Source organism: Lactuca virosa, chromosome 6 (genome assembly GCF_052849685.1).
Source record: "Lactuca virosa cultivar CGN04683 chromosome 6, Lactuca_virosa_CGN04683_v6, whole genome shotgun sequence".
Classification (NCBI taxonomy): Eukaryota; Viridiplantae; Streptophyta; class Magnoliopsida; order Asterales; family Asteraceae; genus Lactuca; species Lactuca virosa.
The window spans coordinates 42,310,459-42,382,547 of NC_136431.1; the positions used below are offsets into that span (position 1 = coordinate 42,310,459).

A 72,089-nucleotide genomic window follows, 5' to 3' on the forward strand; every position below is an offset into this window, starting at 1 on the left:
CCAAGTATGTGAAATCTCTCTCAAATCTCTCTCTGTATGAGAAATCTCTCCAAGAATGTGAAATCTCTCTCAAATCTCTCCAAGTATGTGAAATCTCTCCCAAATCTCTCCAAGTATGAGAAATCTCTCCAAGTATGTGAAATCTCTCCCAAATCTCTCTCTGAATGAGAAATCTCTCCAAGTGTGTGAAATCTCTCCCAAATCTCTCCAAGTATGTCAAATCTCTCCAAGTATGTCAAATCTCTCCCAAATCTCTCTCGAAATCTCTCTCAACTTTTTATAATCACCCGGGGCATCCCGACCCTTAATTTAGTCGAAAGCCGCTCGAAAACGGAAGTCTACGCGAAAAACAGTCTTAAGGAACCGAAACCTCTTAAGGAATCGAACCCTCTTAAGGAACCGAAACCTCTTAAGGAATCGAACCCTCTTAAGGAGCCGAACCCTCTTAAGGAGCCGAACCCTTCTTAGGAACCGAACCTCCTGAGAACCGAACCTCCTGAGAACTGAAACCACCAGGGAACCGAAAGTAACCTTCGGTCCGAGAGGCCACCTTCGGTCCGAGAGGACTACCTTCGGTCCGAGATCATGACCTTCGGTCCCTTCTGACGAGCAGCCTGCGAGACCTCTCGGTTCCCATGCACAACCGATTCTTACCTTCGGTTCTATGCTCCTAAGGAGTCGAACCTTCGCACCTTCGGCCTGAATTTCGGATTTCAGCAAATTCTACCCGGTTTTCAATATTTTTAGCATTTTAAGCCCGTTTTTAATTATTTTAATGTGGGATTTTCACCCAAACTCGTATTTTGACATATAAAACCCTAAATATTCATATTTTATCTATATTTTGGGGAAAATCCTTGCCTAAGAATAATATTTATTTGGTGAGATATTTAGGTGGAGTATTGACTTATCCTTTGGACAAGGACACAAGCAACCTCCCCATACCTTCATAGTACAACCCCTAGTCACTATTCACCCATACCTAGTCATTCCATAGTACTTTTCCCACCATTTTTCAGCCACACACTTGGTCAAGAGCTGGAAAGCCCTCCTATCTCCTCACATTTCTCTCATTTTCCACCAAAGAACAAACTTCATTCTCTCTCACTTTCTCTCTCTAAAAATTCAAGATTCAAAGGCTGGTCTTGGGTTTTTCCTCCACATTTGGTAAGTATCTTCCTCCTACACTTAGATATTCTACTATCCTTCATCCAAATCATAGATTTCTTACACAAATATCGTCATATTTGTTGTTAGATCTTCAAATCTTCAAGCATCTCCCAAGTGTTCTTGAGTTGAACACTTCTTTTCTCCATCATCCATCTACTGAAATCACTCAAGGTGAGTTCATACCCTTACATTTTCATGTTTTCTTCAAGTTTTAGGGGGGAATACAAGTTAACACACCAAAAACTTAACTAAACTCAAACAACAGCTTTCATCAGAAAAGTTGAGTCTTATTCACGGACTTTTTTGACTATCTTAAACTTAATATATTTCAAAACTGTTTAATATGAAAATATTTCAGGTTCATACCTTTAAAATTACTACTTGCACATCTCCATACGGTTTTTCTACGATTTATGGTGATTTTTACAAACTGCCTATCATTTCAGAAACGAATTCGGACCAGTCTGTGAATATGAACATTTTAACACAAGTTAAAGACTTCTAAAAATCATAATAAAAATTATGATTAAACTAGACACATTTTGTGAACTCTCAGAATTTACGGATTCAGTTTTCGACTTCGTATGATTTTTCTATGAATGTTCTAAAACAGTGTTGAAAGGCTAAAAACTAGTTAACAGCTTACAACTTTCATAACACTTTGTAGTATGTTGAGCAAAGTGTATAACAATAAGTTCTAAATATTGAATGTATTTTCTTGTTAGTTTATCATCATAAACTGAAATTTAGTCATTCAGATTAAGGATTCTTCATTCATTTCGAACACATGTAATAAACTACATTAAACATAGTTTATGGATTTTACTACATGAAAAAGGTTTTACTCTCAAAACAAATGGGTTTTTCATATACTAAATGATAAACTATAATAGTAATAGTTTAAGGATTTCATATCACTAATTTATCCAGAAAAGGTGATTTTACTTCCTCCACGGAAGAGGTTTTAATATCAAACTATGTGTAAACTAGTTAACTTAGGTTGTGAGACGATTCTCTCCCCGTACGTTCGAGTACGGGATCCCAATTCCTGTAAGTTATAACCAGAGTCTCTTGTAGGGAGAGCGTGACAATTGTGTATAGATCTATATTGGGATTGACACCCCACACCTCGCTGCTAGCTACAGCCGGACCGGCAGGTCTGCGGGTGACAAGAGTCATAGTATCTTAACGTCTGAAAAACGTTGTGCAGGTTATTTTTCGTCATAGTATGGTTATAGCGACTCACATAGGTAGTTAACAATCTTTTAATTTTACATGGAAAATTCTACTTTAAAAAGGGGTTTTACTTCTAAACTAAACGAGTTTATGTCGATTTAAACTTGCATGAATTACTTTAAGTATGGTAAAAAACTTGTTTATTCTCGGTGCTGGGATTTAGGACTACATAACTTTTATAAGGAAAATATTGGATTTTCTTTGGAAACACATTACTAGTATGAACATTATAAGTACAAATCACACACACACATTTTCGGTCCTGGTATTTAGGACTACATGACTTTAATAAAGAAAATATTGGATTTTCTGGAAACATACTCTGTCGCTTTTACAAGGAAAACGGTTTCTTTCTCAAACAAAACTCTTATGAACTCGCCAACTTAATTGTTGACACTTTTTCAAAACTACTTGTATCCTCAGGAAATCAGTGAAACAGGAAAACCAACAGCATTTTGCGGATGGGACGATAAATCGTCAAACAGTTCATTTTGTCATCATAATGTAATTGATTTTGAAACATGTAAACTTATTCTATGGTGTAACATTTTCAATTATATTTATGATGGTTGTATTTACTTTGAGCACTATTATACTCGTTGTTGTGATACTTTACATGAAGTCCTCCACCCCGAACGTTTCCGCCATCCTAGGTTTGGGGGTGTGACAGATTGGTATCAGAGCATTGTTTATAGTGAACTAAGTATATCGAACCACATAAGATATACAAACTATAAATGCATTGGGACTAAGGTCTCTGATTTAACATTTTCAAATAACTATACTTTTAGAAATAATTAGTTTCTTGTTAAAAGTATACATGCACGCATACATACTAAGGTCAGCATCATACTAGAACAAAACAAAAGTGGTGATTGTTGAATGGCACAAGTAGGCTTGGGGATGTATGGTCAGGTCTGGGAATGACATAGCCTGATCAACTATGTCTAACCCAGAAGTGATTAGCATATGCCCGGGAATGGTTGTGGCGTTGCAACAAGTCTAAAAACTTACCAATTCTATCTACAAACAAACATTGAAAAACATAAGTCAAACATTAAAATACTATAGGAGTATTTGGTGATACTATAACTAACTTATGTGCAAGGTTGTAAAAAACGCTCGGCGTTAGCTAATCGGTGGACTGGGGTTAAGGGATTAATCGGTTAGGCGGAGATTAATCGGGGGATTAATCGGGGACCATTAATTGCTAACTCGTTAAATTTTCCAAAATTAAATATGACTAATATCATAACAAAGTTCGTAAATACCACTAATATCTTAATAAAATAGGTTAATATGATTAATAAAATATTAATCATTCCTCAAATGGTTTCTATTGAGATAGAACTTCTTCAAATTGTTAAATTTTCATCGTTTTCTACTATTTCAGTCACTTTGTAGGCAGGGATTAATCGCTAGGCGCCCTCTAATCGGTCGGGTAGCACCTAGGGATTAATCAGAGATTAATCGGGACCTAATCGGGATTTTTACAACACTGCTTACGTGAAAACTAAAGATCCCTATTAGTTGGTCTATAATTACTGAGTGCATACGCTAAGGTTATACATAATTAAAGATATTATAGACTTAGAATCTATGACTATTGCTTTATTTCCTGTTCCTTGTTTGTTTGTGGACTTAGAGTAGAGTCATTTATTCGAAGGTCTATTCTATCTCAGATTATGTATAACTGGTATGCACTATGTGATTATAGACGTGACCAATAAGGATCACCCTATAAGTAATTATAGGATTAGACGTCTATTAATTATCTCTTCTACCCCTTCTATTCTCGCACGTATAACATAGCAAGATCCTAATTACCAGGCGACCCCTACTTTCCCAACCAGGGAAATAATGGATGGTTATGAGAAGAATCAGAAGCGGAACCGGAGGTAATCAACCCTCCATGCATAGCCAGGGTTCCCGCGAACCGTTTCGACTACATCGGACCTATGCCCCGTTGGGCAACCGTGATCGAGGGTTGGAGTCGACAACAATGACAGCAATCACCATGTGGAGACCAACGAGGTTGCTATGACCTCAACCACGGGGGACCGACTGACAGAGCCCTCCCGGCGAAGACCCGACAGATCGCGAACATCGGGGATTAAAACAGGGAGACTGCAAACCGAGTTCGGAAAACTGGGCGCTATTACAGACCCTACCATCTCACGTACCCGAGACTTGGAAAAAGACTGCTATTTCAGAGACAAACTTTCTTTTTAGGACCTTATCGCCGCTCGGGCAGAGGCAAAAGAGTAACAGGATAGACACACGACATTCAAAGAGAGAATGGTTGCAGCCAAGCGTTGATTGGCAGAGCTGCAAGGTGCATCGACTTTGCCTCAGGCATCACAAGGGACGGATCGTCGCGAGTAGAGTTCATACTGCTCACAAGACCTTGTAGATTAGGTTCATGAACATGCGTTGGTGCTACTCTATTCTATGTGTAAGCTCAACACTACGACTTTAGTGGTTATACTAATCGGGGGATCTATTTGCTGTCAAAACTTTTCCTTGCATGGATGTGAGGTGGACTTGCATCGAAGTCAAAATTTTCTCTGAAACCATAATTACTAGAATCATATTAACAAGATGGGCTTAGGACATACCTAATGGACTCGAAGGTCTATTTAGTCTAAATTATATAACTAAGCATACATCAATTGGTCGTAAGAAGGACCTAGCTTGGATCAAATTACAAGGTTTCACTTGGATACAGAACTACTAAAATACATGAGTTTATCATATATAGACTCTCGTTATGAACTATTTTCAGAACACCATAAACAACCGAAATACGTTACAAATTGAACTAAGATAAACTTAGTTAGAAAACTCGCGACGTATAGCCATTCTAAAAACTCATTATCGTCTCACCTTTAAACATTTTGGTTGAAAGGTGCTTTCTTCGTAGACCCATAGGGTGCGATCATACCAGCACTAATGCACCGGATTCCATCAGAACTCCTCAGCTAAGTGTGTTGGGCAAGGTCAGTAACTAGGATGAGTAAATTTAACATTCGTACAAAGCCTACTTCTACCCATTTCCGTAACTCCATCTCAGGAGTGTTTAGCAGAAACACTAAGAATAGTACAGCAATGTGCAAAATTTATATATATGAATATAAATCGTAAGAATGCACTTGAGATAATCACCCCCACTCACGAAGTCGTTTTTCATCATGAAACAAAACTATGTCTTCACCAAGAGGCAACCAACCAACTAGCAAGGCGCTAACCCTGCAGATAGACTTTGCTACTTTTCAAGCTGCAGTCACGGCAGCCGTGACAGCCGTCATGGCGCAACTCAATGCTAACAACGCCAACAGGGGTGAAGGTGGTGTTGGCAATTCTAACCGCCGTAACAATCAAGAACGCCAACGGGTGTCTGCCAACGAAGACGCCTCAGACCACAAACCCAAGAGCAAGAAACGAAAGTTTTGGGACAAAAAGAAGCGCAACCTATCTCAAAGATTCGTTAAAAGACGACAACCCATGGCCATCCCTGCCATTACAACAGCAGTCACGACACATGCCTCGGCACTAGCCACAAGGTCTGTCACCCAAGCACCGGCCAAACCATATAAGGGATCACTCCCAAAGTGTAACAAGTATGGCTTCCATCACTATGGGGTTTGCCGGGTGATGCACTGTAAAAACTGCAACAAGAACGGACATACTTCCCGCTTCTGCAGGACCCAGACCCAACGCATCGCTTCAATCCCCAATGCTAGTGTAAGTACAGTATCCCACCTATGCGGTGGAATGGGACACTTCAAGAGAGACTGTCCAACTGAGAAGAATGACGAGGGAGCAGGAGGAGTGTGATGAACAAAACAGCAGGAGAAACAAGGAAACCTTATTAGGACTTTTGTAATGTTTCCAACAAACAAAAACGTTTAAGTACCATATGTTTGTAATGAATTTGGTATGCTTACTAAAATTTCCGTCTTTCAAAAAGTAGTTAAAATACTCTCTCGTTCAAATCAAATCAAAACACTCATATATGACCTTAGGATCATTACCCGTGAGTCGTGACGACTTTGTGCCTACATCAGGGTTAATTATAATCAAGTACTAAAGACTTAAAGCAAATAATTCCATCATGACTCCTGTTCCATGTCTAGTAGTGGGATTAGGGTGGAGCCACCCACTCGACGATTTCACAAATATCAAATTACATGCGACTTACATATACCGCTCGATCATAGAATGACGTGTCAGGGATCATGATATCAAGTATCATTACTAGCTATCAGAACCCACTCATTACCAGTGCTAGCTGCTGTAGTATGAATCATCTGCGGTAATAATAACATCGAACAAAACGGAACACACTGAAAAGAAACACAAGATACTCTATCACTCTAATGAGCATTTCTTGCGAATACAGCTTAACACATGTTTTACCTAAAAAGATACTGTTGTCGTCATTCGATTTCGATTGATATAGTCCTCACTTTCCCGACTAAACAGCTACGAAAAGACCTTTCACCTAATCTCGAAAGCCTTCGTCTCTCATAAACACAAATCCGACACGAACATCCGGGCCATCTCTCGCTGCGAAACCCCAAAACACTCACCAGAGGAGTATTATACCTTCTGAAACCTTACCACAAGTATTTCCAGAAGACCCTTCGGGAATGTCACGCATGCAACAGATAAGGTTCAAGCACAGAAGCTTGGGACGGATACAGTTAGTCTACCACTACTACGTGTATACGCGAGGATAATGTATAATTAAGATTCTACAGACATTGGATGTGTGCTTCCGCCCTATTTCCTGTTCCTTGTCTGGTTGTGGACTTGGGGCAGAGTCACCCATCCAACTGTCTTACCAACCTTAAGTAAATACGACCTATATGCGCAAGTTAATGATAGATGGACCAGGTACGAGTCCTACCATGAACTTCGGGACCAGGTCATCTAGGAGTGCGAGTGAACGCCCTATCATCCGAATAAGACTAGTCGTGTAAACCGAACCCATATGTTCCCTACCGATCTAATCAAACGAGAAACACTAAAGCAGGCCCTATGCAGCACTCCGAGGAGAAGTTACCACTTCTGACTTAGTACAAATTCGAGAAAGGTTGAAAGCATCTCGGGAACACGGCGAAACCCGAATAAGTCTTATCATCTATATAAAAATGCAGGGTTTTTACTAGTTAATCTATGATGGCTGGTGTAAACATTATGGCCATATATCATTAAGATTCTATGGACTTAGAATGTGTAATTCCGCCTTATTTCCTGTTCCTTGTTTGGTTGTGGGCTTAAGGCGGAGTCACTCATTCGAATGCCGTTGCAATCTTAATGATATACGACTAGTTTACACCAAGCGATTATAAAAGATCTGGTAGGACTTATATTGCAAATTTCATCACAAATTGTTGAAACACTTGTAATGCTAGTGCTCGCTAATTACATTATAAAAATATTCGGAGTAGTAACAACTAGGATAAAACGGGGAGCATAAAGGCACACATTGAATACACTATCATTCCAAAACAATAACTCCTTTTAAATCGACTCGGCTCAAGTTACAATAAGAAATTCCAAGGTCGTCATTTAACATCAGGCGGGTTGTTCCCCACCATAATAAATTTCTTGTACCAGGAAAAGTTCCCCCATCTTTCCTCCAGATTCTTGAAGTCCCAGTCGAAACACTAATTTCGGGACGAAATTCTTTCTAACGGGGGGATGATGTGACAACCGTCAATTTTTGGCCAAGTCAAAGTCAACTAAAGTCAACAAGTGAAACCGGTCAACTCATCTAACCCTTGTATATTAGGGTTTCCCTTATGATTCTTATTGTACTACTCGCAATCTTAATATAAAGTATCACTTAGAGTTTTCACGTGTTCGGAAATTCTAAACCCTAATCAGGATAAGTGATGAATCTACTCGATAAAACATTATTCCATACCCCTCGAGAGCGTATAACATTCATAACCAGGCTTAACAGAGTGTAAGAACCTTGCGTTACGAAGCCAAACACTTAAAAAGGTCGCAAACGAAGTCTCTCTCAACCTCTTTCACTCCATCTCTCCCAAATCTCTCTCTGTATGAGAAATCTCTCCAAGAATGTGAAATCTCTCCCAAATCTCTCTCTGTATGATAAATCTTTCCAAGTATGTGAAATCTCTCTCAAATCTCTCTCTGTATGAGAAATCTCTCCAAGAATGTGAAATCTCTCTCAAATCTCTCCAAGTATGTGAAATCTCTCCCAAATCTCTCCAAGTATGAGAAATCTCTCCAAGTATGTGAAATCTCTCCCAAATCTCTCTCTGAATGAGAAATCTCTCCAAGTGTGTGAAATCTCTCCCAAATCTCTCCAAGTATGTCAAATCTCTCCAAGTATGTCAAATCTCTCTCGAAATCTCTCTCAACTTTTTATAATCACCCGGGGCATCCCGACCCTTAATTTAGTCGAAAACCGCTCGAAAACGGAAGTCTACGCGAAAAACAGTCTTAAGGAACCGAAACCTCTTAAGGAATCGAACCCTCTTAAGGAACCGAAACCTCTTAAGGAATCGAACCCTCTTAAGGAGCCGAACCCTCTTAAGGAGCCGAACCCTTCTTAGGAACCGAACCTCCTGAGAACCGAACCTCCTGAGAACCGAAACCACCAGGGAACCGAAAGTAACCTTCGGTCCGAGAGGCCACCTTCGGTCCGAGAGGACTACCTTCGGTTCGAGATCATGACCTTCGGTCCCTTCTGACGAGCAGCCTGCGAGACCTCTCGGTTCCCATGCACAACCGAACCTTACCTTCGGTTCTATGCTCCTAAGGAGCCGAACCTTCGCACCTTCGGCCTGAATTTCGGATTTCAGCAAATTCTACCCGGTTTTCAATATTTTTAGCATTTTAAGCCCGTTTTTAATTATTTTAATGTGGGATTTTCACCCAAACTCGTATTTTGACATATAAAACCCTAAATATTCATATTTTATCTATATTTTGGGGAAAATCCTTGCCTAAGAATAATATTTATTTGGTGAGATATTTAGGTGGAGTATTGACTTATCCTTTGGACAAGGACACAAGCAACCTCCCCATACCTTCATAGTACAACCCCTAGTCACTATTCACCCATACCTAGTCATTCCATAGTACTTTTCCCACCATTTTTCAGCCACACACTTGGTCAAGAGCTGGAAAGCCCTCCTATCTCCTCACATTTCTCTCATTTTCCACCAAAGAACAAACTTCATTCTCTCTCACTTTCTCTCTCTAAAAATTCAAGATTCAAAGGCTGGTCTTGGGTTTTTCCTCCACATTTGGTAAGTATCTTCCTCCTACACTTAGATATTCTACTATCCTTCATCCAAATCATAGATTTCTTACACAAATATCGTCATATTTGTTGTTAGATCTTCAAATCTTCAAGCATCTCCCAAGTGTTCTTGAGTTGAACACTTCTTTTCTCCATCATCCATCTACTGAAATCACTCAAGGTGAGTTCATACCCTTACATTTTCATGTTTTCTTCAAGTTTTAGGGGGGAATACAAGTTAACACACCAAAAACTTAACTAAACTCAAACAACAGCTTTCATCAGAAAAGTTGAGTCTTATTCACGGACTGTTTTGACTATCTTAAACTTAATATATTTCAAAACTGTTTAATATGAAAATAGTTCAGGTTCATACCTTTAAAATTACTACTTGCACATCTCCATACGGTTTTTCTACGATTTATGGTGATTTTTACAAACTGCCTATCATTTCAGAAACGAATTCGGACCAGTCTGTGAATATGAACATTTTAACACAAGTTAAAGACTTCTAAAAATCATAATAAAAATTATGATTAAACTAGACACATTTTGTGAACTCTCAGAATTTACGGATTCAGTTTTCGACTTCGTATGATTTTTCTATGAATGTTCTAAAACAGTGCTGAAAGGCTAAAAACTAGTTAACAGCTTACAACTTTCATAACACTTTGTAGTATGTTGAGCAAAGTGTATAACAATAAGTTCTAAATATTGAATGTATTTTCTTGTTAGTTTATCATCATAAACTGAAATTTAGTCATTCAGATTAAGGATTCTTCATTCATTTCGAACACATGTAATAAACTACATTAAACATAGTTTATGGATTTTACTACATGAAAAAGGTTTTACTCTAAAAACAAATGGGTTTTTCATATACTAAATGATAAACTATAATAGTAATAGTTTAAGGATTTCATATCACTAATTTATCCAGAAAAGGTGATTTTACTTCCTCCACGGAAGAGGTTTTAATATCAAACTATGTGTAAACTAGTTAACTTAGGTTGTGAGGCGATTCTCTCCCCGTACGTTCGAGTACGGGATCCCAATTCCTGTAAGTTATAACCAGAGTCTCTTATAGGGAGAGCGTGATAATTGTGTATAGATCTATATTGGGATTGACACCCCACACCTCGCTGCTAGCTACAGCCGGACCGGCAGGTCTGCGGGTGACAAGAGTCATAGTATCTTAACGTCTGAAAAACGTTGTGCAGGTTATTTCTCGTCATAGTATGGTTATAGCGACTCACATAGGTAGTTAACAATCTTTTAATTTTACATGGAAAATTCTACTTTAAAAAGGGGTTTTACTTCTAAACTAAACGAGTTTATGTCGATTTAAACTTGCATGAATTACTTTAAGTATGGTAAAAAACTTGTTTATTCTCGGTGCTGGGATTTAGGACTACATAACTTTTATAAGGAAAATATTGGATTTTCTTTGGAAACACATTACTAGTATGAACATTATAAGTACAAATCACACACACACATTCTCGGTCCTGGGATTTAGGACTACATGACTTTAATAAAGAAAATATTGGATTTTCTGGAAACATACTCTGTCGCTTTTACAAGGAAAACGGTTTCTTTCTCAAACAAAACTCTTATGAACTCGCCAACTTAATTGTTGACACTTTTTCAAAACTACTTGTATCCTCAGGAAATCAGTGAAACAGGAAAACCAACAGCATTTTGCGGATGGGACGATAAATCGTCAAACAGTTCATTTTGTCATCATAATGTAATTGATTTTGAAACATGTAAACTTATTCTATGGTGTAACATTTTCAATTATATTTATGATGGTTGTATTTACTTTGAGCACTATTATACTCGTTGTTGTGATACTTTACATGAAGTCCTCCACCCCGAACGTTTCCGCCATCCTAGGTTTGGGGGTGTGACAGATTGGTATCAGAGCATTGTTTATAGTGAACTAAGTATATCGAACCACATAAGATATACAAACTATAAATGCATTGGGACTAAGGTCTCTGATTTAACATTTTCAAATAACTATACTTTTAGAAATAATTAGTTTCTTGTTAAAAGTATACATGCACGCATACATACTAAGGTCAGCATCATACTAGAACAAAACAAAAGTGGTGATTGTTGAATGGCACAAGTAGGCTTGGGGATGTATGGTCAGGTCTGGGAATGACATAGCCTGATCAACTATGTCTAACCCAGAAGTGATTAGCATATGCCCGGGAATGGTTGTGGCGTTGCAACAAGTCTAAAAACTTACCAATTCTATCTACAAACAAACATTGAAAAACATAAGTCAAACATTAAAATACTATAGGAGTATTTGGTGATACTATAACTAACTTATGTGCAAGGTTGTAAAAAACGCTCGGCGTTAGCTAATCGGTGGACTGGGGTTAAGGGATTAATCGGTTAGGCGGAGATTAATCGGGGGATTAATCGGGGACCATTAATTGCTAACTCGTTAAATTTTCCAAAATTAAATATGACTAATATCATAACAAAGTTCGTAAATACCACTAATATCTTAATAAAATAGGTTAATATGATTAATAAAATATTAATCATTCCTCAAATGGTTTCTATTGAGATAGAACTTCTTCAAATTGTTAAATTTTCATCGTTTTCTACTATTTCAGTCACTTTGTAGGCAGGGATTAATCGCTAGGCGCCCTCTAATCGGTCGGGTAGCACCTAGGGATTAATCAGAGATTAATCGGGACCTAATCGGGATTTTTACAACACTGCTTACGTGAAAACTAAAGATCCCTATTAGTTGGTCTATAATTACTGAGTGCATACGCTAAGGTTATACATAATTAAAGATATTATAGACTCAGAATCTATGACTATTGCTTTATTTCCTGTTCCTTGTTTGTTTGTGGACTTAGAGTAGAGTCATTTATTCGAAGGTCTATTCTATCTCAGATTATGTATAACTGGTATGCACTATGTGATTATAGACGTGACCAATAAGGATCACCCTATAAGTAATTATAGGATTAGACGTCTATTAATTATCTCTTCTACCCCTTCTATTCTCGCACGTATAACATAGCAAGATCCTAATTACCAGGCGACCCCTACTTTCCCAACCAGGGAAATAATGGATGGTTATGAGAAGAATCAGAAGCGGAACCGGAGGTAATCAACCCTCCATGCATAGCCAGGGTTCCCGCGAACCGTTTCGACTACATCGGACCTATGCCCCGTTGGGCAACCGTGATCGAGGGTTGGAGTCGACAACAATGACAGCAATCACCATGTGGAGACCAACGAGGTTGCTATGACCTCAACCACGGGGGACCGACTGACAGAGCCCTCCCGGCGAAGACCCGACAGATTGCGAACATCGGGGATTAAAACAGGGAGACTGCAAACCGAGTTCGGAAAACTAGGCGCTATTACAGACCCTACCATCTCACGTACCCGAGACTTGGAAAAAGACTGCTATTTCAGAGACAAACTTTCTTTTTAGGACCTTATCGCCGCTCGGGCAGAGGCAAAAGAGTAACAGGATAGACACACGACATTCAAAGAGAGAATGGTTGCAGCCAAGCGTTGATTGGCAGAGCTGCAAGGTGCATCGACTTTGCCTCAGGCATCACAAGGGACGGATCGTCGCGAGTAGAGTTCATACTGCTCACAAGACCTTGTAGATTAGGTTCATGAACATGCGTTGGTGTTACTCTATTCTATGTGTAAGCTCAACACTACGACTTTAGCGGTTATACTAATCGGGGGATCTATTTGCTGTCAAAACTTTTCCTTGCATGGATGTGAGGTGGACTTGCATCGAAGTCAAAATTTTCTCTGAAACCATAATTACTAGAATCATATTAACAAGATGGGCTTAGGACATACCTAATGGACTCGAAGGTCTATTTAGTCTAAATTATATAACTAAGCATACATCAATTGGTCGTAAGAAGGACCTAGCTTGGATCAAATTACAAGGTTTCACTTGGATACAGAACTACTAAAATACATGAGTTTATCATATATAGACTCTCGTTATGAACTATTTTCAGAACACCATAAACAACCGAAATACGTTACAAATTGAACTAAGATAAACTTAGTTAGAAAACTCGCGATGTATAGCCATTCTAAAAACTCATTATCGTCTCACCTTTAAACATTTTGGTTGAAAGGTGCTTTCTTCGTAGACCCATAGGGTGCGATCATACCAGCACTAATGCACCAGATTCCATCAGAACTCCTCAGCTAAGTGTGTTGGGCAAGGTCAGTAACTAGGATGAGTAAATTTAACATTCGTACAAAGCCTACTTCTACCCATTTCCGTAACTCCATCTCAGGAGTGTTTAGCAGAAACACTAAGAATAGTACAGCAATGTGCAAAATTTATATATATGAATATAAATCGTAAGAATGCACTTGAGATAATCACCCCCACTCACGAAGTCGTTTTTCATCATGAAACAAAACTATGTCTTCACCAAGAGGCAACCAACCAACTAGCAAGGCGCTAACCCTGCAGATAGACTTTGCTACTTTTCAAGCTGCAGTCACGGCAGCCGTGACAGCCGTCATGGCGCAACTCAATGCTAACAACGCCAACAGGGGTGAAGGTGGTGTTGGCAATTCTAACCGCCGTAACAATCAAGAACGCCAACGGGTGTCTGCCAACGAAGACGCCTCAGACCACAAACCCAAGAGCAAGAAACGAAAGTTTTGGGACAAAAAGAAGCGCAACCTATCTCAAAGATTCGTTAAAAGACGACAACCCATGACCATCCCTGCCATTACAACAGCAGTCACGACACATGCCTCGGCACTAGCCACAAGGTCTGTCACCCAAGCACCGGCCAAACCATATAAGGGATCACTCCCAAAGTGTAACAAGTGTGGCTTCCATCACTATGGGGTTTGCCGGGTGATGCACTGTAAAAACTGCAACAAGAACGGACATACTTCCCGCTTCTGCAGGACCCAGACCCAACGCATCGCTTCAATCCCCAATGCTAGTGTAAGTACAGTATGCCACCTATACGGTGGAATGGGACACTTTAAGAGAGACTGTCCAACTGAGAAGAATGACGAGGGAGCAGGAGGAGTGTGATGAACAAAACAGCAGGAGAAACAAGGAAACCTTATTAGGACTTTTGTAATGTTTCCAACAAACAAAAACGTTTAAGTACCATATGTTTGTAATGAATTTGGTATGCTTACTAAAATTTCCGTCTTTCAAAAAGTAGTTAAAATACTCTCTCGTTCAAATCAAATCAAAACACTCATATATGACCTTATGATCATTACCCGTGAGTCGTGACGACTTTGTGCCTACATCAGGGTTAATTATAATCAAGTACTAAAGACTTAAAGCAAATAATTCCATCATGACTCCTGTTCCATGTCTAGTAGTGGGATTAGGGTGGAGCCACCCACTCGACGATTTCACAAATATCAAATTACATGCGACTTACATATACCGCTCGATCATAGAATGACGTGTCAGGGATCATGATATCAAGTATCATTACTAGCTATCAGAACCCACTCATTACCAGTGCTAGCTGCTGTAGTATGAATCATCTGCGGTAATAATAACATCGAACAAAACGGAACACACTGAAAAGAAACACAGGATACTCTATCACTCTAATGAGCATTTCTTGCGAATACAGCTTAACACATGTTTTACCTAAAAAGATATTGTTGTCGTCATTCGATTTCGATTGATATAGTCCTCACTTTCCCGACTAAACAGCTACGAAAAGACCTTTCACCTAATCTCGAAAACCTTCGTCTCTCATAAACACAAATCCGACACGGACCTCCGGGCCATCTCTCGCTGCGAAACCCCAAAACACTCACCAGAGGAGTATTATACCTTCTAAAACCTTACCACAAGTATTTCCAGAAGACTCTTCGGGAATGTCACGCATGCAACAGATAAGGTTCAAGCACAGAAGCTTGGGACAGATACAGTTAGTCTACCACTACTACGTGTATACGCGAGGATAATGTATAATTAAGATTCTACAGACATTGGATGTGTGCTTCCGCCCTATTTCCTGTTCCTTGTCTGGTTGTGGACTTGGGGCAGAGTCACCCATCCAACTGTCTTACCAACCTTAAGTAAATACGACCTATATGCGCAAGTTAATGATAGATGGACCAGGTACGAGTCCTACCATGAACTTCGGGACCAGGTCATCTAGGAGTGCGAGTGAACGCCCTATCATCCGAATAAGACTAGTCGTGTAAACCGAACCCATATGTTCCCTACCGATCTAATCAAACGAGAAACACTAAAGCAGGCCCTATGCAGCACTCCGAGGAGAAGTTACCACTTCTGACTTAGTACAAATTCGAGAAAGGTTGAAAGCATCTCGGGAACACGGCGAAACCCGAATAAGTCTTATCATCTATATAAAAATGCAGGGTTTTTACTAGTTAATCTATGATGGCTGGTGTAAACATTATGGCCATATATCATTAAGATTCTATGGACTTAGAATGTGTAATTCCGCCTTATTTCCTGTTCCTTGTTTGGTTGTGGGCTTAAGGCGGAGTCACTCATTCGAATGCCGTTGCAATCTTAATGATATACGACTAGTTTACACCAAGCGATTATAAAAGATCTGGTAGGACTTATATTGCAAATTTCATCACAAATTGTTGAAACACTTGTAATGCTAGTGCTCGCTAATTACATTATAAAAATATTCGGAGTAGTAACAACTAGGATAAAACGGGGAGCATAAAGGCACACATTGAATACACTATCATTCCAAAACAATAACTCCTTTTAAATCGACTCGGCTCAAGTTACAATAAGAAATTCCAAGGTCGTCATTTAACATCAGGCGGGTTGTTCCCCACCATAATAAATTTCTTGTACCAGGAAAAGTTCCCCCATCTTTCCTCCAGATTCTTGAAGTCCCAGTCGAAACACTAATTTCGGGACGAAATTCTTTCTAACGGGGGGATGATGTGACAACCGTCAATTTTTGGCCAAGTCAAAGTCAACTAAAGTCAACAAGTGAAACCGGTCAACTCATCTAACCCTTGTATATTAGGGTTTCCCTTATGATTCTTATTGTACTACTCGCAATCTTAATATAAAGTATCACTTAGAGTTTTCACGTGTTCGGAAATTCTAAACCCTAATCAGGATAAGTGATGAATCTACTCGATAAAACATTATTCCATACCCCTCGAGAGCGTATAACATTCATAACCAGGCTTAACAGAGTGTAAGAACCTTGCGTTACGAAGCCAAACACTTAAAAAGGTCGCAAACGAAGTCTCTCTCAACCTCTTTCACTCCATCTCTCCCAAATCTCTCTCTGTATGAGAAATCTCTCCAAGAATGTGAAATCTCTCCCAAATCTCTCTCTGTATGATAAATCTTTCCAAGTATGTGAAATCTCTCTCAAATCTCTCTCTGTATGAGAAATCTCTCCAAGAATGTGAAATCTCTCTCAAATCTCTCCAAGTATGTGAAATCTTTCCCAAATCTCTCCAAGTATGAGAAATCTCTCCAAGTATGTGAAATCTCTCCCAAATCTCTCTCTGAATGAGAAATCTCTCCAAGTGAGTGAAATCTCTCCCAAATCTCTCCAAGTATGTCAAATCTCTCCCAAATCTCTCTCGAAATCTCTCTCAACTTTTTATAATCACCCGGGGCATCCCGACCCTTAATTTAGTCGAAAACCGCTCGAAAACGGAAGTCTACGCGAAAAACAGTCTTAAGGAACCGAAACCTCTTAAGGAACCGAACCCTCTTAAGGAACCGAAACCTCTTAAGGAATCGAACCCTCTTAAGGAGCCGAACCCTCTTAAGGAGCCGAACCCTTCTTAGGAACCGAACCTCCTGAGAACCGAACCTCCTGAGAACCGAAACCACCAGGGAACCGAAAGTAACCTTCGGTCCGAGAGGCCACCTTCGGTCCGAGAGGACTACCTTCGGTCCGAGATCATGACCTTCGGTCCCTTCTGACGAGCAGCCTGCGAGACCTCTCGGTTCCCATGCACAACCGAACCTTACCTTCGGTTCTATGCTCCTAAGGAACCGAACCTTCGCACCTTCGGCCTGAATTTCGGATTTCAGCAAATTCTACCCGGTTTTCAATATTTTTAGCATTTTAAGCCCGTTTTTAATTATTTTAATGTGGGATTTTCACCCAAACTCGTATTTTGACATATAAAACCCTAAATATTCATATTTTATCTATATTTTGGGGAAAATCCTTGCCTAAGAATAATATTTATTTGGTGAGATATTTAGGTGGAGTATTGACTTATCCTTTGGACAAGGACACAAGCAACCTCCCCATACCTTCATAGTACAACCCCTAGTCACTATTCACCCATACCTAGTCATTCCATAGTACTTTTCCCACCATTTTTCAGCCACACACTTGGTCAAGAGCTGGAAAGCCCTCCTATCTCCTCACATTTCTCTCATTTTCCACCAAAGAACAAACTTCATTCTCTCTCACTTTCTCTCTCTAAAAATTCAAGATTCAAAGGCTGGTCTTGGGTTTTTCCTCCACATTTGGTAAGTATCTTCCTCCTACACTTAGATATTCTACTATCCTTCATCCAAATCATAGATTTCTTACACAAATATCGTCATATTTGTTGTTAGATCTTCAAATCTTCAAGCATCTCCCAAGTGTTCTTGAGTTGAACACTTCTTTTCTCCATCATCCATCTACTGAAATCACTCAAGGTGAGTTCATACCCTTACATTTTCATGTTTTCTTCAAGTTTTAGGGGGGAATACAAGTTAACACACCAAAAACTTAACTAAACTCAAACAACAGCTTTCATCAGAAAAGTTGAGTCTTATTCACGGACTGTTTTGACTATCTTAAACTTAATATATTTCAAAACTGTTTAATATGAAAATAGTTCAGGTTCATACCTTTAAAATTACTACTTGCACATCTCCATACGGTTTTTCTACGATTTATGGTGATTTTTACAAACTGCCTATCATTTCAGAAACGAATTCGGACCAGTCTGTGAATATGAACATTTTAACACAAGTTAAAGACTTCTAAAAATCATAATAAAAATTATGATTAAACTAGACACATTTTTTGAACTCTCAGAATTTACGGATTCAGTTTTCGACTTCGTATGATTTTTCTATGAATGTTCTAAAACAGTGCTGAAAGGCTAAAAACTAGTTAACAGCTTACAACTTTCATAACACTTTGTAGTATGTTGAGCAAAGTGTATAACAATAAGTTCTAAATATTGAATGTATTTTCTTGTTAGTTTATCATCATAAACTGAAATTTAGTCATTCAGATTAAGGATTCTTCATTCATTTCGAACACATGTAATAAACTACATTAAACATAGTTTATGGATTTTACTACATGAAAAAGGTTTTACTCTCAAAACAAATGGGTTTTTCATATACTAAATGATAAACTATAATAGTAATAGTTTAAGGATTTCATATCACTAATTTATCCAGAAAAGGTGATTTTACTTCCTCCACGGAAGAGGTTTTAATATCAAACTATGTGTAAACTAGTTAACTTAGGTTGTGAGACGATTCTCTCCCCGTACGTTCGAGTACGGGATCCCAATTCCTGTAAGTTATAACCAGAGTCTCTTGTAGGGAGAGCGTGACAATTGTGTATAGATCTATATTGGGATTGACACCCCACACCTCGCTGCTAGCTACAGCCGGACCGGCAGGTCTGCGGGTGACAAGAGTCATAGTATCTTAACGTCTGAAAAACGTTGTGCAGGTTATTTTTCGTCATAGTATGGTTATAGCGACTCACATAGGTAGTTAACAATCTTTTAATTTTACATGGAAAATTCTACTTTAAAAAGGGGTTTTACTTCTAAACTAAACGAGTTTATGTCGATTTAAACTTGCATGAATTACTTTAAGTATGGTAAAAAACTTGTTTATTCTCGGTGCTGGGATTTAGGACTACATAACTTTTATAAGGAAAATATTGGATTTTCTTTGGAAACACATTACTAGTATGAACATTATAAGTACAAATCACACACACACATTTTCGGTCCTGGTATTTAGGACTACATGACTTTAATAAAGAAAATATTGGATTTTCTGGAAACATACTCTGTCGCTTTTACAAGGAAAACGGTTTCTTTCTCAAACAAAACTCTTATGAACTCGCCAACTTAATTGTTGACACTTTTTCAAAACTACTTGTATCCTCAGGAAATCAGTGAAACAGGAAAACCAACAGCATTTTGCGGATGGGACGATAAATCGTCAAACAGTTCATTTTGTCATCATAATGTAATTCATTTTGAAACATGTAAACTTATTCTATGGTGTAACCTTTTCAATTATATTTATGATGGTTGTATTTACTTTGAGCACTATTATACTCGTTGTTGTGATACTTTACATGAAGTCCTCCACCCCCGAACGTGTCCGCCATCCTAGGTTTGGGGGTGTGACAATTATGTTATTATTAAATAGACTAATTAATGTGTTACTCATGTTTTCAAGGAATTATACCAAAAATTTATAAGGTATTCTTTAATGTATAGCACAAATTTTGTTTACGACATATACATGAAAACATGAAATTATAATGGAAAGAAATGGAGCTCAAGGTGCATCCGTGAAGATGTACATATATAACTAAGAAGATTGTAATTGATAAATCAATGGATGATTTGAAAATTTTCAATGCTAAGGCTCATGATTGGTTGGGGCAAATAACACCACAATGTCATCCAAGTTAAATTATTGATGTACTATAACCCTACCACACGACAAGCAGTTTTTGACGCCTTTTGAAAAATATGTGTGAAGTTTTTAATTTAGAGACAATTGATGCAAGGGACAAGCCAATCATCACATGCTAAAAGTTCATTAGAGAGTATATAATGAAAAGAATCATCATTTTTGAGGAAAAAATAATATATCAGAAGGTATTATAACCCCCACTACAACAAATATGTTGCAATATATAAGGAAGGAGGCAGAGGAATACAAAAGTATTTTTTATGGGAATGAGAAATTAGACTGTTGTCCTTTTGCTAAATCAAAGTGTGGTGAATTTGATTGACATAACTTGTTCTTGTGATAAGTGGGAGGTTGTTGGTATACAATGTAAGCATGTTATGAATGCATTGTGGGATACAATTCAAAACCTAAAGAATTTGGTCCATAATTGCTATATGTTTTGTACATGGAAGGAAATGTATAAGTTTAAAATAGACCCCACAAATAGGAGAAACATGTGGGCTGAGTCAGATTGTCCAACTAAATTGACTCCTCCAAAACATCACAAACAGGTAAATTGTTCTCCATATAAGGTTATACCATCTTCTTATTTACTACCTAATAATAAGTAAGATCTAATGCAGGTGGGTAGGCTAAAGAAAAATAGACGAATGAAAAAGGATGAGGGTACCAACCAAAGGACAATAAAAAAAAACTATACCTCACATTTACTTGCAGCAAATGCCACAAGGGGCATAATGAAAGGAGCTGCAAATAGAAGGGTGGACTAGAGTAGGGTAGACCAGATGAACCAGGTGCGTTGGGGAAAGGGAAGAAAATTTCAGGAAAATATGGTGTTGGGTCTTGAATGTAGGTGTTCCAAGGTAATGATTGGTGGTAGTTAGTAGTTAATGGTTCATCTTTTGTTGGGATGTTATATGAAAACACTTTATTTATGATTAGCTTATTTTGGTTTAAAACATTGCCATTATATGGCTGGCTTATTTTGACACCATGTATTGTACCTTTCACATTGGAACTAACTCTTTGGTACTATAATATGATAATTTGGATATATGTTTGGCATTTTATGTTGGTTGTTTATGTTGGTGCTTTTTGGTTCATTGTGGTTATTTATATGCACTAACTTTTTACCATTGTGGCATACCATTACCATACATAAACTGCTTCCTACAATAAACACATAATTTTATGAACACCTTTTCCATTAGAACTTAAGCTACAACAAACACCATTATAGTTTCATCATTACAACAACAAAAGACCACCATTATAGTTTCATCATTACATGCAAACTTCCTTCATACAAACTTATTTAACTTTAAATAACATAAAAGAAGAAAAAGACCCTAACTTATGACTAGAAAGATCTTCATCACCATTGCTTCATGCATTTTTGTTTTAGGGCTTGTACAAGTAATTTCTTTAGCATAACAGATATAGAATCACAACAACTGCCCTACGACACATATGGGGTCGAACCAACCAATGAATAAACATTGTGATCTAGTTCAAATAAGTCCAAAACCTCATTTCCAAGATTTAAATAAGTCCAAGAGGTTACAATGAAGACATGTCTTCCACAAAAACACAAAATCATGTTCTTAAGAATTTGAGAGAATCTGGAGAGAAAAGAGAAAAAGAAGAAGCCTTTGGTAGAAGAACTTGACAACTTTTGAGAGTACGTGGAGAGGAAGAAAGGTTTAAATCATCTAAATTGACGTTAACAAGGTGGAATGACGAAATTGCCCCTCGTGTGAGTGGCACGTGGGTCGAATAACGTCTAACAATGGACGCCGGACGGCGTAACTAGGTGAGCAAGTTTTTGAAATCACATAAACAAAATGGATAGACGTTTTAATAGTTGTCTGATAAACAACAAGGACCAATCATGTAATTTTGCCTATTTTCACATGAGAAAAACATCTATTTTCTTGCTTACGAAAAGTGTAGTCCTTTGGTCTTCTCTTTTTCTCTCTCGATTTTTTTGTGCAATAAAATCCACATCCTCATAAGCGTATCCAAATATTACAGTCATCTTGATTTTCTGAGATTCCTTTTTACTCTTCTGTTCTATTCTTTCTCTCTCTCCGAATTTTCCCCCTTTTCTCTCTCTTTTTCCCTCGAAGGATCTTCTTTTTCACTTAAATATTCTGGAATTCTTACATCAATTGCTCAAAGGGTTTTAACGGAGAACAAAAACCCTGGTCTGTAAGTTTTACATCATATGAAGATCTAACAATTTGTATCTCTTGAGCCTTTTTCTTCAAGAAAAAATGTCTCAGACTCACTGGGAAGCTGATAAAATGTAAGTTTCTTTTGCCCCTTATAAAATTCTCTGTAATTTCCAATCATTTGTGTTGTATTCATGGTTTTCTGTTAGATTTATGCTCTCTGTCGCTTGTTTGTTGTTTTTTTTTTCTTCTTATCCAATTTTGTTTTTTTGTTTTATCCCGCTTCCCGTCTTTTTAGGGTTTGTCCTTTCAGCAGCTTTTCTCATTACTTTTTATTAAATTTATTTCTTCCCTCAGTTGGATTTGTCTTATAGATTCAGTATCGGTCGAATATTTGTTTGTAGTCTCGCTTCATTTATCTTGTGTTAGTGTTCTTCATTTCGGTATATGTATGAATCCGGATTTTTTGTATGAAGTTTCGAACTTCAATGGTTTCAGAGAGATAGATATTTCTAGTCAATTGGGAGCTTTAGCGACTCTAATTAGCTTGAACTTGTTCTTCTTCATGTAAAGTTTCAAACTTTGTTATAATTTCCAACTAATAAATCTGCTATCTGATTTATTTAACAGGTTAGATGTTTATATACATGACTACTTGGTAAAGAGGGATTTAAAAGCTTCAGCCCAAGCATTTCAAGCAGAGGGAAAAGTCTCATCTGACCCTGTTGGTAAGATTCCATTATAATTTCAATATTACCCATTTGTCTTTTTCCTTTATCATCATTCCAAATACATCACTGCTAATAATCTAACTCCAAAACATTAGGCTATTTTAGATATTTGACAAACAATCATACATTTTCTTTGTGCCAAGTTAAAATTTTATAACTTTTATCCTCACATGGAGTAAAAATTACCAAAATTTTGTTATTTTTACAGCTATTGATGCACCTGGTGGCTTTCTATTCGAATGGTGGTCAGTATTTTGGGACATATTTATTGCAAGAACCAATGAGAAACACTCAGAAGTTGCAGCCTCTTACATTGAGGTTAGTTTAAGCTCATAGTTTCTTTTTCTAATCTATTGATACATACATACATACATACATACATACATATCTTTACATAAAAATACATACTTTGATAACTACAGACACAGTTAATCAAAGCAAGAGAGCAACAACAACAACAACAGCAACCACAACAACAACCACCACATCCACAACAACAACAACAGCAACAACAACAACAACATCAACAGATGCAAATGCAACAGCTCATGTTGCAACGCCAAGCTCAACAACAACAACAGCAACAACAGCAGCAACAACAGCAACAGCAGCAGCAACAACAACAGCAGCAACAAGCACAACAACAGCAACAGCAGCAACAAAGGAGAGATGGGGCCCACCTTCTGAATGGGGCATCAAACAGACTTGTTGGAAATGAGCCACTTATGAGACAAAATCCTGGAGTCAATGCTATTGCTACAAAAATGTATGAGGAGAAATTGAAAGTCCCACTTCCTAGGGACTCTTTAGATGATGCAGCTATGAAGGTATATATGTATATATGATAATATGAATATGAGATTATTCTCTAAAAAAAGTCAAATGTTTGACTTTTATGGAATTCGGTTAATTTTGTTTTATATTTACAAACAGAGATATGGTGAGAATGTGGGCCAGCTTTTGGATCCCAACCAAGCTTCAATCTTGAAATCTGCTGCTGCAGCAGCTGGACAACCTTCAGGGTAATGTTTATTTATTTTTATTTATTTATTTATTTATTGTTTGTAATAATTATATATTATTAATATATTTTTTTTCAGGCAAGTGTTGCATGGGACAGCTGGCAGTATGTCTCCTCAAGTTCAAGCGCGGAACCAACAACTTCCAGGCTCTGCACCTGTGAGTATTCTTTTTTTGAAAATGAAAAAAATGGTAATTTTTTTGTGATATTAAATGTGATTTAACTTATATTGATGTATATTTTAATAGGAAATAAAAACGGAAATGAATCCAATTTTGAATCCTAGAGCAGCGGGACCCGAAGTATCATTAATTGGGATTCCTGGTAATATTTGACTTTTTCCATTGACTTTTTTACTTTACTTGAACTATCACTTCATGTAACTGACATTATTCTTGTTTTCTAGGATCAAATCAAGGTGGTAATAACTTGACATTGAAAGGATGGCCTCTCACAGTAAGTTTATCAATAATTCGGCATTTACCATTTTACCCTTCTACCTGCCTATGTGTTTGTTTCCATTTTTTCCTCATTAAGTCTTTTATGTCTGAAGTGGTTGAATCTTGAATGAGTAATGATGTATGTCTGAATAAACTGTCTGAAAAAGACTAAATGACCATTTTATCCTTTCGTTCTATTCATATTAAGTCAAAAAGAAACAGCCCTTACGCCTGTTAATGATCTTAGCAGGGGTTAGATCAATTGAGATCTGGTTTAATGCAACAACAGAAGTCATTCATGCAAGGATCACAACCATTTCATCAGTTACAAATGATGTCACCACAACATCAACAACAGCTTCTATTAGCACAACAAAACATGACATCACAATCAGCTAATGATGAAAGCAGAAGGCTTAGAATGCTTCTTACTAACAGAAGCATGGGTATGGGAAAAGATGGAAGTGGTCTTTCAACTTCTGTTGGTGATATTCCAAATGTGGGGTCCCCAATGCCCGTTTTACCCCGTGGAGATACTGATATGTTACTCAAGGTGATTCTGAATATTCAGTTCTTGTAATCTTGTTTCTGTATAATGAATGATTATGGAATTTATTACGGTTTTGCCATTATAGTTAAAAATGGCGCAATTACAGCAACAACAGCAGCAGCAGCAGCAGCAACAGAATGGTGGGAATCAGCAACAGCAACAACAGCAGCAGATTCATCATTCTCTTTCTGCTCCTCAGCCTCAAAATTCAAATTTAAATATTCAACAAGAAAAGATTGTGGGTGCAAGTAGTGTGGGAGATGGGAGCATGTCGAATTCGTTTAGAGGAAATGATCAGGTTAGTTTGGTTTCTGATGTTACTTGATAGGTGTATTAGGGTCTGTTTGGTTGGATGGAATGGAATGGAATTGAATGACTAAGGAATGGAATGTTTAGTTGGTCTGTAGGAATGAAATGAGTTTTCATATGAAATTTTTTATATTACCCCCAAACCTGCCAACATATGAAAGTCTAGGGACCAAACCTGAAAATATACGGAAGTCTTGTGGCCAAAGTCTGAACCCCAAAAAGTCTAGGGACCAAACCTGTCAATTTATGAAAGTCTAGTGGCCAAAGTCTGAAACCCAAAACGTCTAGGGACCAAACCTGCCAATTTATGAAAGTCTTGTGGCCCGAGTCTGAAACCCAAAAAGTCTAGGGACCAAACCTGCCAGTATATGAAAGTCTTGTGGCCAAGTCTGAATCCCAAAAAGTCTAGGGACCAAACCTGCCAATATACGAAAGTCTTGTGGCTGAAGTCTGAATCCCAAAAAGTCAAGGGATTAAACCTGCCAATATATTAAAGTCTTGTGGCCAAAGTCTGAAACCCAAAAAGTCTAGGGACCAAATCTGCCAATATATGTAAGTCTTGTGGCCAACGTCTGAATCCCAAAAGGTCTAGGCACCAAACCTGCCAATTTATGAAAGTCTTGTGGCCAAAATCTGAAACCCAGAAAGTCTAGGGACCAAATCTGCTGACATATGAAAGTCTTGTGGGAAAAGTATGAAACATACAAAAGTGTTGTGGAATTCAATTAAAACTATGGAATAAACCATTCCATTCCTTCCTTGATTCCATTCTACCAAACACTACCTTAGGTAGTAGTTTCTTTTCTTTAACATGATTTCTAATCCATTTTAAGGCTTCAAAAAACCAGACTGGAAGAAAAAGAAAACAGCCCGTGTCATCATCCGGGCCCGCCAATAGTTCCGGAACAGCAAACACAGCGGGCCCCTCACCATCTTCAGCACCTTCAACTCCATCAACTCATACACCTGGTGATGTCATCTCAATGCCTAATTTGCCACATAATGACAGCTCATCAAAATCTTTAATGATGTTTCGACCCGATGGTGGGCCCACGAATAATCTCACCTCCCCATCAAATCAATTGGTAAGTGGGGTCCACTTTCCTTTTTACGGTTTTTGTATCGGTATAATCTTGTGTTGCAATGATAAGGGTGTTTTGGTCATTTTGCAGGCTGACATGGATCGTTTTGTGGAAGATGGATCTCTTGATGATAATGTGGAATCTTTTTTGTCTCATGATGATACGGATTTGAGGGATACAGTTGGTGGTCGTTGTATGGATGTCAGCAAAGGTAAGATTGTTTTTTTAGTTTGATATGATGGAATGGAATCACAAAGGAATGGAATGGAATGAACAATGTAATGGAATGAGGAAGGTAAAGGAATGGGTTGTTACATTCCGTTATCATGTTTGGTTGGCTTGAAGGAATGGGATGAATCATTTAAACATTTTGTTTCTTATGCGCACAATTTTAAAAGTCGATACATAAAGAAAAAAAATTGTTATTTTATTAAAATTAACTTCAATACGATTGATATGAAATTAGGGTTTACATTTACGGAGGTAAATTCAGTTCGTGCTAGTGCAAGTAAGGTTGTGTGTTGCCATTTTTCATCGGATGGTAAACTTCTTGCAAGTGGTGGCCACGATAAAAAGGTAAAATTCAATTTCATTAAACAAAAAAAAAGTAATTTTAATCTTTACAAGAAAGTTGTATATTTACAGTGGTAAATTGGTAATTTATGATGCAGGCTGTATTGTGGTATACAGATTCGTTAAAACCCAAAACAACTCTCGAAGAACATTCATCATTGATCACGGATGTGCGCTTCAGCCCAAGCATGCCCCGCCTTGCCACGTCATCCTTTGATAAAACCGTTCGTGTTTGGGATGCCGACAACGTTAGTTCACCTTTTTTTTAGTCTCGATTTCTTTTACTTTGTTGTAATTTACATTTTTGGTCCCCGAGTATACCTGAATTTTGCAATTTTCGCTCCCAAAAAATTTTCATTTGCATTTTTGGTCCTTATTTGAGGTTGATGTAACGTTTTTATTCCCCTTCCAAGTAAAAATATAGCCATTTTACTTTGAACATGACAAATAAATAATTTACTCTTTAATTTAATTTAAATTTCATTTGTAGTCTGGTTTTTCTCTTCGGACATTTATGGGACATTCTACATCTGTGATGTCATTGGATTTCCACCCGAATAAAGATGATCTCATTTGTTCGTGTGATGGAGATGGAGAAATACGGTATTGGAGCATCAACAATGGTAGCTGTTCTCGTGTATTCAAGGTATATAATATAATATAAGGGCAAATTAGTCATTTCAACTTGGATTAAAATAAAATGATTATTTTTTTTTTTGTAATTAATTTAGGGAGCAACAGCCCAAGTGAGATTTCAACCACGCCATGGAAGATTTCTTGCAGCAGCTGCAGAAAACATTGTATCGATTCTTGATGTGGAGACTCAAGCATGTCGACATACATTAACGGTTTGATTTTGTATTTTAATGTTTTTTTATTTTTATTTTTTGAGTAATTTACATCTTTGGTCCCTGAGTAATTATAGTTGATTTTTTCAAGGGTTAATCTCATAAAAGACCTTACATTTTGTGTTTTTTCCGGATTAAACTTAAACTTTTTTTTCTTCAAAAAGACCTTGCATTTTTTTCTTTTTTCTGATCTGGCTCTGTCATTTTTTTTTGAAAAAACTTGTCAAATGTGAGGTTTTTTTTTGAGAAAAACAAAAAAAGTTGAGGGTTTATTTGGAAACAGTTAGAAGGTTGAGGATTTTTTTTTTTGGAAAAAGGCAAAGTTGAGGGTTCTTTTTGAAAAAATGAAAAAATACAAGGACTTTTTCAGGAAAAAAATAAAAATGAGGTTTAATCCGGAAAAAACACAAAATATAAGGTCTTTTATGAGATTAACCCTTTTTTCAATTTTTGCAATTTTGGTCCTTTGATGTTCATGTAACATTTTTGGTCTGAGTTCCCACTAAAATGACTATTTTCAGTCCCTGGGTTTAACTGATTTTTACAATTTTGGTCCCAAAAATTTGTCATAGGGACCAAAATGTTACAAAAATCTTAACTAAGCACCAAAATTGCAAGAGAATCCTTTCAGACCGAATTTGAACAGATTAGCTATACCAAGGGACCAAAAATATAAAATAGTAAATTACATTTTTTGTCATTTAAGTATAGCTGATGTTTGCAATTTTGGTCCCACAAAGTTTTTACATGATATTTTGGTCCATATTTGAGGGTCTTGTAACGTTTTTGGTCCCTGTTCCAATTAAAATGAGTATTTTTGGTCCCCAATTATTACAATTTTGGTCCCAAAAATAGTCATTTTACTTAATAAGGACAATTTTGGTCTCAAAATAAGGACAAAAGTTTCAAAAGAAAACCTTTTGGTACCAAATTTGAAAAAATCAGCTATAATCGGGGACCGAAAATGTAACTTACTCAAAATATATGATTAACTCTAATAAAATAATCAACTATTTGAATATGTAGGGGCATACAAAGCCGATTCATTCTGTTTGTTGGGACCCAAGTGGGGAGTATTTGGCATCCGTTAGTGAGGACTCTGTTCGTGTGTGGTCTCTTATGGCAGGAAATGAAGGGGAATGTGTACATGATCTTAGTTGTAATGGCAACAAGTTTCACTCATGTGTTTTTCATCCTAGTTATGCTTCATTATTGGTCATCGGTTGTTACCAGGTAACTTTACTTTTCACTTTTCACTTTTCACCACAAACTAGTAAAAAAGTAAATATTACTTTTTTAATGGGTTTTCTTCTTGTGAATGCAGTCGTTGGAGTTGTGGAATATGTCAGAGAACAAGACAATGACTTTATCGGCTCATGAAGGATTGATTGCTGGCTTGGCTTTGTCCACTGTTACGGGTTTGGTAGCTTCTGCTAGCCATGATAAGATTGTTAAGCTTTGGAAATGAAAAAAAAACAAGAAACAAAAAATGTTGTATCATCTGTTGTATCTTGAATGTGGAACAGTATGTTTATTGTGCTTTGGTGATATGTTTATATGGGTAAAAACATGCTATCCTTAATTATGAAAAGCTCCATGTTTCTTTATATATAAATCGTCTCCACATTTTTACGATGGATTTATTTGATTTTGATTGTCATAATCTCTAAAATGACCATCAAGGCTGTACTTGCACCCTATTCTCGAGTTTAACTAACAGAAAGAAAAGAAAGGGAAGGAGAATATGGAGAGAAAAGAAAGGGAGGAGAAGGAAGTGATTTAACTTTTTCGTGTTCTCGAGAGTTCGAAGAAAAGGAAATGAAGTTTTTTTTTTAAAAAAAATGTGCTCCCGAGTTGGAAGGAAAAGAAAATTAAATCAACATTATAATTTTACCCTTATTTTTTAGCAATCATATTAGATATATAGTTTAAATTGGAAAAAAATGTTGATCTGCATGCCATCTTTATATTTTGTGTCTTTATTTTCGTTTACACACAAATATACATATTTATATTTAGTTAAATACCACCAACATATAATATTCAATTAAAATATCAAATGTTAGCAAAACATAAATAATATTAAAATAAAAACATTTGTTGTTATCTTTTAAATAACATTTGTCTAACGGAAAAGAAACCAAACTTTAAAAGTTATTGAAAACAATGCAGTTTAATCAGGCTACGACTCCAAAAACTAGAATTCAATTCGTGAAGCCAAAAATAAGTCAAACATAGAAACAACAAATCAACACCTCTTATCCTAATTCATAATTTATCTGCGTCCATCGTTGTTTTCAGTAGATCATTCCATATGTTCATTGGACAAGTAAACAACGTCCTCGTATCTGCCTGGTTACGAGCCAAATACATGAGAGCACCTGGTATTTCATGGGGTTCCAAACCCATCGGCTGCAATTCTTGATAAATTTCATCACATGTTAACTCATGATGGTAAGTTCTTTCAAAGATTTTGTTACATTCCCTCATAGCATTAGCCACATCACAAACATCATTCATAATCTTACTCTTTCAAAAAAAAAAAAATATTATTCAGAATCTTTGTTTCAAATGTTTTAGGTTCAAGTTTCAGGTTGAGGTTGAGGTTCAACTTCCTCTACGATTTTTTTTTGATTTTTTTGATTTTTTGATTTTTTGATTTTTTTTGCACTTTTTAGCACTTGAATTTTGTTAAGGTGAAAAAATGTAGGAGATACCACTTGAATGTCATCTTCATCATCATCTATATGTTGGTTTTCCAGTGTAACATCATTACTTGCCAATAAATCATCAACCTTTAAAATACTTTATATTTTGATGTCTGTAGTCTTGCTAAACCTGACAATTATCTCCTTTACTGTTTCAACATTTTCTCCCAAAGCTCTATCTCTCGCAAATAATACCAAAAATAGGAGCAAGGGCAAAATTGACCAATGGGAACAACAAAGAAGAACAAATGGCATCAGCAAGAAGGATTGGAAACAGAAAGCAACAACACATGTTGACTTATTATTGCTGATTGATATCGATTGCTAGCGTTAGAAAATGAAAATAGTAATGAAAGAATCGCATAAAAAGAAAGCAACAACAATCATATTTTAGAATATGACAATTACTTGTTGCTAGTGGTAGGGAAAAAATGAAAATAGGAATGGCAAAAGTAGTCATGTTCACTTATGTTAATATTTCCATTTTTTTGAAGATGATTCACGTGTATAGCATATATAAATGTGGAGGTAACACAAAAGAACAATTGTTTTTATATAACAACGAGTTTCAAACACTTACAATCTGTTAATGAAATATGTGATTCTAAGTGGCATAAGAAGCCAAGCACAACTCGTAAGTAAACATGCATTAGGCTGAACAAGCATAAAACTCTTTTAATCATTGGAAGTGGTAATGCCACGACAAACTAATTTTAATTTCCGATATTTTTATATATGACTTGATTGATCAAGTGTGGTTGGTTGTTCTAGACTTCATATATTCTGATAAAAAGCAATAACCATTACATTTTTCTTGAAACTTAACTGAAGGCTACTATTTTGTGCTTATATTTAACATTTTCATGTTGTTTTTGAGGATGATTCACATGGATTGCATATATAAATGTCAGAGGTAATACAAAAAGAACACTTATTTTAATATAACACTTTCTTGTATACACAGAAGAACATGAAAATAATAACAGATCACGATCTATTGAAAATAATAACAGATCACTCTCTTGTATACACAGAAGAACTTGCAGAAAAAGAAAATAGAAACCAGTTTTACCTGTGAGATTGCAGATTGCAGGGACGAAGACTGATGTAGACCTGATGAATGGCTTGAGAGTTGAGAATGCAAATCGTGTTTTTTGGTTTGCAGCGTGCTCATAAATAGTGATAAGAAAAATAATTTGGTAAACTTCAAATAAATCGGATGGAGACATGGTCGACTTCTCTCCAAATCTCTCCAATTTGGGAGGAAGATTAGGAAGGATGATATTCCCTTATCTTCTCTTCTTTTCTTTCCAAATCCACCAAAAAAAAAAACTCGGGAACAAGATATCTCCTCATTTCCTCCCAATTCCTTCTGATTACCTCCCATTCCCTCGTTAAATGAGACTCGGGAACGAGGTGTTATACTTCAAGATTAAAAGTTTAACCATTTATTCTGCTAGTTAGCGTGAAAGACCTTTTCTGAATTTTGTACTACGTTAGCGATGATTAACAAACTTCACGATCACGATTTTTTTTGAGTTATCAACTATACTAAAAGCTCACGTTTAATAACAAAATTGGTGACGACAAATTTTAAAAACTAATAGTTATTCATTAAAAGGTCATGCATATTACACAAAATTATTAATTTTTTGACATTTTCATAATATTCTTCTTTGTGAGAGTTATTTGACATTTTGAGTGAGAACCGATCGTTGTAAGATTTGGAATGACTTTAACATTTGCTACGACGTTGTGGGATTTGGAATGACTTTGACATTGGCTACGATAGTGAGGTGTATTTTGACAATAGTTTTACCAAATCGGATCAATAATAAGATGCATTTCAAGAATTTACTTATACTTGTAATTAAAATGATTTAACATACATCATTAGGAAAAAATTTAAACGAAAAAAGAACAATATTGCAATTTTGTGAGGACCTAAGATGTATACAGTCAGTTCTACAAGGGTTCAACTTTTTTATTTAAAAAGTTTGCCATGGTATCAATCCGGCGACATCCTCAACAATCAAATTGGTTATCTCCGCCATTAGTCGCCACCAATAACCAACCCTTTCGCCACCAGGTTCTTCTCTTTATCTCTTTAAGTATATTTACGTGTGTGTTTTCTTGTTACGATGGTTCTGGAATTCAATGCATCCTTCACGTATCCATAAACAGTTACAAAAATCCCCCAAATCAGTGAAGAATTAGGGCATGCTGTATCAAATCGATTAGGTTGATTTAAACATTTTCTGATCTTTTCATAGCTAATCGTTGGTTATCTAAGTTTCTATTGGCTATTTGATTTTGACATTGCGATTTCATCCATGGCATAAGTATATTTCATAGAATTTGTCTTCCTCACATGACGATAAAATTTTCACCCTGCAGCTTGAAGATTTAAGGATTGTATTAAAATTCAGTAGTTAAACTGAACGCTTCGATGACAGAAATGGTAAATCAGTTCATTTCCTTGATCTAATCACCGAGTTTATTCATTATTGTATCTTGTCTCATTGGAAACCTAATTAAATACGTTTTCAGTAGTTCTTAATCCTGTTTTATATTGTTCTTCAGGATCAAAAGATAACAGAAGCTTTGAAGAAGATGAATGCTTCGAAAGAAGGAGCCACTGCTAACGTACAGACATTACTTCCACTTCTGGAGACATTAAAGGTTTCCATTTATGCTTTTCAGATACTCATAAGCTGAATTTATACTTCTCAAAATTAACCAAAATCATTAATTGTGTATGTTGTTATGTATGATTATGAACCAGGTTCTTGAGAAGCAAGAAGAAGAAGATGAATCAAATTACAGTGAAATATATGATAGACTTCAATTGGAGGTCAGTGAATTGGAGAAGATGATACAGATCAATGATCCTGTTGAGAGATTGAATTCAGCAAAGATGGTATTTCTTGTAATTCTTATAGTTACATATGCACCTTGAATATACAAAAATATTTAAATAAAAAAAAGAAAAATCTTTCTGTAAATTTTGTTACAGGAGCTTGCATCAAAGCTAAGGGAAATTATATCATTAAAGCGCCAACGTGATGATATTCCAACACAAGCAGAACTTATTCAGTAAGATTTATAAAAAAAAAAGTCAACAAACTTTTTGTTAAATTTGAAAAGTCAACATATTTTTGTTAAATTTGAAAAGTATTTTCTACACTGCAGATATGAACGTAGGTTTTCAGAACTTAATGTTCACATTCAGGTATGTCAGTTTTTTTACTTTTATTATTTTTTTTTCTCGAAGGTTAAATTTTAAAAAAGTCAACATATTTTTGTTAAAATTTTCATTTATTAATAGGGAAAGCTTCGGCAAACTCGTAAATACTATGCAACATATAACGCTTTATTGGAAATAAAAGAACTGATGTTGAAGGAAACTTCTTTATTAAACTCCATGAGTTCACAGGTAAATTATATATAAATGAAATAGTTAATTTTTTTTTTTATTATCATTAATGTAATCATTTATTTTTTTGTTTTACGCAAATTAAAAAAACAGTTACATGATGCACTTAATAGTCCTGCTGGTCGAGTAACATTGACTAGTTCCATAGATGGAATTTCAAAGAGTATTCAACAGGTAATACTATAAATTAATATATTATAATCACAAGAATTTATATCAATTTTATAAAATTTGAAGTTGTATATATTTATTTTTATATTTTGTAGAAGCTTAGAAATGTGGAAGTAACGTTGGAAGCAGAGCAGAAAGCTTGTGAAGGTTTGAAGAAAAAACATGCAGCAGCGAATTTGGAGAAAAGGCGTTGCTATTCTTTGTTAAAGGAGTTTCAAGTAAGTATTTATTTAATATAATTGTTAATAAATTCGTTTATTTAAGAAAATTAAAACTTTTTTTTTTTTGCTAATGATGGTTATTTTATGTCTCACTTTTGATTATTAGGAAGAATGCACGAGGAATGAGAGACTTAGGAATCAAACTTCTTCTGTCTGATATCTGTGGTTAGAAAGAATGTAAAGATTTATTATTATTTTTTTTTTTTTCCAAATATAGCTCATATAGTTATACTGTTAGATTTGTATGGTTGTTTGGTATATGTTGTTTTGGTTTTGTTTTTTGTACCATATATTTTTTATGATATTATTTTAAAACTATAAAGCAAATCAAACTCATAAAATATGTAATAAGAACTAAAATAACTAATATATGTTTGGTTATGACTATTTCATTTTAACTAGTTATGAAACATATTAAAAATATTAGTGATTGGATATCATCATCATTTTCCGTACCACAAAATGATGCAAATACTTATTTGTCTACAAAATATGATGTCATTTTTTACACAAAAAATTTCAAGTATATTTACAACTGCATTTATTGGCTTTTTATAATTATGGAATATGGGTCTCGATTAGGGATGTGCTTCGGGCCGGAACCGACCCGAACCGTACCAGACCCGAATAACCCGAAATCCGAATTGGATGAATAGTTGGAACCGAAACCCGCATCGATTATTAACCCGAAAGGACCGAAATAACATGTACACTATGCTTTTGAACAGAAATGATCTGGATAACCCAAATAAACCAAAATAACCTAAATAAAGAAATACTATATCGAGTTCAAGAAAAAAAATACATATTAAACATTGATAATTCATATTTAAACATTAAACATCCATTGAAACTTGAATAACTACTAATAATCGATTGAAATTACTTTCTGTTCATAAATTCATTATATATTCGTTCATAATGAAACTAGCATTTGAAATACCATAGCTCAAACATGTACAACACTTCAAATGGGTTTACCAGTGGCAAAAAAAAACATTGGTTAATGTAGAAACGGGAAGCTCACGTGAAATCAGAGACAACGACGACATGATTCAAACCCTAAAACAAGTTTCAATCAATTACATAAAGTAGTAACTAATTTAAGCAAAATTCATTAATTTTTCGGGTCGGTCATTTTGGCTCAATTAAACCTTTATTCGGGTAACCCAGACTGAACAACTCGAGAATCGAATTGGGCTAAAATAAATACCCGAGAACCGACCCAAATAACTTATTCGGTCCTAGTTTCGGTTTCGGTTCGGATAATCTGTCCAAATGCACATCCCTAGTCTAGAACGAGTGAGAACCTAAAAATCAGAAAAAATTTCAAGGATAATTTTGCACCATTCACTTTATCCAGAGCACAAACGTCAAATGCAATTTTTTTTTCGTTTTAAACTTGATCTTAACTTTTTTTTTTCTTTTGATTTTTTTAATGTAATTAAACTCCATTTTTAGTTTTTTCTTATGTTCCTTTTTATTTTCTATGACGTAAATTGTTAGTTATTAGTATCTTTTTAAAAAAGTTTTCATTTTTCTAATTTAAAACCCAATATCAAAATCTAACAAATAATTACTAAAACGGGCGTTCAGCTATGCTGGGCTTGTTGAGTTTTTGGGCTTCGCATCGTTGGGCCACCTTATTGCTTTGGGTCTTTTGGGCCATCTGAGACCAACTTTTTGTGTAACGCCCCGATTCTCAGGTATCGATTTTATATAAGAATTTCCTGGATTCAAGGTCTACTCGACGAGTTAGTTGCCCTACTCGTCGAGTAGCAGCGGGTTGGTCCGCGTGTTTTTAGTTACCTACTCCCCGAGTCCAAGAAGGGACTCGACGAGTAGGAGCTGGAGGAAGAAACCCTAATTTTCGGGGTTTTGCACCCTATTTAAGGATCATTTACTCCCCCTAACCTCTCTTACTGCCTCCCTCGAATTCAGAAACCCTAATTGTGCCTTCCCTCTATTTTTGTGTGTCTCTTATCTTGAAAGAAGATCTTTGGAGTAAAGGGGCTTGAAGTTCAAGAAGTTTGAAGCAAGGGGCTGTTGTAGATCCAGATTCTTCTCTGTTTTGGCACTGTTTTGAAGGTAACAAGTTGCTACCTTGACTCTCCTTTAGTTAGATCTTTTCATTTATGGGTTTAGAGCCTTTTTGGGGTTTTTGAGGTAGTTCTCCATTTTGGGTTAAGATCTAAGGTTTGCAACCTCAGATCTGGACTCCTTTAGTCCCTCCTTGTCATAAAGTATAAGTATTTGTCAAGCTATGACCTTTCCTCTACCTTAAGCCACTCCTTTAGCTTGTTTTGGGGCATTATCATCTTGCATGCATGTAAAGTTTGCAACTTTACGTGATAATCATGCTCTAGGAGCTTAGATCTGCAATATGGAGCCTTTGCATGACTTAAAAAGCATCTGCATGGTTGAAGGATTGAAGGGACTCGGCGAGTCGCAAGGTCGACTCGGCGAGTCATATGAAGATAGTCATGTACTCGACGAGTTGGATGAACAACTCGGCGAGTCCGATGAAGTTTGCCTTGGGCTCGGCGAGTCAGTCGAATGACTCGGCGAGTCAGCTAGGGTTTTTCCCAACCTTTGGACATGCATGAACTCGACGGGTTTTATGGTAACTCGACGAGTCAACCAAGGATTCATGACTTCTCGAGTTCAGGAAGGACTCGACGAGTCGGTGAACTACACTCGATGAGTCGGGTCAACATGGACTGTTGACTTTGACTGTGGACTTTGACTTTGACCAAGGATTGACCAGTTGTCCTCTGGGGGGATTTTGGTAATTTTGAAATTTATGGAAAAAGGGTTTTATGGTAACTATAGGCGGTGGAGCTCGTGTTGGTGATTCGAGAGTTGAGCTTATCATTTTCAGTGCGACATTGTGAGGTGAGTTATCCTCACTATACTCAAGGGTCTAAGGCACCAAGGCCGGCCCTTTGAATTGTTATTGGTTATGTTATGCTGGTATGATCTATTAGATCCGTATCCTAGAGGGTAGGATGACATTATGTGACATGTGGTAGGACCTGTTAGTTCGGTATCCTAGAGGGTAGGATAATATCATGTGGTATGTGTTATGATCCGTTAGATCATTTGTTGTCTATAGACTGTTATGTGATAATCTGTTATATGTGCACATGTTTGTTTGGCGGTTGAGGCTTATCTGCTTTGTGCGAAAGCCAATAGACCTGGGCATTCCAACCTGTTGGTTGTGGGCCGTGAGTATTCCATCCTGAGGATGACTGGACTCATAGTATGTGGGCATTCCAACCTGTTGGTTGTGGGCCTGGGGTATTCCATCCCGATGATGATTGGACCCATAGTATGTTGGCATTCCAACTGGATGGTTGAGGGCCTGGGGTATTCCAACCCGATGGTTGACTGGACCCATAGTATGCTGTTTATGATTATATGTGTATTGTTGCGGGTATGAGTATTTTGGGGGAACTCACTAAGCTTTCGGGCTTACAGTTTCAGTTCATTGTTTCAGGTACATCAGGGGATCGCGGCAAGGCGAATGCATGATCGTACAGCTCCTCATGTTTTGTTTATGTTTCTGGAAAAACTCTGATATTATACATTTTGAAAACAAGATGTAATGATTTTTAATGGGTTGAAATGTTTTTAAAAGTTTTAAATTGGCTTGATTTTATGGGTGTTACATTTTGGGACTAAGGAAATTACTGGGCTTTAGGATAAGACCCATATGGGGGTGGTCCCAATTTGGAAAATTGGACCATTAGTGGGCCTTTGTGGATCTTTTGGATTTGGGCCTTAGTTTTGGTTCAAGTTGGGCCATGGGTAAAATGGTCATTTTACCCTAAGTATGAGTTCTGGACCATGATTGGAACCCAATTGCTAATTGGGTGTGATTTTGTTCTGATAGCTCGGGGAGTCGTCCGGGAAGCAGCTAGGGATTTCTTTCAGTGAACTTCAACATTCGAGGTGAGTCTCCTCACTCTTCTATGGGTCGAAGGCACCAATGTCGGCTCATTTGGTTTATGTATAATAGGAAGACCCGGGGGTGACCCTTGGCACTTTGTATGAAAGACCAGAAGGCGGCTCCTAACAATCTGTATGCAAGATCAGAGTTTGAACTCTGATAGTTAATTGGTTAAGTGGTTGTAGATTGTATGCTAGTTGTATTTGTGATGCTTTCATGGAAGACCAGGATGTGACTCCTGACACTTGTCTGTAAGACCCAGGGTTTTGGCCTCCGGCCTGACAAGGAAGACCATGATACGACTCGTGGCATAATGGCAAGACTATGGTTGGCACATAACACTTTTTTATTGATTACTGGATATGTATGAAGTGTATGGCTCGTTTGATATGTATGGTATGTGGTATTTAGAGAAATCACTAAGATTTGTGCTTACAATTTGTGTTTTATGGTTTCAGGTACTTCCGGTTCGAAAGGGAATGACCCGACTTGATCGCAGCGCATACACCCGTGTTTTTCCGCAACTCAGTATTATGGGATTTACTTTGATAATTGTTTTATCCTAGGATACTTTAAATGTTTCATCAAATGTAAATGGATGTCTGAATTTATATATAAAAATGAAAATTTTCCCATGATTTTCGGGCTGTTACAAGTTGCTTAGTCATATCATTTTACGAGATTTTGACAATAAATAAAAGTAAATTTCGACATTAATATTTTCAATCTTACGGTAAGTATTTGTCTTCACATTATCACTAATTTTTAAGATTTCATTCTATCCACTTCCATATAAGAAACAAATTGGAATATAAATAAAATCTTTTTTAATGATGTCTTACGTTAAAAATTAATATATATTTATATATTGAATATTTAACAAATTATGTGAATAAGATAAAATTATAAATTGAAAATTACATGCAAGAAAAATTGAATATTATTCGAAATTAGATAAACATAGAAACAAATTTACTCGGAAAAAGAAACAAACAAACAAAAGGAAGAAAGAAAGATCATAAAACTAAAGTGGTTTAATGGCTTTGGACTTGTAAGCTTTGACAGCCTTCTGAATTAACGAAGAGTGATTGTGAAAGAATACCATCCTTTCTTTAACACTCTCTATCTCTTCAAGATGATACTTCTCCCATGCATCTTCCATATCATCCAATTCTTTCTCAGAAACATAGGACATGTATTTTCGTAACATATTCTTTCCATCACTTGTTATATTCTCAAACGGATATATATCATCTAAGGCTGCATCGGTGTGGGGATACTTTACCACGAAATCAAGTTCGCTCATTGTATGTTGCTTCCTTTTGGCCTTTTCTTTCAAAGAGTAGTTTGGTTTCTTCTTCTTGTTTTTCTTGTTCATTTGCAGCTTCCAATGAATTTTTATCGGCATCAAGAAGTAGAGTTTTCAAGGTGAAAAGGAGAATTGATGATGTAAAAAAGATATTAAGTTATGTTATATATACTAGCAGATTCCTAATCTAAGGGTAACTACCATTTCTACACGATTTCTATGATCTTTTCCTATTTCATATAAATGAAAAATGCCATGCATGATTCTGAGATCATTTCAAAATATACACAAATACACCTTTTATTATTATTACAAATCCTTAGTCATATTTTAAATAAAAAATGGGTTTCTCTCTCTCAAGTTTCACAAAGGAAAATATTCATGGTATCGTATTTAAATTAAAACCCAGGTCTACCTATATGGTTGGACCGTGAACCAGTTAAGAGAAGAGAACGGGTCAACTAAGATCAAACTTTTGTATATTTGTGACTCAGATCGACCCAACAGGGTTTGTCAAAAAACTGGTTGAACCGGTGACCCAATTAAGAACCTATGTTGAGGCGGTTGGATAGGTACCACATATTTTAGTAAAATGTTTATCTTTAGCAATATCATTTTATTTTTATAAGTTATGTTGTTGTTGTTGTTGTTGTTGTTATTATTATTATTATTATTTATAAATGTTTTTGTATACTCAAGGTTGATAAGAGGTCTTAAGATCCTATAAACGATTGTTTTAGAAAATATGTTTGACAAACAAGGTCCTACGATCCTATAAACCGACTTTTCAAATGTAAGGTGACATTTTTTATTTCTATATATATTAATTTAGTGTGGTAAATTTAGTTTACTATTACTTTATTTGGATAATGTCATAAAAAACTTTAAGTTTGGCCGAAAATGTCGGATTTTACCTTCCGACGGGTTTTTGGTTCGTTTATGCTGCAAACTTAACATTTTTTTTTTCGGTTTCGCCCTTTTTAGTTTTATCAAAATTTGAATACATATTTATATTTTAGACAAAATTGCAAAAATGGTCCCTGTGGTATGCAAATTTTTGGGGTTTTAGTCCAAACCCCGAGTTTTTTGGATTCATGATCCTTTTGCAGTGGGTTGTATGTGGAATTGGTCCCCGGACTTAACTCCCGTTAAAAAGGATCTGTTACCCCCCTCATGTGCCTCACACGTGAGGGTAAATCCGTCATTTCATATGTAATGGACCATTTTTGCATAAACCTTTTTTGGCTTATTTTGACCTTTACCCCTCATTTACTTTCCTTGACACCCGTCAACTCCCCAACTCCCTCCTTCTTGCTTCTGCTCCATTGAACCTGCAAAAAACCCTCGTTCCTTATCCAAACAAGTTAATCGATGCAACACATACAAGGTCATACGTTTAATTTTAAATGGTGTTCGTAATGTGGCAGATTAGACCAAAACATGAAGTTGTTGACGTATCAGCCGTATATGGTAAGTTGCTCTGTTTTCTTTAACTTTCATATTTTGCATTTTCTTATTAATTTAGAACAAAAAATGCAAAATTGTGACTTTGTTAATATGTACAATTTTGATTTTTAGCGGGTGCACCCACATGGTTTACTATTAAGCTTCATCACGGTGGGAAATTTACTAAGTTACCTGATATAAAGTACATTCGAGGTGAAGTGCGTTATGTTGATTATGTGGACATAGATGAGTTTTTTATACATGAACTTGATGCCATAATGCTTGACCTAGGGTACCCAGACCCACAGAATTTTGAATTCGCTGATGAATCCTTAGTGATATACTACCATTTTAGGATACCCAATGGTGACTTTCAATTTGGTCTTAGAGCTTTAGGGAATGATCAGGATGTAATCAACCTTTCTAAATATGTTGCACATAACAAGCTGATTGAGGTGTACATAGAGCATGGGAAGACAAATTTACTGACTTACTTCATGTCTCCAAATGCAAAGGGTAAAGTTGTCATGGAGGAATTACCACAAAATGATGATCAAGGGGCTGAAGTTGAGGGTCAAGTTCATGTATAATCTCCATCGAAAAATATGAACCATGTTAATGATGAGCCTATTGGTGAGTACATGTCTCTAATTCTTTTTGGGAATAAGAATTATACTTTCTCACCAGAGTATACAAGGGGTAGAGTTGGGAATTCCAAAAGAGGTGAAGGTTCTTGCAGCAAGAGGCTTAATTTAGATTATATTGGTGAGGGTGTTCACATATCAAAGGAAAAGAATGATGATCAGGATGGTTCAACTGATGTTCAGGAGGCATCAACTTCTGTTCATATTGATGAGATGGATGGTGTTAGGGAGGCTACAACTGGTGTTGAGGAGGCATCAACTGTTGTTGAAGGATGCTACAACACCCCCTGTTAATAATGATGATCAACAATTGAATGCGCTATTTGATAACCTTATGGACAATTTGATTGGAAGTGATGAGGATGATGCAGAGTATGAAGGGGATGCATAATCCGAAGAGGGTAATCCAGAGTATGAAGAGGATGATGAATCTCAAGAAAGTGATCCAGAGTATGAAGAGGATGGCAAACAAATAGAAGATGAAGATCAAGTGGATGGCATAATGGATGTGGACAACAATATTCAAGATGTGGATGTGGACATGTGAGAATTCACTCTCAATGTTGAAAGTGATGTGGAAGGATCATGTATAAATGGTGTTCATGGGCATGAACTTGAAGATATGTAAGTGATCAACAATGAGGAATTCGAATCTTTGGATGAAGGATCTGACCAAGACAGAGAGAGAAGAGATCTTATCAAGAATTTGGGAAAAGAAAAAAGGTGCAGCCTTGGGGCAGTACATAAACAATCATTTTCAGTTGGAGATAAATTTAAAAGTAAAAAAGAATTAAATGAGGCAATTGATTTGTATGCAATAGAATCAAGAAGGAATCTTTTCTTTTAAAAAAATGACAATGTAAGGCTTAGGGCACAGTATAGAGGAGTTGTACCTGTCACCAGTAAAGGCCAAGTGGGTAGTCAAGCTACCACTTCAAAAAGAAAGGGTAAAGAAGTAAAGACACAAAAAGTAACATGTGGTTGGTATATTCATGCATCTAGGTCAAATCCTGAATCTGACTGGTTTATAAGGACCTTAAGCCAAACTCACACATGTTTGCAAACAAGGAAACTCAGGGCTTGTACTGCTTCTTTAATCATCAAGAAAATCCTTGATCAAGTTGAGGCAAATCCAGATATACCTTTGAGAGCCATACATGATCACTTTCAAAAGACTTACCATGTGGGTATTTCGATGGACAAGGTGTTTAGGGAAAAGGATAAGGTAAGAAAGCATGTAACTGTAGACTACACAAAGCAGTATGAACTGTTGAGGGACTATGTTCTCGAACTTCAAGCTACCAACCCAGACACCACAATGAAAATAAATGTATGTTCTGAGCCTAACCATGATTCCCCAACCAGGCAGTTTAGAAGAATTTATGTGTGTTTGGGTCCACTGAAAAAAGGTTTCAAGGCATGCCGAAGGGACTTATTAGGTTTTGATGGTGCCTTCATGAAAGGACCATTCCCTGGGCAGGTCTTTTCAGCAGTTGGTCTTGATTCCAATAATGGAATTTACCCATTAGCATATGGGATTGTTGAGTCTGAAAACAAAGAAAGCTAGAAATGGTTTTTAGAAAACCTTGGGGATAACTTGGAACTTGGAAGAAACTCAAATTTTACTTTCATAAGTGACAGGCAAAAGGTAAAGCAAATTTATACATTTGGTCATTTAAGATGTGTGATTTTTAATTAATTCTAATTATTGACAATTGATTCATGTAGGGTTTACAAAGTGCAGTTGATCAGCTGTTTCCCAATTCTGAGCATAAATATTGTATCAGACATATTCATGACAATATGAGAAAGAGGTGGAGGTAAACAGAGTATAGGGACCACTTATGGAGGTGTGCATCAGCTACCACCATTCCTGAGTTTGAACATTTGATGAAGGAGTTTAGTCAGTATGATAATGAGGCATGTGAATGGTTGAAGAAAATTACTCCTGCACATTGGGCAGTGAGTCATTTTTTAGGTAATTCTATATATTCTAATTTGTTCCTTATGTCTTTCACTTAGTGAACTGTTTTACTTGTATGTTAATTGTATTAACTGTTTTTTATTGGTAATGTACAACAGGAAGAGCAGTTTCTGATGCGTTGATATCAAACATGTGTGAAGTTTTTAATGGGAAGATAGACAAAGGAAGGAATAAACCTGTCATTGGATGTTTAGAATACATAAGGGAGTATCTAATGAAGAGGATAGGCAATGTCATGAAGGAAATGAAAAAGGATAAAGGTCCACTAACACCCACAACAACAAACATCCTAGCTGTAAGAAAAACAATTGCTTCACAATACATTGCTAGGTGGAATGGGGGAGACAAGTATGAAGTCACAGGAGCTTTGCAGGATCAGCATGCGGTGGATGTTAGGAACCAAACATGCACTTGCAAAAAATGGGAATTAATTGGAATTCCATGCAGACATGCAATTGCAACTCTGAATGAAATGAGTAAAGACCTAGAGGTTGATCTTGACATTTACAAATGGGTTCACAAAGTGTATTTTCTAGAGACATGGAAAAAAGCTTATTCATTTAAGGTGGATCCAATTAAGGGGAGATCCATGTGGCCCAAAAGTGAATGTCCCACAAAGCTATCCCCCCTCCACATCGTAATCAGGTGGGAAAGCCTAAGAAAAAAAGAAGACAAAGTGAGGGTGAAAGGTCAAGCAAAAAGAAGAGGGCAAGTCAAGGTGATGGAGTGAATGCTACACAAGAAGGAGGTTCCCAAAGACCAACAAATTATGGAGTGTAGAAGCTATCAAGGAAGTATATTAGTGTTACTTGTAGAAAATGCAAGAACAAGGGACACTACTCTAGGACCTGTAAATGGCAAGGTGGGAATCAGTCCAAGAAGTAATGTGTCATGCATGGGCTTTTCTGTGATTTTGGTTGGTTATGAAAACTTGGTTGTTATGTTTACACTATTTTGTTGAAAACTTTTGGTTGGTTGTTATCTTAGGTATGGTAATGTATCCTTTTTGGTCATGTTTAGAATCTTTGGTTGTGTTGTTATGTTTAGAAACCTTGGTTGTTATGTTACGAATCTTAATGAAATGTGAATTTTGGTTATGTACAATTGGTTCTAATGTATACATTTTGGTAATACATTCATACCATTTCTATTCATGTGTTAATTCTAATACATTCATACCATTTTGGTAATACATTAATACCATTTTGGTAATACATTCATATCATTACACTTATATCGTACCATACATATATCATTAACATCATAAGTCACTACAAACATGATCACATAAAATTACAACAAAAGGACCATTTTTTCCATACTAATATCCTTTACAGACCGAAACACCCTTCACAGTAAACCCCTACACAAACCAAATATAGAAGAAGACAATCACAAAAAAACCAACTTCCAAACAAGTACATTTTCAGCTTTAAATTGTCATCCTTCAATGCTTTGCAATTTGCCACCAACATGTTGTTCCTGCATATCAGTCCATTGTATTGATTCTGTAGCATGTTCACACTTCTAACCAACTCATTGCACCATTCCTGCACTGAATTCAAATATCTTAGCAGACCAGGTATGATGGCTTTAGACCTAGCACACATTGTGGGATCAAGCCACCCGATAAACCCACAAACGGAATCATTCATAGAGCATGCAAAAAATCTCCTTCCTGGATTCAGAGGGGTCCAAGACGTTTTCACCACAACAACTTTTCCACAAAAACATAAAACCATTGTTGTTGTAACAGAGCTCAAGAAGAAGAAGGGTAGAAAAAAGAGACGTTAGGGAACATTGGGGAAGAAGATAGGGGGCATTGGGGATATTTAAAAGGAATTAAGCCAAAAAACGGTTATGCAAAACTGGTCCCTTACATATGAAATGACGGATATACCCTCACATGTGAGGCACATGAGGGGGGTTAATAGATCCTATTTAACGGGAGTTAAGTCCGGGGAACAATTCCACATACAACCCACTCCAAAAGGACCATGAATCCAAAAAACTCGGGGTTTGGACTAAAACCCAAAAAATTTGCATACCACAGGGAGCATTTTTGCAATTTTGTCAATATTTTATATGTTTATAATTTAAGGGCTTTTTTTGCAAAATATACTTAAGGGCATTTTCGCAAATAATATTTCATGGTAACCTAGAAACCTGCTATTGCTATTACAGGTTAAAGGGCAAAATCGAAAAAAATAGCAAGTTTGCGGCATAAACGAACCAAAAACTCGTCGGAGGATAAAACCGACATTTTCGGCCTAATTTAAGGCTTTTTATGGCATTATCCCTATTTTATTAATTGACATTAAAATTCTTATTTAATATTATAGAAAAAGAAAACAGTCATGTTTAGTAGTTAATCTTGTATTCCCGTGTTATATTGTTCTTCAGGATCAAAAGATAACTGAAGCTTTAAAGATGATGAATGCTTCAAAAGACGGAGCTACTGCTTATTAGACTAGTACTTTATGTATTGTAGAGGGTATCAAAGTGTAACTTAGTCTAGTATATATATATATATATATATATATATATATATATATATATATATATATATATATATATATATATCATTATCATAGAATATATATAGAAACACAAGCATACGTTTGATATGGTATTAGAGACACTTTTGGATTAACCCTAATTGCCATCATTCGTCATCAATCTTCATCTTCCTTCTTGTCGACGACATATTCACAAGAGATGGCAACCATTGTAGCCTTTACTTAAGTAGAAAAGACCATCCATAATTCACACAAGTTTGGATTCAAGCTTTCCTCAACAAACTATGGATACTGGAAGACAAAGCTCCATCCATTCCTTGTTACAAACAATCTGTTCAACTATGTCGATGGTACAACCGCATGTCCTCCGTCAACAATTTCAATCAGCACACCATCAAACAATAAGGATGCAGCGCCTACAATCACGATAAGAGTAAACCCGCACTACACAACATGGGTTCTCAATGTGGCTCACGTAAGAATGCTTATTCTTTCCACAATCTCTATTTTCTCTAAAAAAATAGAGAAAATCGAGAAATCCACCTCCCACCAAATAGCAAACAAACTCGAGAGTTGCGTCGTCATCTCACACGAGAAAAATAGATGATTCATAGTCTCAACATCACTATTGTATATCAAGTCTCAACATTACTATTGTATATTAGAAAGAACCAATGTCAATACCTTTTCTATCAATACAATTTGGTTGAAAATATGAGTTTGCATATTTTCTAAGAAAATATTATTATATAAATTTGAAAAAAAATTAAAGATGAAACATTATAGTATATAAAAGTTAAAAAAAACATAACGATGTTATATTATGTTAGGTCTTTTTTTTAATAACATAATTAATGTAAAAATGAAAATACATAAATATTGAATTTTTTTTCCCAAAAACCTAAAAGCCGAGAAACACAAATTCAAACCAAACTAGATTGTATTGAACCGTAATATTTTTACTTATTTTCATGTCCGAAGTTTATTACACTTATTCGAACTTGTTTTTTTGGTCAAATATCAAAATAAACTAGGGGTGGAACATGAACTGATAGTAGATGTTGCCGAATTTTTTTTTCTGCCAAACATAATATTAAACCGAAAAATAATTCATTACGTCTAATAAAAAAAACGATCCGTTACATATAAAGTTAAAAACATAACGACGATCTATTACAATTAAAATTTGTCTTTTTCGTGCCGACATCTTTTAAACTGCTCAATTACTTTTTCATTGTCAGCTTGAAAGCTCTTCGGCCACAATGCATCTCTCAAGTCTCGATGTTTTTTCTTTCTTCGGCCGGTTAAGTCAAGTGTCCAAGTGGACCAATTCCAAGCTCCCCAATTGGACTATTTTCCAAAAGCCATTGAGCTTTTTTCTTAGTTTTTTTTTTTTGTTTTATTGGGCTAAAATAATAGGGTTTTTTAGACTACTAATTATGAGTTTAAGTCGTAAACTAATTATTACTTTAGGTTGTAAATATATTTTTGGCATTCGTTGATCCAACAGAGTGTCAATTCTTTTTACGTAGTTGCCGGTTTTTTTTACATAGTAACACAATAGGTAAAAAAAAGAAAAAATTTAAAAAAATTACCGCTGCATATGTAGGAACTAGGTGTTGCCGGTGCCATACATGACGTCTAATAAAAGCCGCCCCCTGAAATAAACACCACATATTTATCATGGTATTTGGTCCCGACGTTTTAACTAAATTATATGTTTTCAAAATAAATATAAAAAAGTATTTACTGGAAAAAAAAACTTTATTTATACGTTCAATCCATGTAGTATCCATCAATTCATGCTATACAAAGATTTTTTTTGGCAAGCAAGACCCATGAAATCATTTTTAATAAAACGTTTTTTGTTTTTTTTTTCTATTTATACAATCACAACAAAACACATGCATAGATTTTTTTTAAACATAAGTTTTTATATGTAATTTTTTACCATTTAAACAAACCCATATAAAGTTATAAACCAAAAATTCAAAAGTCACAAAGAGATGAGTTGGTTAGACTTTTCAGTAAAGCATGAAGGCTGCTGGAAATTTTTAAATGAATTGCCACGTGATTTTTTTTAAATAATATTATTTACATATGAACAAAATAATAATAAAAATATCCAGAAATTAAGTAAACTAATAACTATAAACGAGGTTTTCAAAGAAAATAATCATTTTTTTTAGTTTTTGAAAAATAACCACTTCCTCTTGAATGCTTAATTCCGTAGTACTGTTCATCTATTTTCAGTTTTTATTTTATTATTATTATTTTTTTATTTTCAAAGAAACTGATAGTGTCCCCTTATTAGATCCAAGCCTTTATTGTACCATTGTAGGTAGTTTGGTTTACCTCGCTGCCACAAGACCGGATATTGCTCATGCTGTTCATGTGGTTAGCCAGTTTGTCACTACTCTTTCTACTGTTCATTGGGAGCTATTCTTTGTATTTTGAGATATCTTCGTGGTACTCAGTTCCACACCCTTGTGTTTCCATCTACATCCTCTATTGAGATGCTTGCCTATAGTGATGTTAATTGGGATAATGATATTTATGATTGTAAATCTACTATTGGGTATTGTGTTTTTCTTGTAGATTCATTGATATCATGAAAGAGTAAGAAACAAGATGTTGTCTATCAATCTTCTACAAAATCTGAGTATCGAGCCATGACTATCGACACTTGTAAGATTGTTTGGTTGAGATGGCTTCTTGCAATATATGGGCTTTCACATCGCTCAACCTACCCCTTTGTATTGTGACAACAGAGTGCGATAATGATTCTCAAGAATTCAGTGTTTCATGAGCGCACAAAACACATTGAGATTGATTGTCATTTCACATGTCATCATCTCCAGAAGGGCACTACCTCCCTTCCTTGTGTTCCTTCCACTTAGTAGATTGCTGATATTCTTACGAAGCCATTGACTGCTCCTCGATTTCATTTAATGTCTGACAAACTCTCAATGCTTATTGCTGTTGCATTGTGAGTTTAAAGGAGGATGTTAGCCTAATAAAAGTTTGGGTTTTATATTGTATTAGGTATTATGTTGGCCCATTAACTAGGAAACCTTAATTAGCTAATCTATAAATTATGTACCTCATTTTCATTATAATTGTACTTCTTATTTGATAATAATACGAAACCCTAACCGTTCTATGTCTTTTATTTGTTAGTGAACATTTGATTTGAAAAATTATAAAAGATCGAATTTTGACTAGTAGTCCCTTCATCAATTGTGTCATTGATCTTAACTAGATGTCGTGTCCTTTTTTGTGGAAACAAAATTAAACTAGTTTCACGTATATTCTTGTTTTGTGATTTGTCGAGGCTTATATGGACAGGGGCGGAGCCAGGATTTGAGAATAACAGGGGCTTAAATCTTAAAAAGATAATAAAAAATATTGATTACTAGTTTAAAATAGAAAGCCATTTATTCGGGTTCAACACTTATAAGTAGCTCATCAATATTACTAAAGTACTATTTTTTAAAGTTGTAGGCATGTATTATAAATATCTTCCTCTAATATTATCTCTAACAATATACAATTGTGGTTCATGAACATTTTTCTTTTCATTTAAAAAAAGAATCAATGACTCTTTTGTTGCTCAAAATTTACAATATGATCATAAAAAACCAAATTACTAATCATGATAAAATTACAAAAATGAAATATGTAAGAATTAAAGATTACCTATTATTATTGATTGGAGAATGAAAGCAATGGTAACTTCTTAATGAAAATCAACTCCCAACAATAAAATAAAAGAGATACCCACTTTAACAATTAACAAATTAAAATAGAGGGGACTTTGAGTTTAGTTTACTGAGATGTGCCATATAATTACTCATGGGCTGCATTATATATAATTCTATCATTAGGCTAAAGGGAGTGGTAACACTCTTAGCATGTTGCTACATAGGATTTTTAAGTTTTTTTTCATGACACATAGAAGGTAAGGAGTGAAAGTGTGACAATTTAATAGGTTTAATTATGGAGAAAAAAATTAAAATATATAAAGAAATACAAATCAACCAATCACAACACACTTTAATGCTTTCTCTCTCCTCTCTCCTCTCGCTACATCCATGACATCTATTTCTTAGCACCCTCCTTGACATAATGTAATGAGTGGTGTAACACCTTTGATACTTTTCTTAACACCTCCTTTGACACCTCCACTCCCTTTAGCCTTAAACAATTAAAAGAGTTGGAGGGGGCGCAACACCCGACTGCCCCCTACTGGCTCCGCCATTGTATATGGAGCAAGGGAGTAAGGTGAGTTGATGGTTAGATTTGACGCTCCTAAATTGGATTCGGTAAAAGATATTAAAAAAAAATAAAAAAAAATAAACAACATTGGAAGCGGTGGTGGTGCCGACTATATAGATGATTTAGTGATATCACAACATTTGCGTTTTTTATCCTACTAAGGGCATGTTCGGCACAGAGCTTTTGGGAGCATTTAAGAGCTTCTAGCTTCTAGCGTTTGACAAAACGCTTTGTTTTGAACATAAAGTCTTGTTTGGCACTACAAGCTTCTAGCGTTTAGTTTAAACAAAACGCTCCAAATCCAAATGCTACTTCATGTAGCGTTTAACAAAACGCTACAAGCTACAAGCTACCCACTACCAACTAATTTTGACGTACACGCCCTAAATAATTCGGAAGATATATTTGAAATGATGGTGGCTTTTTCTTTTGGTTGGTTTGCTAGTAGGAACAAAAAGAATTGATGTCAACTGGATTTATTGGTTGCAAAACAGTATTGGCTATCATGATACAATTATTTGATTTGTTTGATAGCAATGATGCTTGTTGGTTTTGATAAAAATATGATTGTTCAAAAAAATTATGTCACAATCACGTTGTTTTATACATTTTAGTAAATTTAAAATTAATTAAAATGAATAAATTTTATATCTAATTTGTTATGTTAGAAAAGGAAAAAAAGGATATAAAGTTAATTAATACTATACTAAGCAAAATACTTTATTACATACTCGAAATAATAGCTTTTAATTCGTTACAGTATCTCTAGTTTTTTTGTATTTCTATTTTGTATATCACTACAATAATGTGAGGTTAATGTGAAAATTGGCGGATAAACTAGAGTTTTTCTTGAAAATTTGGAAAGACGATACACGGTTTCATGACGAATGTTGTCGACTGGGTCCAAAATTTCAAGATCTGCCATATGTGAGGGGTTACTTTCACACACTAGATAAGAATCACTGCTCACCCTTGATATATATGACGATACAAATAATAGTACTAAACTTAGAAAATATTTCTAAGAGTTCAAATATTTTAGAATTTTATATTCACACAAATGATAAAATGACTTCAGGAAAGAGATAAAATGGTTTGTTAATTTATTATATGATTAATAAATTAATTAGAAATAGTTGGAATTAATTTAATTCTTAATCGTAATTAATCTAGAATTCATTCGGGGTTAATTGGAATTAATTAAAGGTGCAATGACTTAATTTTAATTTTTTATAATTGAGCAAGGAAGGCAATTTTAGATGGTTGGTGGACGATTTCATAAGTAGAATCATTCTGGAAGGCTCCTAATAGCTAATAAGCATAATTTTCTTGAATAGATAAAATCTAATATTTAATTATTCAAATCAACATTTATCCTGGAGATCCCCTAGCTCTAAATAAGGCTCCTTGCATCAAAATTTCTTGGCTCTTACCTCTCATAAGGTGGAATACGATTTTCTCAAGTCTTCCTCTCTTTCCTTTTGATTTCTAGGGTTCTAGGTTATTGGGTGTGAGCCATTAGAGGCGTTCATACTTTTGCTGCTTGCTTTCCATTAGCTATTGAAGATCAAAGGAATTAGTATATTCAACTATACTTAAATGTATGTATCCAATCTGATTTGTTCTTTCAAATAAGTAGATTAGATCATTATTCATAATATGCTGCTATAATGAGAAAATGTCATAGATCTCTAGGTTGCATGTTCCCCAAAATAGTCTTGTGTTTTCCGCCACATTGTTTTATGTTATATTGTAACTTAGAAAACCCATCAAATCATTAACCCACAGTTAAATCTCTCTAAATTTTGGGTTGTTACAATCTCCCCTCCTTAAAGAGACCCTATCCTCGGAATCTTTCCTTAACTTCCATACACATTCTCTCATTCTATGGTTGTCTTATTTCGTAACTCTCATTACACAAAATACCAATCTACTTGTTATTTCCTTACATTTTCAATGCAATTGCTAAACTCTCTTCATCAATTCATTCACAATGGATGATATATATGGGACACCTACTACCACATCTACTCTTATGCAAATACATTACATACATAACTGTCACACCTCTACCCGGCCGATGGCGGAAATGTCGAGTGGTGACGGTACATAGATTTCCCAAATCACAGAGCGCCGATCATAACCACCTAATTAAACGAAAACATATATGTCTTCAAGCTGATAATCCCTTCTTGTCTTGATCTTTACTCCATCTTAGGAACACATGCGATTTTTGAAAACGTCAACTTGATGTTGGTGAGTTCACAGGTTTTCAGGTAAAAGCGTAATAAACTCTTTTAAAAACTTTCTAGATATTTTATGATTCTTAAATTCTTGGTTTCTGATGTTTTATTATATCACCTATTGAATTATTATCTTTTTAGGACATTCTGCTAATCCTATCTTATTACCTTTTAGGATTTATTATTAATCCTAATTTACTATCTTTGCAGGATATCTAACGATCCTATCTTATTATCTTTTAGGATATATTATTAATTCTAACTTACTATCTTTGCAAGATATCTAACGATCCTATCTTATTATCTTTTAGAATATATTGTTAATCTAAACTTAGTATTTTTTGCATGATATCTAATGATTTCTAGCATATTTTATCTACCATTCTAAGGCGTCCCTAATGGTAGTCAGATGTCTAAGGTGTTTGTAATGTATTACCATGAGCCCCCATAATCGACGCTGTTTGAGTAATTATTACCCCGCCACAACGCTTCATCGGACGTCGAATAGTGACTAATAATAAATTTATCCTACCAGGATTGTAGCTAGCAATCGCAGGTGGGGGTGTCAAACCCCGTATAGATGTATACATATCTTCGTAGGTCTCTCAAGATTAACAATTATAGGTATCGAGGAAGCGGAATTTAATCAATGCTATCAGATGAATATTAACAACTCACTAACGCATTAATCTTAGGTATTTTGTCTTTTATCTTTTATCTTTTATCTTTCCTATAATTATCATAATATAAACCCCTTTAATTTTATATTTGATAATTATATGTTTTAGATCTCATTATTATTATTATTATTATATATATATATATATATATATATATATATATATATATATATATATATATATATATATATATACACCCCAATTATGGTTATTTGAAAGCATGATATTTGGGCAGAGTAACGATTAGGTACAATGCATATCCCTATATTTGACCAACATAACTTCTAGGTACTATATTATCCTAGGGATTTGGCCAGTATAACATTTGAGTATTATCTCTTCTTAGACTATCAAGCATCATAACTCTTAGGTATAATATCATAGCTTACAAGTAGGTGTAATATCTATAGCAACATTATCCTAAGGTTTCTAGCTTTATAAAACGATTGATATTTATGGATGTAAATATATTTTGATAAATCATTTTGATAAACATGTATCCCCCCCCCCCCCCCCCCGGTAAAACATTTAAAATAGTGAAATTGGGGCCGTGAACTCACTTTATTAGCATATTCTGAAGCATCCAAGTCATTGCTTCCGAAGCTTTGCGCCATTTATGAGGACTTCCGAAAAAACTTGAGATATAGTGAGAGTGTTTGGGATGAGAAAAATAAGAAAGTGATCACCTCTATTTATAGTGGTTGTGCGCGCGACGTGCACTCACTATCTGGGTGTCAGGCGTGCGCGACGAGCATGGCACGTTCTTGGCATGCACCTCTAAATATTTTATAAAAATTCATATCTTCCTTATATGATTCTTGTTTCTTACCCTCTTTATATATTTGTGTAGCTCTCTACTAGTTCTACAACTTTCCTTTAGGTTGCGTTGCCAAATTTTAACTTTCATTTTTAACCCGTATTTTATATTTTTCTAAAAATCGTATCTCCTTTATATGAACTCTGTTTTTGACATTTTTCCTTTCAAAGTCGTTATCTCTCGGGTTACTACGATTTTTCTTTTTGTGACGTTAGTCAAAACTCAGCCAATTTCTTTGTGCCGTTTTAACATTAATAGCATTATTAACGCGATTGGTTTTTATCTTTTATAAAATCATAACTCATCCAATCGGAGCCAGATTTTTGCAACACTTATATCATTGGGATCACTTTTTTGTGTACTTTCCAAATACACTAACCATCATAAAAAGTGATATAACTTTTTGGTCACTCATTTTTTACCCTATTATTATCATTTAACTGATCATATTTTTCCTTCAATATGAAACGTTCTATTATCACCATTGGTTGATGCTAATCTGTATTGACGATTGGTGACATGAATTTCCCAATTGTCACATTCTCCCCAAGTTTTAGGAATTTCGTCTCGAAATTTGGGCCTTATGGCAATCTTATCAAGGGAGGTCGGTTTCTTAATCAGGGATAGATCCCTTTTTTTCCTATTGGGACAGCTAAAATTTCTTTTTAGTTTCCTACTTCTAATTCTTCAAATTTATCATTAAAATCTAATATTTATCTTTTGAAACCTATTTGATTATATCCTTATTATACACCAATAGAGAACCTAATCCTTTTATCTTACTATTGGTGTGGATTTCTAGAAGGATTTCTATGTTTATTTGTCTATTACCACATGTACTTAAAATAGACCTTTATATATATAATGATGAATACAACTTCAAGGGTTTCTAATTCCCTTGTTCAACAATTACATAACTATTCCTATGAAACATTTTCCTAAACCTCTTTATTTTTAACAACCATTATTTCCTTCAATTGGCCCTGTTGTGTAACATACACGTTCGGTTATCGTGTTTTGTTAATAAATAATATTAAATATTATATGGTTTTGAGCATTGAATTCTAACAAGATAGTTTTATGTGAATTGAAGTAAAACTATGTTTAGAATCATTCGGAAAGTATTGGAAGTCTTATGAGATTCCAATCAAAACTCAAATATTAAAATTAACGAAAATGTAAAAATTTAAGTTGGAAATAAGTAAAAATAATGTTATTGAAAGTTGTAAATTATCTCGTTAGAAACATTTAGGCGAAAACCTCATCGAAATTCGAGTTATAACGAAGAATTTATGACTCCTTAAAGATTCGCGATATAACGGCACATCGTCGAATGACGTAAAAAGTGAGTTTTCAATTAACTACTCTTTAGCTTTAGTGATCTAAATGAAAGTCGTAGTATTCGTTAAACCGAGAATTTTCATAAAAAGAACGCTCAAATCTGACTTCGTATGAGGAAGTTGTGATTTTTCTAAGAATCGTCATATCAGTACACAGCCCGAAACTCGAAATAAAGATCGAGTGATTTTTATCCGACACAACCTAAACAAGAATCAAAGATCTCGTCAATAGTAGTACAACGGTAAAAAGACAGACAAAAAACGGACGTCAGATGAAGAAGTTATGAATTTTTAACGGATTTTTCCTGTCCCGGCCCGTTAAAAATATAACATTAAAAATAAAGTCAAAATTAGCCGACGGAGTCTAAACGAAAGTTGTAGAGCATAATTTTCACCTACGCGTGCATATAAAGAACGTCAAAAACGGAACTGGTATACGGAAGATACGGATTTTTGAAGTTTTGGGCCCAAACTTCGAAGGTGATCCGAAGGAGTACGCCCAGCGTACTCGTGTAAGAGATCTAGAACCCGTCACCCTCCCTACTCCTTCGCATGAGTGCCACGTGTCGTAGCCTTGACGCGTCTGATCTCATCTACTTCGTACGCCCAACGAAGAGATGCGCGAGGCAGTACACCCCGCGTACCAAGGATTTACGCCCAGCGTAATCAGGTGCTTCGGTCCCCTATAAATAGGATGCGAGGCTGCTCGAATTTTGTTTAGAAATTTCACACTTTTACACCTTCTACTTTCTCTCAAATTACCCTAACACCCCCCGAAGCCTAGGAAACATCCCCGACACCCGAAGCAAGTCCCGACGCTCCAAAGACCCGAGAAAATAATCTTTTCAAGTTGAAACTCTGCCCGCGCAAGGCCCGGTTTTCAGCTAAAATCCCCGGTTTCGTCAAAGAAAGTCATTTTTAGAGATGAAGTGCTGACCAAATTATCATTTTATCCTTCGGTTATTTCACGGTGAGTTCAATATAGGGACAATTGTATGTTATGTGTTATATGTGCAATGTGCTTTGTGACATCCCCAAAATCACGGCCAGAAAAGACCGGTTTCATTTATGCTTTTAAAATAATTTCAGAGTAAATCCATTGATTTAAAAGAGTTGCGGAATTTGTCCCCAAAACAATACATGATAAAATAAGGTTTATCAAAGCATTTCTTAAAGAAATGTATCTTCATTATATATCAAAACTCGGGATGTCATGTTCCGATACAGACATAAAAGCATAAACAATAAAACATAGACCTTACACAGTTATATACAACTATAGGTCTATAAACAAAAATATCTTCACAAGTTCTCCAACTTATGCTCTCGCGCCACTACCTGTAATACAAAGAAATTGAGTGGGTCAGGCTTGGGAGCCTGGTGAGCATATAGGGTTTTCAACTCACAATAAATAATTATATTTAATTTCACCAACCAACAATAACCCGATTACCCATTCCCGTTATCCTCACTTTACGTCCCTATGACAACAACTATTACAAGGGACCTAATATAGGATTTTCATCGGGACGGACAATACTGCAAAGGGGTTTCCTCAACAATGAATGTCCTAAGGCAACCATGAGGGGGATAGAATACAGCAAATGAACAACCAAGTTCACTACACCTACATGTTATAAGCCTGCCAGCGTTCCACTGAACTGTCTAGAAAAGTCCGTGGTCGTCATTCATATTCTGCTGGACGACTAGATCACAATCACATCGAGGCCTCTCATCAGTTTATCACACATCAACTATCTACCCAAGTTCTACCCAACATTTTTGTAGATAACAACATACATATGCATTCATATGCAACTTAAAAACTGATAAGATACTCATTCAATACTCATTCCAAATAAACATAAAACATATATATACACGTATATTTATACACACGTAACACATATTATAAAGTAGATACTTCATATCTATGTGTTTGAAGAAAGGGAATATACACTCACACAAACATATATTTAATACATTCAAAAAATACTTGTATAAAAATCGTGTTCGTGAAAGAGACTACGCACTCACTTGATCAGAAGATGATCGGACATCACTACGACTCTAAGAGTAGTATTCTTCGGTGAAACTGTGATCTCTTCACACACCGGGCTTCTCGCGGTCAGAGCTTCGACTCGGAAACTCTTTTTTTCTCGGGATCTTCAGACTTCGGGACTTGCTTCGGGTCTTGGGATGATACCGGGGCTTCGGGGGTATTCCTTTGCACGTAAATCGAGGTAATACGGGTGAGAGATGAGTGAATTAGCAACCTTGGCCGGCTGCCCCTTCAACTCTATTTATAGGGTTGTTTTCTGGAAATTCACGTCGTGAACAGTACTCCCACGTCGTGGGCTTGATCGTCACTGCATGCGTCATCACAAGTGGGGTCTGGCAAAGTCCAGGTGACGTCATTTCAATGTTCACGTCGTGAACTCTGACACAGTATCGGGTTTCGTGCCCCGAACTTCAGAAATTCATATCTTTCGCATACTAGCTCCGTTTTCGACGTTCTTTATATGCACGCGTAGGTGAGATTATGCTCTACAACTCTCATTTAGACTTCGTCGGCTAATTTTGACTTTATTTTTATTATATTATTTTTAGTAGGCCGAGACAGGAAAACTCCGTTAGAAATTCATAACTCCTTCGTCTGACGTCTATTTTCGTCTGTCTTTTCACCGTTGGACTACTATCAACGAGATCTTCAATTCTCGTTTAGATTGTTTCGGCTAAATATCGCTCGATCTCATATTCGAACTTTGGGTTGCATACCGCTAAGTCGAAACTTCGAAAAATCATAACTTCCTCATACAAAGTCAGATTTAGACGTTCTTTTCATGCACGCTCTCGGTTTAACGTATTCTACGAATTTCGTTTAGATCATTAAGGCTAGATATCGCTCTATCTTAAATTCATATTTTACGTCATACAACGTCGTGCCGGTTCTGTCGCGAAACTTCGACATGTTATAACTTCTTCGTTATAACTCGGATTTCGGCATTCTTTATATATTCGGAAACCTCGTCACGACCACTACCACATCATTCATAGATATCGGGTTTATCTAACATTTCATTTTGACGCTTATTTTTATCCTTAATTTATTTAAGTCACACAATTAAGCACAAAACACATAGTACTCAAATAATACATCTTTATTATTTCAAGATGAGTTACAAAGGTTAACCTAGACTATTACATCGACATTAATGACTAGCCCAGAAACACAGGCGTTACATGCTTTCCCGTGTTATTATGATAATGAGCTATACCTTTGACCTCGAAGTGAATGACTAAGCATCACTTGGGTATTGGTATGTAGCCTTTTACCATGAAGTGAATGATTAAGCATCACTTTGGCATTGGCAGAAGGCTAGACAGGGCTGAAAGCCTATAATTTGCTAGCCAAAATGATAATTTAGAAATCGTGTCTTTTCTATACCATATGGGCAGAAGTCTTATTGATGTATATCATGTTGAAATTGTTGTATCTCATTAATTGCAAATCTTTGAATCAGATTATTCGTTGATATAGAAAGCCTGTCATATGATACTCATTTGCCTTTGTTGTTCTTTGTCCTTCTTTGATTTTGTCATATTGATATGTATATGGCAGGGGCGGAGCTACTATGTAGCCCGGGGTATCCCGGGCTACCCCTCCAATTTTCCCGTCAAATGTAAATTTCGTGTTTTTTTTTCGAAAATCCGTTGGAAATCCGTCACAAATCCGTCACTAATCCGTCACCAATCCATCACAAAGTCTGATAATTTTAAAATTAGTGTAAATTCACCGGTTTAGCGACGATTTTGTAATGGAAACTTCATTTGGAAACAATTTTTTTTCTAGTAGTTCAACCCCAAAAGAATTTGTGATACCCATAATTTTTCTTTCTGGATCCGCCACTGGTATATGGCATAACGTTATATTGTAACTGTTATTGAACTCACTAAGTGTCACTCGCTTATCCCTCTCAATGTTTAAACTATTGTAGGTGATAAGCATCTAGTATAGTCATGTATTGGTAGAAGATGTAGAATAGATAATATTATAGTTTTTTTTTTTGTATTTAGTGTATAAATTCCTGGGAAGTTATGTAACATATATAAAATTTTGTAAAAACTCGTTAGTCGGTTTGTATCCAGTCTTTTGTAATAAAAACCATATATGTAAAATATTTTTATGAATATTCATGTAGCATGTTTGGAGTAATAATAAAGTTTAGAGAAATGGGTTCTTTCAATCATGGTATCAGAGCAGTAGTTTAAGTGAACTAAATACCACAGATGTGTATTTAGACTTAAACCGTCAGAAGTTCAATATATGAACGGATTCATTGTAAGTATATGGATACAAACCATAGGAAATACTTAAGTAAAGTATTAGGTAATAATAAATCCTAATATTCTAAAATACTATGTTACTCCAAATTTTCAGAACAATGGCTGAACAGGAAGGTAGCCATACACCAGAAGTGGGTAGTGAACCTCGTCCTGACGAAGTAAATACTCCAATATCCCCTCGTGAGGAACGACTCTTGGGTAAACTTACTGGTATTATTCGGAAGACTCTCGAGGAACACAAAAATAATGGTGATAAAGGCAAAGAGAAAGCCATCGGAGAATCTTCCAAAGGGGAGGCGAAACGTCCCTCATTTAAAACTTTCAAGAGTAGTGGTGCTATAGAGTTTTCAGGTGCCCTTAATCCTATTGTTGTTCTTACCTGGATCCAGAATACGGAAAAAGTATTATGTATCTCTCATGTGATTAATGAAGACAAAGTTAATTATGCCTCCGCAATGTTCACCGGAGAAGCCTTGGTCTGGTGGGAAGCAACATTTGAAGCTCTCAAAGAGTATGATTAGGAGAATTTATCTTGGGGAATGTTCAAAACTCGCTTACTAGAAAAGTATTGTCCTCTAGATATGAGGAGACGATTGGAGAAAGAGTTCCTTGAACTTAAGCAAGGAGGAATGACCGTGAATGAATATGAAACTCAATTCAATCAAAAAGCACGGTTTGCTACAAAGTATATTCCAATTGAAGATGATAAAATTCAGTTATTCATGGAAGGATTACGATATGAAATCCATGATTTCGTGAGCAATCGGGATGTTCTATCATTTGATAAATCTGTTGAGTATGCACGAAAGCGCGAGCATGACTTAGAGATATGTGGTGCTACTCTTTCTGTTCCGAAGCATCCACGTGTTGATCGAACTGTTCCTGTTTCCTATATTCCACCAGCTCAATCTATTCAAACTGATCCCGGTAAACAAATGCAATCTCATAATACCTCTCGTGGCCATGGTAGGTCATAATCTTTTTCTCTTCAATCTCCATCTTTTTGAAATTGTGGAAAGAATCATCCGGGCGAATGCAGATTAGAAAAAGTATCAGTGATCTGTTTTGGATGTGGAGAAATAGGCCACATGAAGTCTGTTTTCCCGATGAAGAATGTTACATGTTTTGCTTGTGGTGTTACTGGCCACATGAAGCGCTTCTGTCCTACTCTTACTAGCCAGGTGGGGGAAGTCAAGCTTCTGTTCAACAATCGACGAGGAGTCAAGTTTTCGTTCAACAACCATAGAGTACTCCAACTAAAAAGGAGGAGGTACCAAAAGATAAAGGCCGTGTATTCTAAATTACCATGGAGGAGGCACGTGAAGACCCGACTGTTGTGACTGGTACATTTCTCGTCAACTCTAGACCTGCTCACATCTTATTTGATTCTGGTGCCTCAGATTCTTTTGTGTCTAATGAATTTGCACATTCTTTTCAAATTGCTTTCTATGCACTCGATCAACCGTTTCATGTAGACACAGCAGGAAGTATATCATTACTTGCTGATAAAGTCTATAGAGATTGTGTCATAGAAATTGAAGGTTATAACTTTCTTGCTAACCTGATTTCTATCTCATTGCCCAACTTTGATATTATTCTCGGCATGGATTGGTTGTCAAAGAACCGTGCAGAACTCTTGTGTTATGAGAAGATAGTGTTGGATTAATGTCTAAGTCCATAACTATAATTGGTAAGACTTGACCCGACCCGGCATGGTCCATTTGGGTTGCATGGCATCATGCATTTGGATAGACTATAATGAGAGAAATAACACTTAAGGTTGGTTAATATATTATAAGTTCTAATATATTAATAAGGTTATTTAATTAGTATTGATCAAGAATTAATTTGGAATTAATTAAGTGATCAAAAGGAGACTAATTAAATATATGGGTTGATTGTGTAAATCATTCATTCTTATATATGTGGGCTTGTGATCCAAGATTCCTTATGTTGGACTAAGTCCATGGGGTGACCCATGGATACTCCATGGAGGTTAAAATCCATGGAGCATAAGGAATGGGTAAAGTTATGAGTTACATGGTGTAACCCTAATAGCCACCATATAAAAGAATCCCATGGCTCAAGAAATCGCGCACTAATGTGTAAGTGTGAGGGCTAGACGATTTCAAGGAGTGTTCAAGTTTCTCTCAAGTTATTCCAAGTGTATTTGGTGTTGTGTGAACCATTTGAGGTGTCACACTTGGGGCACTAGGCACTCAAGCTTCATGAAGACATTCTACATCAAAGAGGTATGTATTCTATCTTGTTATATTTATTATTTTGTATGCTAGATTAGGATAATACCTTGGATGTTCATAACTGTATGTATAATAGAGAAAACATAGATCCAAGGTATTTAGGGTTGCATGTATACTTAGGAGTGTTAGAATGCTCATAACCCAACGGTGGTATCAGAGCCTAGGCTTGTTTTCTTGTTATACTTGCAAAAGTAGCTGAAAAATCGAGTTGGATGCATATATTCGATTGTTTTGGCTGGAATTGGACTATGAACATTACCCTAAGATGTTTTTGGACTTATAAACTTGTTTTTGATGTGGTAATGTTCATGCTAATCCAATTTCTAAGATAATTGTCATAATTTCAAGATTTGTATTAGTTTGTATGTTCATGCTAATTTCTTGAAGATTGATGATTTGAATTATCTTGTTCTTATGAGGTTCTTAGATTAATAGAAAAGTTGTGTGAAATAGTTGTTTTCAATCCATTTTAATCTAAGAGTTGATTCCAAAGTGTGTTTTTGTAACTTGTCCTCAAGTTATATGAAAAGTCACATTTAAGAATCATAAAACTCATAAAATTTGGCAAAGGTTACAAAATGAAGAGTCTAGTTCTAATTAAATGGTTTTATGACTCCATAACTTGTCCTCAAGTTATGGAGGTTCAAGAGTCTCTTCATTAAATTGAAAAAAAAGTGTAACCTTAATTAGTTCCATAAGTTACAATAAAAAAAAGTTATTTTTTTTTATTAATTAGTTTAAAGTCTTCCATAACTTGTCCTCAAGTTATGGAACTTGAAGAGTTTTTTTTTAATTAACACTACTTTAAACACATAAGTTATGGAATTAATTAGTTTTGAATATTTTCAAAACTTGCCCTCAAGTTTTGGAATTTGTAAAGTTTTCCCCATGAATACTTTAATTCCAAGTTAGCCCTTAGAATTTTAAAAGTTAAAATTCAACCCTTATACTTTATAGTATTATAAGTTAATAATAAATATATGTATAAGAGCAAGTCAGTCTTACCGTTAGTAGGCCTCATTCACGAAGCCGGTCTATAAGGGGGGTATAAGGTTACTGCCTATAAAATGGCAGTTTAATGGGTGTCCACTCTCACCCACCGCTTCCTTGACTGGTGGAGAGTCGTTAGCCGAACGGGTAGGACAAGGACTATAATTCTCCTTTCATTAAAAGTATTAATGATAAATACTAAGTAACTAAACTCTTATTAATACCCAATCTTAGTTACTTAGGAAAATGTGAATTTGGTGCTAACCCATGAAATTACACTTTGCACTTTGCTTAAGTCGTTAGTGGAGCGTGTGTGGTTAACCGACACACTAACCTGGATTTAACAAAGTAGGCAAAGGGTAACTTAATATTTATCATAGTATCGGTGGAGCTCGTGTGGTTAACCGGCACATCGATTGAGGGGTAAATATTAAGGGTACCAAGTATATTTGCATGGTTACTTCACACCTTGTTTTGTGATCCTCGGCATCCCAGTCACAAAACCTGAAGGGCACACTCGAGATTGAAACATGCCATTGAAAAGTTCAATGAATCTCAAAAGATCTAGGAGTTTCAAATCCAATTAAAAAACCTAATTACATTATTTCGTTTTTCATGGTGGAAATTGGTAAATCGTCATTTACCTACCTTCAACTATTTTATAACTCGGATTACGACATCCCTCTTCCAGTTATAAATAGGTTGTTGGATCCTAGCCTTAATATTTCATATTGGGTGTTATATTAAGGACTTTAGATCAACTATCTTGAATATCTCCCAAAAGATGTCTAGTTCAGACATCTATGATCTTCCCAAATTTCTTGGAACTTTACTTCCTCCACCTCCTCCAATTATTCTCACTAACCCACAAGTTCAAGGTCACTCAAGCCCTAATGGCAAGCAAGGTCTATGTGTGATCACATCTTAGAGATGAAGTCACATATTGACAAGCTGGGAGAGTTGGGTGTCAAAGTCTTGAGAAAGTTGGATGTTCAATCACTTTCTAAGTCACATAGTGAGTTCCTTTGGGACTACTATGAAAAAGACTATGACATGAACCTTAATGATCATATCTATTTGCTTGGTGCTGCTGAATCAGCAATGATTTGGAACGATAGTAAAGCAAATTTGATTAGAAGATCAACTTCCCAAAAACTTTATGGACAGTGACAATGGTGACACTGGAAATACAGTAAAGCTCTCTCTTCCCACTGGAAAGGGATCGGCCATAGTCAACTCGGTTGACCCAATGGTAAAGAGAGAGGCGAAGTCTGAGATAGTCCCATTATCAAGGGTCCATAGGTAACTATTGCCAAAGGAAAGGGCATTGGTTACAAAGCTGCCAAATTTACCTAAGGATGTTAAAGTCAATAAGTTTGGCTCTACTTCAGGTAAAGTCCATTGTCTAACTCTATTAAGTACATGTTGATTCTGATCGCGAAGATGGATTTCAATCGCATGGTTCGGTGATCAGAATTTTGGGCTATTACTTAAGAGTTATGATATTTATATTGCTTAGGAATAGATAACAACAAGGTTTTCATATGGATTGTAAGGATAAGTTTTTCCGCAAAGTTTTAAAATAAAAGAAAAAGGTTTTGATTTTATTTATTTTAAGTATCCTTACAATGGCATTTGTGAAAAGTTGTTGCTTATAAGATTCCATTGATAGCAATATTGGAAAAATGGATTTGATTGTTTCGGTTGTGGTAGTGTCTAATATTACCAAATAAGGAAAGATTCTCATCACCCAAGGTTCAATTGGACCGAAACTTGGAATCATGCAAGTTGTATAGTATGATGAATGAGAACTTTCAGCTTGGAAAATTAAGACTAATTCCTTATGTGAATAAGGAAAGGACTAAGGGATCGAGTACACATTCTTGTGCACTGGTCAAGTCCACCACAAAAGATGAAGAAGACTATTCGTCATGATTTACTTAAGTTCAGTAAATATGGTTATACTTATAAGTTTAAGTATAAGTCTGTAGCATTGGAGAAGTTTCAATGTGAGACAGAACGAATAAGAAGAATCAAAGTATGGCAGAAAGATAAAAGTTTCTCAAATCTGAAAAGATGGGAGAGTACTTTAGTATCATGTTTATGATCATCTTAATGATTAAGATACCATATCACAATTGGTCCTCTAAAGTCATCTTAGTGCATTCTTATGACTAAGAAGAGGAGTCATGAATTGTTGAAATGGTTAAATCAAAAAGATGAGTCATACTTCGTTCCAAAACAATTCTTAGAGTCATACTCCAAGATTGTAACTTGAGTGACATATCTTAAAGAGGGTTTGTTAACACTAGTCAAATGTAAGAGTAAAAGGTTATCTACTCTTGTACATTTGAAATTGGTAAGTTGTGATGTTTTGGATAAAACATAGACCAACTTAGGCCAATTGTGTAAAGTGTTAGTCTTGATAAAGACTCCGCACTATCTCTTGAATATTTGACAAGGGAGTCTTATATGTCAAGAGGACAGTGGGAGTCTTAAAGCTCTTGAAAGTTTCAAGACTTAATCAAGAATAAAACCTAAAGTCCTTCACTAGCACACGACTTGAGGTTTATAACCTATCGTGTTGAAATTTTGGTGCCTATTCAAGTTGGCTTTGCATAGGAGTTCTGAGAGTTCTCAATTGGTTGCACAACTACTTGGAAGCAATGACAGGCACCTGAGCTGCCAAATGGCAAGAATTTAAGATTGCACAAGTTTAATCAATATGAGTTTGGATTTGTCACTAACCTTGTCTTGTGATTATGGTTTTGACAAATTCACATGGATAAGAACACATACACTATTAAATCTAAGTGTCATAAGGTTTCTCTCCGATTCATGAAAATGATGGTGAGGAAACACTTTCACTAAGTAGATTTTAGCTAGATAGCAATTGTGATATTTGCATTCTCAAAGTCGTTAGTGGAGCGTGTGTGGTTTACCGGCACACTAACATGGACTTGTGAGAAGTGGAAAAGGTCTAAACAATTGAGACTATGATTACGGCATCCCTTTTCATAGTTCTAAAATTGTTTAGACACACATGTGAGCTATCTAAGAGAGGTGTATGATTTTGATAAAGTTTTATCAAAACAATCTAGTATCAGAAATCTGAACTTTGGTAAGAAAGTCAGCTGATTTCTGAGTACATGTCAAAGCTAGTGGGAGCATAAGTGTTATGCTAATAATCATCATGTTAGTGGGAGCATGATAATTATGACAAAGGTTGCAAGTTAGCAATGTTAATTATAGAAAACAAAAGTTTCAATTTGTGAGTTTGCAGGGGTTGAAAAAGTTGTTTTGCTATAATTAAGGGAGAGGAAATGATACTTCATTTCAATTCTAAAAGCTTAGATTGAGATTTTAATCGTATTTAATGAAGGATATATATATGAATTTCATGTTGGAATGGCTCAACATAAGGAAATTCTATATATGGGTCCATTATTTGCGTTCTAAAATTCGATTATGATTACGGCATCCCTTTTCATAATCTGAATTTTGAGAACTTGGCAAATTGAAATGGAAATATTATAGCAAAAGACTGGTTTAGTCTTTATGTGAGACATCATGAATCATGTCCCATATGCTTCGGATATAGGATCGATTACATGTGCTATATTCATCCTTTCTAAAATTTTCCAAATGCCTGGGGCATTATGAAGGGAAAAGGTCTAGAATTGGATATGACTAAAATGATTAAGCAATTGTCGAGGACAATCTAAGGTTTACCAAAGATTGGTTGCTCAAGGACAGTTGGAAGTATAATGTTAATTTTGGAAGGACCATATTGACATAATCTGTAAGGAGGCAACTCTTGTTCAGAAGTGATAGTCAAAATGGAATATGGAAATGTTTCAAAGTTAGAAATTATTCAATCTGTGTAAGATTAGGAAACTTAATGAAAGAAGGATGTTTCCAAGGAGCTGATCTCCTTTGGAATGCTCTGTAATGATTGTTGTCAAGTCTTTCTGACTTCGTGCATAATCATTAAGAGGATCAATGCATATAAGTTTAGAATCTAACAGATTTCAGTAAATGGCATGAATTTGGAATTCTTGCATTTGCAGTAAGGATTTGGGACTGTGAAAAGAGGATCATTAGAGTGATGTTCAATTGATCTATTTTACAAAGTAAAGATCATAGACAAACATAGTATGCATACTTGGTGTATGGCATGACTAGTGTTTAGAAAACATAGTGTACATGCTTGGAGCATGGGACAACTATTGTTTTAAATTCAAGTATAAAGTTGATAAAACCGAAACAATGAATAATGAGTAATCAGTATGGTGATAAATAAAAGTGTTTATTTATATTCATAGGGTTTGATACCATATTTGATTCATTTATTCTTGTGTTACACTTTGCATGTTTTGACTTCCAGAATAACTAAGTCGCTCTTCCTGAATGATTAAGTTATTCAAACCATCCACAGTCGGTCATATGTTGGAAGTAGATATGAATCAAGACTGTCATGGGTTGGTTTGTAGAGGTCCAAGTTGGTGGACAAAGTGGTGCTACAACACTCATGAGTGCTCATAAGTTCTGAGTATTGGATTCAACCCGCGCTCATTTGAATCACTTCATGGATTTTATCACGAGTGATCATGAGACGATAATATCTTATATTCTTCAAACCTAGAGATATGAGTTGTTACTATGAGTTGGTTATACATTGATTGCACGAAAACGCATTGGTAACTCGATGTTATAAAACATGCCTTTGTGTATGATTTAACAAGTAGTAGAACAAGCCATATGAGTCGAAGTTTATCCATTCCTTTTACCTTCGGGATAAAAGCGATATCTGTGGACCCCTCGATGATTTAAAGATGATACATGTGAGTGCTTGGCCAAGCCAGGACTGATTTGATTTGTTCAATCAGTCAGTCATCCTGAATCGGAAATCGGGAAACAACAAATGGACAGAGAGAATGATTGATAATCCATGTCTCAGTCCATATGATATCTAGAATGGAGGAATATATGATCCCTTATCTAATGGACAAGTCATTGACAAAGGTCAGAGTTCATCGACAAGGTCAGAGTTCGACAGAAGCTTTTGAGAGCTACGATTGCTGATCGGTTCCTGAAGTCATACGCAATAATAGTTTTAGACTTATCCAAGTGGGAGACTGTTGGATTAATGTCTAAGTCCATAACTATAATTGGTAAGACTTGACCCGACCCGGCATGGTCCATTTGGGTTGCATGGCATCATGCATTTGGATAGACTATAATGAGAGAAATAACACTTAAGGTTGGTTAATATATTATAAGTTCTAATATATTAATAAGGTTATTTAATTAGTATTGATCAAGAATTAATTTGGAATTAATTAAGTGATCAAAAGGAGACTAATTAAATATATGGGTTGATTGTGTAAATCATTCATTCTTATATATGTGGGCTTGTGATCCAAGATTCCTTATGTTGGACTAAGTCCATGGGGTGACCCATGGATACTCCATGGAGGTTAAAATCCATGGAGCATAAGGAATGGGTAAAGTTATGAGTTACATGGTGTAACCCTAATAGCCACCATATAAAAGAATCCCATGGCTCAAGAAATCGCGCACTAATGTGTAAGTGTGAGGGCTAGACGATTTCAAGGAGTGTTCAAGTTTCTCTCAAGTTATTCCAAGTGTATTTGGTGTTGTGTGAACCATTTGAGGTGTCACACTTGGGACACTAGGCACTCAAGCTTCATGAAGACATTCTACATCAAAGAGGTATGTATTCTATCTTGTTATATTTATTATTTTGTATGCTAGATTAGGATAATACCTTGGATGTTCATAACTGTATGTATAATAGAGAAAACATAGATCCAAGGTATTTAGGGTTGCATGTACACTTAGGAGTGTTAGAATGCTCATAACCCAACAGATAGTACGTATCCTATTGAAGGGAAGAATCCGATTTATGTCTACGGTGAACAAAGAATTAAAATCTTCAAAATAATTTCTTTCTTAAAAGCTCGTAAGTTTATATCGAAAGGGTGTTCTACTTATCTGGCCTATACAGTTGATATCTCAAAAGAGGGGAAGAAAACTGTAAATGATGTTCCCGTTGTTAATGAATATCCTGATGTTTTCCCCGATGATTTGCCTGGACTTCCTCCGGATAGGCAAGTAGAATTTCGAATTGATCTTATACCTGGTGCTGCTCCAATGCTCGATAAATCTGTCATTGTATTCATTAATGATATTCTAATCTATTCCAAATCTGAAGCTGATCATGCCATTCATATTCGTGAAATATTAGAATTTCTTCAAAAGGAGAAATTATATCCTAAATTCTCCAAATGTGAATTTTGGCTTCATCAAATTCAATTTCTCGGCCATGTGATTTCTGGTGACGGTATACCAGTAGATCCTATCAAAATTGAAGCCATTCAGAATTGGGAAGCGCCCCGTAATGCTTCTGAAATCCGCAGTTTCTTGGGTCTCGCGGGGTATTACTGGAGATTCATTAAAGACTTTTCACGCATAGTTGTACCTCTTACAAGTCTTACACGAAAGGAAGTAAAGTTCGAACACCCAAGAAAAAGCTTTCTCAACTCTAAAAGATCTTTTGACTCATGCTCTGATCTTATCACTCCCAAAAGGTGACAATGATTTTTCTGTGTATAGCGATGCTTCAAGGTTGGGACTCGGTTGTGTATTGATGCAGCGTGGTAAAGTAATAGCCTATGCTTCAAGACAACTGAAAGAGTATGAAAAGAATTATCCCACCCATGACCTCGAACTCGCTGCAGTAGTATTTTGCCCTAAAACTCTGGAGACATTATCTTTTTGGTACAAAATGCCAATTGTTTACCGACCACAAAAGTCTCAAGTATATATTCAGTCAGTAAACATTGAATATGAGACAACAGCAAGCCATGGAGCTGATCAAAGACTATAACTGTGAAATCATGTATCATCCTGGAAGGACTAATGTAGTTGCCGATGCACTTAGCAGGAAGGTTTATCATAATAGTGTGTGCTATGTTATTACTCACACTACAGTAAAGTTCACTATTCTTGATGAATTAGAGAAATGGCAAGTAGAGGCCTTAAAGCCAGAAAATGTGAAGAAGGAATGGATGGTACATCATGCTGATATTTTACTTGATGATCTACGTGGACTGAAAGTATTTAAGAATTGGCTATGGATTCCAAAGATTGGTGGATTAATACAGAAGATTTTAGATGAAGCCCATAAGTCTAAACTGTCAATACATCCTGGTACAAGTAAAATGTACTATGATGTACGGACTGATTATTGGTGGCCGATATAAAAGAGAGACATTGGAAGATATGTGTAGGAATGCTTAGTATTCTTACAAGTCAAAGCGGAACACAAAAAGCCATATGGTAGCCCAGAAAGTATTAATGTCCCTATGTGGAAATGGGAGGAACTGTCCATGGATTTTATTACCAAATTGCCTAAGACTGCGAGACAGAATGATAGCATTTGGGTAATTGTCGACCGACTGACTAAGAGTGCACATTTTCTTGCCATGCGTGAAACAGCCCCAATGGAGAAATACGCACAAGTATACTTGGATGAAATTTTTGCGAGACATGGTGTGCCACTAAAGATTATTTCCGATCGTGATACTCGCTTCACTTCTCATTTTTCGGCTAGTATGCAACGTGAATTAGGATCTCGGATTGCTCTCAGCACAGCTTATCATCCCCAGACAGATGGTCAGACGGAGAGAACAATCCAAACAGTAGAAGATATGCTTCGTGCATGTGTCTTGGAGTTCGGTGGTAACTGGGATAAGTATTTACCTCTTGTCGAATTTTCGTATAATAATAGTTACCACACTTCGATCAAAATGCCATCATATGAAGCACTATATGGTCGTAAATGCCGTACTCCATTATGTTGGGGTGATGTAGGACAAAAAATCCTTGGAGGCCCTGAAATGATTCAAGACACCACTGATAAGATTCAAATTGTACGAGAAAGAATGAATACGGCCCAGGATCGACAGAAGTCCTATGCAGAAAAGAGGAGACGACCCATAGAATTCCAGGTGGGTGATTTCGTGATGCTGAAGGTATCCCCATGGAAAGGCATTATGTGATTTGGGAAGAAAGGAAAATTGAGTCCTAGATTTGTTGGTCCTTTCAAAATCATCCATAGAATTGGTAAGCAAGCATACTGCTTGGAATTGCTTGAAGATTTGACAGGTATTCATGATGTGTTTCATGTAAGTTATCTACGCAAATGTTTAACCATATATGATGAAACGGTCCCGTTATCTGAGGTGAAACTGGATAATAAATTCAGATATGTAGAAGAGGGTGAAGAGATCGTAAACGAAAGAACGACTGAATTACGTAATAAAGAAGTGGAGTTAGTGCTTGTTAAGTGGAAACACCATCGAGGCCCAAATTATACATGGGAAAATAAGGATGAGATAAGAGAGAAATATCCTCATTTGTTTAAATCGTTGTAATTTCGGGGACGAAATCCTCAAAAGGAGGAGGTATTTGTAACGTACACGTTCGGTTATCGTGTTTTGTTAATAAATAATATTAAATATTATATGGTTTTGAGCATTGAATTCTAACAAGATAGTTTTATGA

The 72,089-nt window shown here is 35.8% G+C and overlaps 3 protein-coding genes across 6 annotated transcripts; all 3 read left to right on the forward strand.

Annotated features, from left to right (window-relative positions):
- The first annotated feature begins 22,456 nt into the window (after nt 1-22,456).
- Nucleotides 22,457-29,766, forward strand: LOC145120993 (transcriptional corepressor LEUNIG-like). 4 transcript variants are annotated; one of them, XM_079056773.1, is made up of 18 exons: nt 22,458-22,731; nt 23,228-23,325; nt 23,537-23,646; nt 23,751-24,155; nt 24,262-24,350; nt 24,429-24,507; nt 24,598-24,673; nt 24,756-24,805; nt 25,037-25,342; nt 25,425-25,637; nt 26,482-26,733; nt 26,821-26,941; nt 27,197-27,306; nt 27,402-27,551; nt 27,794-27,949; nt 28,035-28,151; nt 29,178-29,384; nt 29,476-29,766. In XM_079056773.1, the coding sequence occupies exons 1-18, from the start codon at nt 22,700-22,702 to the stop codon at nt 29,617-29,619; spliced, it is 2,715 nt and encodes a 904-aa protein (XP_078912899.1). In that variant the 5' UTR covers nt 22,458-22,699; the 3' UTR covers nt 29,620-29,766. The 4 variants fall into 4 exon arrangements, with proteins under 4 accessions (XP_078912897.1, XP_078912898.1, XP_078912899.1 ...); XM_079056774.1 differs by having other exon boundaries at nt 25,040-25,342; XM_079056771.1 differs by having other exon boundaries at nt 22,457-22,731; nt 25,040-25,342; nt 26,482-26,941.
- A 3,090-nt stretch (nt 29,767-32,856) lies between these two features.
- On the forward strand, nt 32,857-35,074 carry LOC145120387 (paramyosin-like protein). The gene is made up of 10 exons (XM_079056214.1): nt 32,857-32,948; nt 33,257-33,320; nt 33,443-33,541; nt 33,645-33,779; nt 33,876-33,955; nt 34,052-34,091; nt 34,188-34,295; nt 34,389-34,469; nt 34,562-34,684; nt 34,794-35,074. Exons 2-10 carry the CDS (start codon nt 33,309-33,311, stop codon nt 34,842-34,844), a joined length of 729 nt encoding a protein of 242 aa, XP_078912340.1. The 5' UTR covers nt 32,857-32,948; nt 33,257-33,308; the 3' UTR covers nt 34,845-35,074.
- A 7,466-nt stretch (nt 35,075-42,540) lies between these two features.
- On the forward strand, nt 42,541-44,752 carry LOC145121490 (uncharacterized). The gene is made up of 5 exons (XM_079057227.1): nt 42,541-42,581; nt 43,041-43,263; nt 43,767-43,818; nt 43,900-44,016; nt 44,121-44,752. Exons 1-5 carry the CDS (start codon nt 42,541-42,543, stop codon nt 44,750-44,752), a joined length of 1,065 nt encoding a protein of 354 aa, XP_078913353.1.
- The last annotated feature ends 27,337 nt before the right edge of the window (nt 44,753-72,089 follow it).

Bases quoted from the DNA above. Each gene is read 5' to 3' on its own strand.
- LOC145120993 (XM_079056771.1), top strand. From the start codon at position 22,700: ATGTCTCAGACTCACTGGGAAGCTGATAAAAT. The intron at 23,647-23,750 runs GTTAGTTTAAGC...TGATAACTACAG, and splicing joins TTGCAGCCTCTTACATTGAG to ACACAGTTAATCAAAGCAAG. The intron at 24,508-24,597 runs GTGAGTATTCTT...ATATTTTAATAG, and splicing joins AACTTCCAGGCTCTGCACCT to GAAATAAAAACGGAAATGAA.
- LOC145120387 (XM_079056214.1), top strand. The intron at 33,542-33,644 runs GTTTCCATTTAT...ATTATGAACCAG, and splicing joins CACTTCTGGAGACATTAAAG to GTTCTTGAGAAGCAAGAAGA. The intron at 34,092-34,187 runs GTATGTCAGTTT...ATTTATTAATAG, and splicing joins AACTTAATGTTCACATTCAG to GGAAAGCTTCGGCAAACTCG.
- LOC145121490 (XM_079057227.1), top strand. From the start codon at position 42,541: ATGGATGTGGACAACAATATTCAAGATGTGGATGTGGACAT. The intron at 42,582-43,040 runs GTGAGAATTCAC...TCATGCATCTAG, and splicing joins CAAGATGTGGATGTGGACAT to GTCAAATCCTGAATCTGACT. The intron at 44,017-44,120 runs GTAATTCTATAT...AATGTACAACAG, and splicing joins GGCAGTGAGTCATTTTTTAG to GAAGAGCAGTTTCTGATGCG.